At 39.9% G+C, this 72,089-nt stretch overlaps 1 non-coding gene across 1 annotated transcript; it reads right to left on the minus strand.

Annotated features, from left to right (window-relative positions):
* Positions 1 to 38,989: 38,989 nt before the first annotated feature.
* LOC148545099 (small nucleolar RNA R71) lies at positions 38,990 to 39,093 on the minus strand. The gene has a single exon (XR_015901532.1). It is a non-coding gene; the product is annotated as a small nucleolar RNA R71 (small nucleolar RNA).
* Positions 39,094 to 72,089: the final 32,996 nt, after the last annotated feature.

Raw genomic sequence — 72,089 nt, forward strand, 5'->3', positions numbered from 1 at the left:
GAGTCTCAACAAAGCTCTGCACATCTGTGAGGCTCCATGAGAGCCCACTGTCAAGCTATTGACATTAAAGAAGCGCTTGTTGGGAGGCAACCCAATGTTTATCTAATTCTTATTTTTATTGTTTTTCATGTTTTCTTAGGTTCATGATCATGTGGAGTCACAAAATATGCAAAAAATTCAAAAACGGAATCAAAAACAGCAGAAGAAAAATCACACCCTGGAGGAGCATCTGTCTGGCGTTCAAATGCCAGAACAGAGCATAGTTCTGGCGCTGAACGCCCAGAATGGGAGCATCCTGGCGCTGAACGCCCAGAACAAGCATGGTTCTGGCGGCCAGAAATGGCAGCAAATGGGCGTTGAACGCCCAAAATGGGCACCAACCTGGCGCTGAACGCCCAGAGTTGTGTGCAAAGGCATTTTGCATGCCTAAATTGGTGCAGGGATGTAAATGCCTTGACACCTCAAGATCTGTGGACCTCACAGGATCACCTCAGGATCTGTGGACCCCACAGGATCCCCACCTACCTCCACTCACTCTCTTCTCTCTTCTCAATCATCCTCTATTTATTCCCATTAAACACTCTTCCCTATTAACTCTTTACCACTCACATCCAAACACCCACTTTCCTTCAAAATTCAACATCTCTTTCCCACCCAATCCCACCCATATGGCCGAATACACATCTCCCTCCATCTCCTCCATATCTTCTTCTAATTCTTCTATTCTTTCTTCTTTTGCTCGAGGGCGAGCAACATTCTAAGTTTGGTGTGGTAAAAAGCATAGCTTTTTTGTTTTTTTCCATAACCATTGATGGCACCTAAGGCCAGAGAAGCCTCTAGAAAGAGGAAAGGGAAGACAAAAGCTTCCATCAAGGGTCTATAGCTCAGTGGTAGAACATTTTACTACAAATCAAGAGATCCCTGAGATACCTCAGGGGATACATTTTCTTCCACACAATTATTGGAAGCAACTAAGGGTGGAACATCAAGAGCACTCCATCATCCTTCATGAAATCAGAGAAGATCTAAAAGCAATGAAGGAGGAGCAGCAAAGACAAGGAAGAGACATAGAAGAGCTCAAGGACATCACTAAGGTGGACTCATTCCTTGTTCTTACTTTCTCTGTTTTTCATTTTCTATGTTATGTGCCTATCTATGTTTGTGTCTTCATTACATGATCATTAGTAGTAGTAATTATGTCTTAAAGTTATAAATGTCCTATGAATCCATCACCTCTCTTAAATAAAAACTGTTTTAAATCAAAAGAACAAGAAGTACATGAGTTTTGAATTTATCCTTGAGCTTAGCTTAATTATATTGATGTGGTGACAATGCTTCTTGTTTTCTGAATGTATGCTTGAACAGTGCATATGTCTTTTGAAGTTGTTGTTTAAGAATGTTAAATATGTTGGCTCTTGAAAGAATGATGACTAGGAGACATGTTATTTGATAATCTGAAAAATCATAAAAATGATTCTTGAAGCAAGAAAAAGCAGCAAAGAACAAAGCTTGCAGAAAAAAAAAATAGGCGAAAAAAAAAAACAAAAATAGAAAGAAAAAGAAAAAGCAAGCAGAAAAAGCCAATAACCCTTAAAACCAAAAGGCAAGGGCAAATAAAAAGGATCCCAAGGCTTTGAGCATCAGTGGATAGGAGGGCCTAAAGGAATAAAATCCTGGTCTAAGCGGCTAAACCAAGCTGTCCCTAACCATGTGCTTGTGGCGTGTAGGTGTCAAGTGAAAACTTGAGACTAAGCGGTTAAAGTCAAGGTCCAAAGCAAAAAAAGAGTGTGCTTAAGAACCCTGGACACCTCTAATTGGGGACTTTAGCAAAGCTGAGTCACAATCTGAAAAGGTTCACCCAATTATGTGTTTGTGGCATTTATGTATCCAGTGGTAATACTGGAAAACAAAGTGCTTAGGGCCACGGCCAAGACTCATAAAGAAGCTGTGTTCAAGAATCATCATACTGAACTAGGAGAGCCAATAACACTATTCGAAATCTGAAGTTCCTATAGATGCCAATCATTCTGAACCTCAATGGATAAAGTGAGATGCGAAAACTATTCAAGAGGCAAAAAGCTATAAGTCCCGCTCATATGATTGAAGCTCTGTTTCATTGATAGTTTGGAATTTATAGTATATTCTATTCTTTTTATCCTATTTTGATTTTCAGTTGCTTGGGGACAAGCAACAATTTAAGTTTGGTGTTGTGATGAGCGGATAATTTATACGCTTTTTGACATTGTTTTTAGTATGTTTTTAGTAGGATCTAGTTACTTTTAGGGATGTTTTCATAAGTTTTTATGTTAAATTCACATTTCTGGACTTTACTATGAGTTTGTATGTTTTTCTGTGATTTTAGGTATTTTCTGGCTGAAATTGAGGGACTTGAGCAAAAATCAGATTCAGAGGTTGAAAAAGGACTGCTGATGCTGTTGGATTCTGACCTCCCTGCACTCAAAGTGGATTTTCTAGAGCTACAGAACTCGAAATGGCGCGCTTCCAATTGAATTGGAAAGTAGACATCCAGAGCTTTCCAGAAATATATAATAGTCCATACTTTGGCCAAGAATTGACGACGTAAACTGGCGTTCAACGCCAGCCTTCTGCCCAAATCTGGCGTCCAGCGCCAGAAAAGGATCTAAAACCAGAGTTGAACGCCCAAACTGGCATAGAAACTGGTGTTCAACTCCACAAATGGCCTCTGCACGTGCTACACTTAAGCTCAGCCCAAACACACACCAAGTGGGCCCCGGAAGTGGATTTATGCATCAATTACTTACTCATGTAAACCCTAGTGACTAGTTTATTATAAATAGGACCTTTTACTATTGTATTAGGCATCTTTTGATCATCTTAGGATCTTAGGATCATCTTGGAACGCATTGTTCTTAGATCAAGGGGGCTGGCCATCTCGGCCATGCCTGGACCTTCACTTATGTATTTTCATACGGTAGAGTTTCTACACTCCATAGATTAAGATGTGGAGCTCTGCTGTTCCTCAAAGATTAATGCAAGTACTACTGTTTTCTATTCAATTCATCTTATTTCGCTTCTAAGATATCCATTCGCACCCAAGAACGTGATGAAGGTGATGATTATGTGTGACGCTCATCATCCATCTCCCTTATGAACGCGTGCCTGACAAACACTTCTGTTCTACATGAAATAAGCTAGAATGAATATCTCTTAGATCTCCTAACCGGAATCTTCGTGGCGTAAGCTAGAATGATGGCGGCATTCAAGAGAATCCGGAAAGTCTAAACCTTGTCTGTGGTATTCCGAGTAGGATTCAATGACTGAATGACTGTGACGAGCTTCAAACTCGCGAGTGCTGGGCGTTAGTGACAGACGCAAAAGGAGGGAATCCTATTCCAGCATGATCGAGAACCGACAGATGATTGGCCGTGCTGTGACAGAGCATGTGAGCATATCTTTCACTAAGAGGAGGGGATGTAGCCACTGACAACGGTGATGCCCTTGCATAGAGCCAGCCATGGAAAGGAGTAAGACTGATTGGATGAAGATAGCAGGAAAGCAGAGGTTCAGAGGAACGAAAGCATCTCCATTCGCTTATCTGAAATTTTCACCAATGAATTACATAAGTATTTCTATCCCTATTTTATTATATTATTTTCGAAAACCACATAACCATTTATATCTGCCTGACTGAAATCTACAAGGTGACCATAGCTTGCTTCATACCAACAATCTCCGTGGGATTCGACCCTTACTCACGTAAGGTATTACTTGGACGACCCAGTGCACTTGCTGGTTAGTTGTATCGAAGTTGTGACAAATTATGAGTGTGTAATCATGATTACGCGCACCAAGTTGCTCACGTTGCCAGGATTTGTTCGAGCCTGGAGATCACAATTTCATGCACCAACGTCCAGTGACCAATAAGGAGCTTCCCTCTGAGGAACCAAAGGACTCTGAGGCTCATCTAGAGACCATAGAGATTCCATTGAACCTCCTTATGCCCTTCATGAGCTCTGATGAGTATTCCTCTTCTGAAGAGAATGAGGATGTTACTGAAGAGCAAACAGCCAAGTTTCTTGGTGCAATCATGAAGCTGAATGCCGAATTATTTGGCATTGATACTTGGGAAGTTGAACCTCCCTTGTTCATCAATGAACTAAGTGATCTAGATCAACTGACATTGCTTCAGAAGAGACAGGATCCTGGAAAGTTCATAATACCTTGTACTATAGGCACCATGATTTTTAAGGCTCTGTGTGACCTTGGTTCAGGGATAAACCTCATGCCCCTCTCTGTAATAGAGAAACTGGGAATCTATGGGGTGCAAGCTACTAAAATCTCATTAGAAATGGCAGACAATTCAAGAAAACAGGCTTATGGAAAAGTTGAGGACGTGTTAGTAAAGGTTGAAGGCCTTTACGTCCCTGCTGATTTCATAGTCCTAGATACTTGAAAGGAAGAGGATGAATCTATCATCCTAGGAAGACCTTTCCTAGCCACAGCAAGAGCTGTGATTGATGTTGATAGAGGTGAACTAGTCCTTCAATGGAATGAGGACTCCCTTGTGTTTAAAACTCAAGGATCTCCCTCTGCAACCATGAAGAGGAAGCATGAAAAGCTTCTCTCAAAATAGAGTCAACCAGAGCCCCCACAATCAAACTCTAAGTTTGGTGTTGGAGAGTCTCAACAATGCTCTGAACATCTGTGAGGCTCCATGAGAGCCCACTGTCAAGCTATTGACATTAAAGAAGCGCTTGTTGGGAGGCAACCCAATTTTTATTTATCTAACTATATTTTTCTTAGTTATATGTCTTTATAGGTTCATGATCATGTGGAGTCACAAAATAAATATAAAAATTGAAAACGGAATCAAAAACAGCAGAAGAAAAATCACACCCTGGAGGAAGCATCTCCCTGGCGTTCAACGCCAGAACAGAGAATGGTTCTGGCGCTGAACGCCCAAAATGGGCAGCATCCTGGTGCTGAACGCCCAGAACAAGCATGGTTTTGGCGTTCAACGCCAGAAATGGCAACAAATGGGCGTTGAACGCCCAAAATGGGCACCAACCTGGCGCTGAACGCCCAGAGTTGTGTGCAAGGGCATTTTGCATGCCTAAATTGGTGCAGGGATGTAAATGCCTTGACACCTCAAGATCTGTGGACCCCACAGGATCATCTCAGGATCTGTGGTCCCCACAGGATCCCCACCCACCTCACCCTCTCTCTCTCCATTCATGACCATCCCTTCTGTTAACCCTTTACCACTCACATCCATACACCTATTGACCTTCAAAATTCAACATCTCTTCCCCACCCAATCACACCCATATGGCCGAATACACACCTCCCTCCATCTCCTCCATATCTTCTTCTTCTTCTTCTATTCCTTCTTCTTTTGCTCGAGGGCGAGCAACATTCTAAGTTTGGTGTGGTAAAAGCATAGATTTTTTTTTTGTTTTTTTCCTTCTTTTTCATTTTCTTATGGGTGTTAAAGTGAGGATTACTTTTGCATTAATGAGTTGAATTGTATTAATTGCTCTTCCTTGCAATATGTGGTATACTATGATGATTAATAATGCTTTGTGGAATGTTACATCGTCACACTTCCTTTATTTTTGTCATAAAAAGGGATGCACACCAAGTGTTTGATGAAAGGCATAGATGACTTTTTGAGGTTAAATTTGACTTAGTGTGTCTCATTTAGTGTCCTTTCTCATTCACTTGCTTATTCACATGCGCATTGAGCTTACTACTCTTCTTGCTTCATTTCCACATGCTCATCCCTTAACACTTAATTCTTGTTATTGATGTTGAAAGTGTATGCTTCTCATGCTTCTTGTTTGCATGCCTATATCACCCCTACATCACATGCTAGTGATTGGCCACGGTATTCATTATTGCCTTAGTTACATGTTGCAGCTGTCATGTATCTAAGTCACTTATTCTCTTATGCTTTATCGCTTGCGTGATTATTATTTCTTGGTTCTTTTTTGAGTTTAATCTCATCACCTTTCCCTCTTTTCTAGGATAATTATCAAGAGAGACCAACAAAAGGTGTCCAAAAAGGCACCTCCCCGGTCTACTAGTAAAGCACACCAAGCGCCTAGAGCCAAGCCCGTCCTCAATAAGACAAGGAGCGTTGCTAACATTGATGTTTTGGAAAAGGACAACCCGGCGAGGGATCTGAACAAGTTCCCCAACCACTATTGCAAACTTGTCTACCCCATGATCAAAGAAAGGAGCTATCATGCGGAGCCTCTTCTAGCCCCACCGGCTCATGTCATTCCGCTTATGATGCCCCGCATCGAGCGGCGGCAATAGAAGTTCCTATTGAGGAAGCCATGTGAAGCAAACTTGTCCTGGGTGGTCGAATTTTACACCAATTACCACTCATCATCCCTTACATCGGTATTTGTACGCCGAAGACAAGTTTCCGTCACAGAGGAGGCCATTCAAAGTGTGCTTAAGACCGGACCTTTAGCGGAAGGGGTTGATGCATATCAAGAGATTTTGTCGGCACGATGCGAATATGGGTTTGACTGGGATGCCATCCTCAGGGTTATTGCCATACCCGAATCATTCTGGATTCGGGGAAGGATGAGACCCCGGCCCAAGGGCATCACCGCACGTTTTCTCACCAGGGAGGCTCAGGCATGGGCCCAAATTCTAGACCATTATGTGCTTCCAAGCACCCATGGCTCATCTATCACTGCCGAGTTAGCCTTGTTTGTTTGGTGTGTCCTCACAGAGAGACCGGTGCATACCCCCTGTCTCATTCGCCAAGCTATGGGCCGCATCCACGCTAAAGGAAACCTACCCTTCCCCTCTTTGGTGACCGACTTAGTTGTCGCAGCCAGTGTCCCCCGAGAGACTAAGGATCGGAGGGCCATGATCCCAATAGACGGCGATGTTGTTCCAACCGGGAGATACATCAACCCTCCGGTGGACACCGAGGATCCAAATTTATCCATCCCCATGAGCACTCCCACCACTTCAACCGCACCACCAAAATCATCCATGCAATGCATAGAGGACCTCCACAAGAAGCTCAATCGTTATGAATGGCGAAACCAACGCCGATACACTTTTGTCAAGAAGCTTCTAAGTTGCCTAGCACCACCTATGGAAGAACCGGAAATTTCCACGTCCACCGGCACCAATAATGAAGATAGCAATAATGGAGAAGATGGTGGACACTCGAAAGCCGATCAACCACTACGTCTCACTCAAGGCACGGAGGACCGTGCCAACTTCTAAGTGTGGGGAGGTCGGTCAGCCGACCGGTCTCCATAGGTAACACCCGAATAAATTTTGAATCTCTTTTGTTAACTAGGATAGATTGCATGATTAAGTTTTTTCATTTTTTTTTTGACATCCTTTGCATGATTGTTATATCTTAATAAGTCCACTTGGCTAGAGTAATGACTTCTTTCTTAAGAAACTAGAATTTTAGGATAACCATACCAATTTTGAAAATTTTGAGAATTTTTTATGCTAAACTTGTTTGAAGAATGTAATTTGGAACATGGATTTTGAGCCAAGAACACAAGCAAGTGAGTTTTGAGCCTAATTGCGTGGCTACATCTTCTAGCCACTTACCTTCCTTCTTGTGTGCATTGTTCTCTCTCTACGATTGTGATCTTTAATTTGTTTGACTCTATATGTCCATTGTTATACGTATGAATGCATGTACATGATTGAGGCCGTCAATTCACTTACCCACTTACCCAAATGACCTTACCTTATAACAACCTTTGCAACCAACTTTGAGCCTGCGCTTAACCCACTTATTCTTAATGTTAGCACATTACAAGCCAATGGTGGAAAACCATGAATGTCCCTATTTGAATCCTTGAATAGCTTAGGCTTGAGTGTGTGTGTCATTTAAGTGTGGGAAAACCGGGGGAGGGGGGACATTGGTTGAGGTAAGAGCATGTTGTTGATTTTGTTGAAAATATTGGGAAGAGGATACACACTCATGTGTTGACCAAATGTGTAGACCATATGCATTGAAAAAAAGAAGAAAAAAATGGAGAAAACAAAGAAGAGACAAAACAAAAAGGGAAAATAATATAATAATAAAAAAAAAGAAAAGAAACAAACAAAGCAAGAAAAGAAAAGAAGAAAAAAAAAAGAGGGGGACAAAATGCCCTAAAGTAAGACTTAAAGGTAAATCAATGCATATTTATAACGATCAAAAGTAAATGCATGAGTATGTGAAAGAGTGAGGAATGGGTAGTTAGGTTAGTACATAATTGTATAGGATGTTATATAGGCTAGGTGGGGAGCTTAAGTTAATCAAAGGATTCAATTTTTAGCCACTTAGCCAAATATATAACCCTACCTTAACCCTAACCCTATTACAACCTAAGGAAAGACCTCATGATATATGTATGCATGCATAGAGCAATTGTTGATTGTTAGAGGAAAAACAAATTTTGGAAGAGCTTGAAATAGGGGAGGATTGAGTGATCAACCATATACACCGAGCGAACAGAGTGCAAACACTTCCGGTGAGGGGTTCGAACTTCAATACCTTGTTCCCGGCTCTCACGAGCGTTTTTCATGCAAGCTACGCATATTTCACTTTGATTACTAGAGTTGGTAGAGTTCATACATTGCCCATCATCTTACCCTATGTGCATATATATATTCTAGGAAGATTGAATTGCTTTTAACCAAGTAGATAGTAGCATACACCCTAGTTGCATTCATGAAAGTAGATTGCATCCCGTGAGTCTCATTCTCTTGTGATCCCTTGATCTTTTGCTTTTCTTTAGCATGAGGACATGCTATAGTTTAAGTGTGGGGAGGTTGATAAACCCCTTTTTTAGGGTTTATCATGTATAGATTTTAAAGGTTTTATCAATGATCTTCCACACTTATTCATATAAAAATGCATGATTTTGTGTTCCTTCCTAAATTTTGCCTCATAGATGAAAACATGCTTCTTGGATGAAAAAATGGCTAAGAGGGATGAAGGAAGCATGCATGAATGGAAGGAGCATGGAATAAACTAGAGTTTTGAAATTTGGGCATGGCTGCGCACGCGCACCGTACGCGTATGCGCAGATGTGCACCCCCAGAGCCAGCGCAGTGGAGCCGAACGAGAAGCCAGCACATTTATATGGTTGGGCCAGAAATCCTTCGATGCGCGCACACTCGCAAAAAGCCCCAGGGACGCGTACGTGCACTGTGCACGTAAGCGCCGATAGCTGCACGTGATTTTTTAAGAAGAAAACGTGGCCAGCAATTTTAGGCAAGGGAAGGCCCTTTTTTGGGGCAGAATTCTGACGGGAAAAGCATAAGAAGACCAAGGATTAAGGGAATTGAGACAATTAGATATAATTCTAGATATTTTTGGTAGTTAGTTACATTTTGGCTTTTAGAGAGAGAAACTCCAACTTCTCTCTATGATTTTACTTTCTCTATTGCAATTCTCCTTTGAATTCTTGGTGAGATCCATTACTAATTCACTTTTACTTTGATACAAGTTGTAGATCTACTCTTCTTCTACTCTCAATTAGTATTCCTTTGATTCAATCTCTTAGATCTAGATTTTCTGACTTTGTTACTTTGAATTTTGATTAATGAATTGAGGAATTTCATTCAATTGCTTGATTGTTGAGGATTGCTTGGATTAGATAGCTTTAATTCAATTCTTTTCTCTCAATTTCATCATGTCTTCTTTGATTGCCTACCAATTGTTTGTGAAAATGACAACCCTATCTATGGAGTAGATTTCCCTTACTTGGCTTAGGGGTTGAGTTATTGGAGACACTTGAGTAGTGGATATCAATTGTTGATTAGGAATTGAGAATTGCTAACTAACTTGGAGTGGACTAAAGCTAGACTTCCTTAGGGTAAGACTAAGACTTGTGACTCAAGTTAGTTACTTTCACTTGACTTTCCTCCATTATTAGAGGGATAACTAAGTGAAGCAATAATTAATTCTTATCACAATTGAAGGAAACTACAATGATGGAACTTCCAATACTCACCCTTGGCCAAGGCTTTTATCTCAATTAATTGTTGTCTACTTTTGTTAGTTTGAATTCTTACACCAACTCTCAAAACCACCAAAGACTTCCTAATCAATGATGTGCATTCTAAGGCAATTCCTTGGGAGAACGACTCGGGATCAATACTCTCGGTCATAGATTTTAGAATTGTTTGATGCGATATTTGCATGTTGGTTAGACTATAGTCACGATCGAAATCATTGTTAATTTCTAATCCAGCATGAGAATATTACGTTCATCACCTACCAGCTGAAGGTAGCAACCCGGAGAGTCGCCATACTCCCTTGCTCATCTTCGGATGCACCGAGGACGGTGCAAACTTTTAAGTGTGGGGAGGTCGTCCGACCAATCGGTGTTTTGGGGATGAAAATTTCTAATCCCAACACTTTTGCATTTCATTCTTAGGTCCTTTAGGATTTTAGTGGCATTCTCTTGTTTTGCATATATATATATATATATATATATATATATATATAATAAGCTTAGTCGAAATAATAAAATTTTTCAAGAAATTTATCTATAAGGCATCCCAATTAATTGAAAAAAAAAATTTTTTTAGAACTTGCTTGAATTACATATATTGTGGAACATGATTTTTGAGCTAAGAAAACAAGCATGTGAGAATTGAGCCTAATTTTGTGGTTACATCATACAACCACTTATTTTCATTCTTGTGTGCATTATTCTCTTTCTATGATTGTAATCTTTGATTTGTTTAATTCTTTATGTCCATTATTTTGTGTATACATGCACTTATATGATTGAGGCCATTGTTTCAAATAGCTCACTTACCCAAATAGCCTTACCTTTTATCTTCCATTGTTAACCAACTTTGAGCCGCTGCTAAACCCATTTGTTCTCAATTTTAGCATATTACAAGCCCTGAATGAAAAACAATAAACGTCCCTTGTTTGGATCTTTGATTAGCTTAGGCTAGTGAGAGTGTTTATCATTTAATTTTGGGGAAGTTGGGAACATTAGGTAGAGATAAAAGTGTATTTTGTGGTTTTGTTTAAAATCATGGGAATGGGTACATATTCATGTATCAATTATGTTTATACCATATGCATTGATGCTTTTGTGTATATTTTAGTTTAAAAAAAATTGAGAAAAACAAAAAAGAAAAGTAATAAAAAGGGGACAAAATGCCCCAAAGTAAAGTTCAATAAAAATCAATGCATATGTGTGGTGATCAAGGAGAGAATGCATGAGTGTGTGAAAAAGTGAAGAATGGGTAGGTAAGTTAGCTTTGAAATTATATAGGTTGTTATATAGGTTAGGTGCGAAGTTTATGTTAATCAAAGATTCAAATCTCAAGCTCACTTGACCATATGCATCCTTACCTTGACCGTAGCCCCATTACAAGTTTACAACCTATGGGAAGTCCTCATGATATTTGAATGTATGCATGAAATAGTTGTTGATTGTTAGATGAAAAACAAATCATGGAAAGCATGATTAGGGGAGAATTGAGTGAATCAACCCCATACACTTGAGTGACTAGAGCGGATACACATGCGGTGAGGGTTTGATCGCTCAATTACTTGCTTCCACCTATGATCATCTTTTCTTGCAAGTTTGTCAAATCTTTTCAATAATTTAATTCAATTGTGGATTTTCTTTGATTGCTAGTGCTTTAGCCCTTGTACTTGTATATGCTTTCTTGGGAATTGATTTATTTTGACCAAGTACTTGCATTTGATTAGATATATCATATAGGTATTTGCATTTAGGTAGTTTACATTGAATAAATGTTGATACCCTTTGTTTCATTCTTGAGTTTAGCATGAGGACATGCTTGGTTTAAGTGTGGGGAGGTTTGATAAACCCCAATTTTGTGGTTTATCTTGTGCTTATTTTGGGGGATTTTATCACCTTTTCCCACATTTATTCAATGAAATAGCATGGTTTTGTAATTCTCCCTTAAATTGTGCTTAAGTGTAAAAACATGCTTTTTATGCCCTTAAACTAGTGATTGTAATTCAATTTAATTCCATTCGATGCCTTGATGTATTTGTTGAGTGATTTTAGGTTCATAAGGCAAGTATCGGATGGAAGAAATGAAGAGAAAAGCATGCAAAGTGGAGAATTCATGAAGAAATGAGTTTTTGGAGAATTGAGGGCCACGTGCACGCGTCATGCACGCGCATGCGTCATGCACGCGTACACGTTCATTGAAGATTTACATGCCACGCGCACGCGTCACTCACGCGTACACGTGAATAGAAGTTTTGGCCAGCGACGTGCACGCATCACACACGCGTACGTGTGATGCTCGGCACGTGACCCACTTAAAGTGAAATCGCTGGGGGCAATTTCTGAGCTGCCCATGCCCAAATCCAACTCGTTTCTGAGGGTATTTCATGTAGAATTAAAGCTTGAGCAAAGGGGGAGCACTTAGTTGTAGAATAGCATCATGTAGTTTAGTTTCTAGAGACAGAAGCTCCCTCTTCTCTTTGGAATTAGGGTTCTTAGGCTTATTTCCATCTTAGATCTAGGTTTTGATTATTGTTCTCATCTTGTTTTCTTTACAATTTCATGTTTTTACACTTTGATTCTCTTAGTTTTCATGTTAATTTCCCTTTTATGCCTCTTTTATGTCAATGAACTCTTGTTTGATTTGGTTTACATTTAAAGAAATTTGATGTTTGATGTTTCTTTTATTGATGATTTGAGTTGTGAATTTACTTTTTTTGCAATTGGTAGTTGTTAGAGTTTATTCTTCCTTGCAATTTATTATGCTTTCCTTGTATGTGATGACAAGTCATCTTAGCCTAGTTTCATTAGTCTTTTTCTTTTGTTTTCATTAGAATTATGCACTTTCTTGAGCTACAAGCAAGCTAGTTGAGTAGATTTTCATGCTTCCCTTGATTGAATCAACCATGTATGAATTCATGCCATTTCATGAGGTTTTATGCTATATTTGTTGCATATTATGAAAGAATGAATATCTCATGATTTTGAGCATAGCTTTGATGTGTTTGGTTGATTAATGATAGGTGAAGAAAGCTTGGAGAAAGGTTGAAGCAAGAAGGAATGGCTAGGAGTGAAGAGAGGACAATGGAATAAGTGAAATTGAACCAGGAAGCAAAAAGCTGGACCTAAAGTTAGCATCAAACTTTTGCACAAATTTTTGGTTGAAAAGTTAGCCCCAACGTTAGCCCCCTAACTTGGAGGCTAACGTTGGAACTTGAAAATTCTCCCCTGGGCTCCAAAAGTTTGCGCCAACGTTAGCCCCCTAACTTTGAGGCTAACGTTGGCACATGAATTTATCCCCTGGGCACCAAAAGTTTGCGCCAACGTTAGCCCCCTAACTTTGAGGCTAACGTTGGCATGAGAAACTCCTCCCTGGCCACCTAACGTTTGCGCCAACGTTAGACCCCTAACTTGGAGGCTAACGTTGGCACATGAAAATACAAGGGAGAGGAGCAAAAGTTTGCGCCAACGTTAGACCCCTAACTTGGAGGCTAACGTTGGCGCCATGAGTGCACTAGAAAGGGCCAACGTTGGAGCCAAAGTTAGACCCCTAACTTTGGCACCAACGTTGGTATCAGCAAATTGTGCTAGCTGATATGAAAAGTTGGAGCCAAAGTTAGACCCCTAACTTTGGCTCAAACTTTTACTCCAACTTTTGCAAAACTCCAACCCGGTTCAATTGGTTCACTTTGGTTCTTCTTCAAACTCCAAGAGCAATCAACCAAGGCTTCTTTCAACCCAATTCCACCAAGAGCAAAGGCCCAACTCAAGGCTTGAAGATCATTGGAAGAAAGTGTATAAATAGGATAGAATTCAAGTCATAATGGAGCTTTTTCCGGAAGAGTTTTTCCTTTGAATTTTCATAGCTTTTGGCATAAAGTGATCTTTAATTTCTTTGTTTTCATTGCTTTTAATTTCAATTACACTTGTCTTGGATCTTGGATTGGAGAATTGAAGAAATTCTGTTTCAATCTCAATCTTGGATCTCTCTGTTTCTTGACTGTTAATTGAATTTCTTTTCCGGTTAATTGCTCTTCATCTATTCTCTTTGCAATTTACAATTCCCTTGCAATTGTTTTCATTGGATCTAGGAAGGCATTGAGATCTAGACTTAGTTTTCTAGTCTCTGGGTCCTGAGATCCAAATCTCCAATTTACATTCTGTTTCTTGCTTTCCATGTTCATTTACTTTTCTGCTATAAGATACGATCCAATCCCAAATCCCTTTTACTCTTCTGTTTGATGCAATTTAACTTTTCCTTGTTTAATTTCTGCAAATCCACGTCCCAATCCCCTTTACATTTCAAGCAATTTACATTCCTTGCACTTTAAGATTCCGCAATTTACATTTCTTGCACTCTAAGTTTCTGCCATTTAATTTCTTGTTCCTTAAGATTCAGCAATTTAATTTCCTGCTCTCTTTACTTTCATGCAATTTACATTCTGCAAATCACAAATCATCCAACCAACACTCGATTCGCTTGACTAAATCATCCACTAAACTAAAATTGCTCAATCCTTCAATCCCTGTGGGATCGACCTCACTCCCGTGAGTTTTTATTACTTGATGCGACCCGGTACACTTGCCGGTTAGATTTGTGTGTTTTGGGAGAAATTAATTTTTCACCAAAATACTCATCAAGTTTTTGGCGCCGTTGCCGGGGATTGATTAGATTGACAATGATTAAGCGAGGTGGTGATCTAGATCAAGCACTTTTTCTTTATTTTTCTCTAATTTTGACTAACCCACTAACTGTTTGATTTTTTGCTTAAACTAACTAACACTTCAATCTGGCAGTAAATTGAAGTGTCATTGGTTTTGTGCATTTCTCATGCTCTGCTTGTATGTCAGGTACAAGAAGAACCATACCCAATTTTCATGAACAAGACGAAAGAACTCTCAGGAGGTTAAGAAGAGCTGAAAGAGGGAAAAATATTGTTGGAGAAGAGGAATCAGACGAAGAATTCCAAGAGATGGAGGAACATTTAACCAATCCACCAGGTGGAGAAGACAACAACAATGGCAACCCACCCCAGAGGAGAGTTTTGGCTTCCTATACCTTTGCAAATCCTAGACATTGTGGGAGCAGCATCTTGGCTCCAAATGTCAATGCTAACAATTTTGAACTCAAGCCACAACTCATTACTTTGGTTCAGAACAATTGCTCTTTTGGTGGAGGACCACTTGAGGATCCACACCAACATTTATCCACTTTCTTGAGGATATGCAACACTGTCAAAACTAATGGAGTGCCCCCTGACAGTTACAAGCTGATGTTATTCCCATTTTCTCTCAGGGACAAGGCCACTCAATGGTTGGAATCCTTTCCAAGGGACAGCATCAACAACTGGGATGATTTGGTAACCAAGTTTCTTGCCAAGTTTTATCCACCTCAGAGGATTATAAGGTTAAAGGCTGAGGTACAAACATTTACACAAATGGAGGCCGAACCCATCTATGAGGCATGGGAGAGGTACAAGGCTCTGATCAGGAAATGTCCCCCTGCCATGTTTAATGAGTGGGAGAAGCTTCAAAACTTCTATGAAGGCTTAACACTGAAGTCCCAGGAAGCTTTGGATCATTCAGCTGGAGGTTCCTTGCAACTCATGAAAACTGCAGAAGAGGCTCAAGAACTCATTGATATGGTGTCCAACAACCAATATTTCTTTGCTCATCAAAGAGGCCGCCAACCCTCACAAAGGAGAGGAGTAATGGAGCTAGAAGGAGTGGATTCAATCCTGGCTCAAAACAAGATGATGTAGCAGCAAATTCAACAACAATTTGAGCAAATGGCCAAGAGGATTGATAGTCCCCAAGTTGCAGCAGTTAACACCAGCCAACCATCAACCACATGGGGACAGAGTGAAGAAACTCAAGAAGAACAACAACAAGAGCAAGTACAGTATATGCACAACCAAGGACCAAATGAAGTGTATGGTGATACATACAATCCATCCTGGAAGAACCACCCAAACCTCAGATGGGGAGATAACTGGTAGCACAAATCACGAATCACACTTTTCACAACGCGTGCCACTGACCAGCAAGTGCACTGGGTCGTCCAAGTAATACCTTACGTGAGTAAGGGTCGAATCCCACAGAGATTGTTGGTTTGAAGCAATCTATGGTTATCTTGTAAATCTTAGTCAGGAAATCAATTATGTTTATCAGTTGAATTATGAATAACCAGTAGAGCATAAATTAAAAGTTACTTGTTGTGTAGTAATGGAGAATATGTTGGAGTTTTGGAGATGCTTTGTCTTCTGAATCTCTGCTTTCCTCTGTCTTCTGATTCACGCACGCACGTCCTCCTATGGCAAGCTGTGTGTTGGTGGATCACCGTTGTCAATGGCTACCTTCCATCCTTCCAGTGAAAACTACGCTCACGCGCTCTGTCACAGCACGGCTAATCACCAGTTGGTTCTCGATCCGGTTGGAATAGGATTTACTATCCTTTTACATCCGTCACTAACGCCCAGCCTTCAGGAGTTTGAAGCTCGTCACAGTCATTCAATCCTTGAATCCTACTCGGAATACCACAGACAAGGTTTAGACTTTCCGGATTCTCATGAATGCTGCCATCAGTTCTAGCTTATACCACGGAGATTCTGATTAAAGAATCTAAGAGATACTCATTCAATCGGATATAGAACGGAGGTGGTTGTCAGGCACACGTTCATGGTTTGAGGAAGGTGATGAATGTCACAGATCATCACCTTCATCACAGTTAAGCGCGAATGAACATCTTAGATAGGAACAAGCGTGTTTGAATGGAAAACAGAAATACTTGCATTAATTCATTGAGACACAGCAGAGCTCCTCACCCCCAACAATGGGGTTTAGAGACTCATGCCGTCAGAGAATACAAAGTTTAGATCTGAAATGTCATGAGATACAAAATAAGTCTCTAAAAGTTGTTTAAATACTAAACCAGTAGCCTAGGGTTACAAAATATGAGTGGACTATGATGGATGATGCAGAGATCCACTTCTGGGGCCCACTTGGTGTGTGCTGGGGCTGAGATTTCGTGCAGAGGCCATTTGTGGAGTTGAACGCCAGTTTTTATGCCAGTTTGGGCGTTCAACTCCAGTTTTTGATCCTTTTCTGGCGCTGGACGCCAGAATTGGACAGAGAACTGGCGTTGAACGCCAGTTTACGTTGTCTATCCTTGTGCAAAGTATGGACTATTATATATTGCTGGAAAGCCCTGGATGTCTACTTTCCAACGCAATTGGAAGCATGCCATTTCGAGTTCTGTAGCTCCAGAAACTCCACTTTGAGTGCAGGGAGGTCAGAATCCAACAGCATCAGCAGTCCTTTTTCAGCCTGAATCAGATTTTTGCTCAGCTCCTTCAATTTCAGCCAGAAAAATACCTGAAATTACAGAAAAACACACAACTCATAGTAAAGTCCAGTAATATGAATTTTTCCTAAAAACTACTGGAAATAGACTAAAAACTAACTAAAACATACTCAAAACTATATGAAATTATCCCCAAAAAGCGTATAAAATATCCGCTCATCACAACACCAAACTTAAACTGTTGCTTGTCCTCAAGCAACTAGACAAATAAAATAGAAGACTAATAGGTTGAGAAGCAATAATATTTCAGAGTTTTTGATTGAAGCTCAGATTCTAATTAGATGAGCGGGACTAGTAGCTTTTTGCTTCTGAACAGTTTTGGCATCTCACTTTATCCATTGAAGCTCAGAGTGATTGGCATCTATAGGAACTCAGAATTCAGATAGTGTTATTGATTCTCTTAGTTCAGTGTGATGATTCTTGAACACAGCTTCTTTATGAGTCTTGGCCGTGGCCCTAAGCACTTTGTTTTCCAGTATTACTACCGGATACATAAATGCCACAGACACATAATTGGGTGAACCTTTTAGATTGTGACTCAGCTTTGCTAAAGTCCCCAATTAGAGGTGTCCAGAGTTCTTAAGCACACTCTTCTTTTTGCTTTGGACCTTGACTTTAACCGCTCAGTCTCAAGTTTTCACTTGACACCTTCACGCCACAAGCACATGGTTAGGGACAGCTTGATTTAGCCGCTTAGGCCAGGATTTTATTCCTTTTTGGCCCTCCTATCCACTGATGCTCAAAGCCTTGGGATCCTTTTTATTACCCTTGCCTTTTGGTTTTAAGGGCTTTGGCTTTTTCTGCTTGCTTTCTCTTTTTTCTTTATCTCTTTTTTTTTTTTTTTTCTGCAAGCTTTGTTCTTTGCTGCTTTTTCTTGCTTCAAGAATCATTTTTATGATTTTTCAGATTCTCAATAACATGTCTCATGTTCATCATTCTTTCAAGAGCCAACATATTTAACAGTCTTAAACAACAAATTCAAAAGACATATGCACTGTTCAAGCATTCATTCAGAAGACAGAAAGCATTGCCACCACATTTAACCAATTAGAATTTGTTTTATTTAAACTCGAGATTTTATTGCTTCTTATTCAAAAGATCTACTATTTTATTCATGTTTAATGATGATGAGAAAAATAAACTATAGCTTAATTGGAGATAAAATAAAAATAGATACTAATTACTACTATATGACTCCTAAGGTAAAATTAAAATAAGAACAGTTATCACAGAGTTAAGGCTAAGATTAGAACTCAACAACCTTGAGGTTTGGGAAGTGGATGTTCCTCTAATCTGTGAGGTGCTTGGTCCTTCAAGAGAGAATTTCTGGCGCTTCAGTTCCTTTAAATCACGCCCTTGCTCCTCTTGGAGTGGGTTGTTTTCCTTTAGGAGCCATGATCTTAGTGATCACGGATAAGCACACCAAACTTAGAGCTTTGCTTGTCCTCAAGCAAAAGAAAAAGAAGGAGATGGGTAGAAGGAGAGCTCCTCCCCACCATCTTGGCGTTTGAACGCCCAAACACTGCTCTCCTGGGCGTTCAACGCCCAGTTGTTGCCCTTTTTTGGCGTTGAACGCCAGATAGCTATCCTTACTGGCGTTCAGCGCCCACTGGATGCCCATTTTGGGCGCTGAACGCCCAAAATGGCCTTCACTGGCGTTTTTTTGCCAGTAAGCTCCCTATCTCTGTTTTGTGTGTGGATTCCTTTTGTAACCCTGTAAACTTATGCAAATGATTCTTTACCTTAGTGTCAGTGATCTTTATATAAACAAATAGGGCAAAATGCTTAGAGGATTGTTCCCCCATGGCTGGGTTGCCTCCCAGCAAGCGCTTCTTTATTGTCTTTAGCTGGACCTTGCTGAGCTTTTAATCTAGCTGCAGCCTTGAGCATTCCTGCTCAGTGTTGCCTTCAAGATAATGCTTGATTCTCTGTCCATTGACAATGAACTTCTTATCAGAATCAATATCTTGAAGCTCCACATAACCATATGATGACACACTTGTAATCACGTATGGTCCCCTCCACCGGGATTTCAGTTTCCCGAGGAATAGCCTGAGTCTAGAGTTAAACAACAGGACCTTCTGTCCTGGTTCAAAGATTCTAGATGATAGCTTTCTGTCATGCCATTTTTTTTATTTTTCTTTATAAAGTTTGGCATTTTCGAAAGCTGTGAATCTGAATTTCTCTAGCTCATTTAGCTGGAGCAATCATTTTTCTCCTGCTAATTTGGCATCTAAATTTAGGAATCTGGTTGCCCAATAAGCTTTATGTTCCAGTTCCACGGGCAGGTGACATGCCTTACCATACACAAGTTGGTATGGAGAGGTCCCTATAGGGGTCTTGAATGCTGTTCTGTAAGCCCACAGAGCATCATCCAAGCTCCTTGCCCAATCCTTTCTACGGGTATTTACTGTCCGTTCCAGGATTCTCTTTAATTCTCTGTTAGAGACTTCAGCTTGCCCGGTGGTTTGTGGATGATATGGAGTGGCCACTTTGTGGCGAATTCCATACCGAACCATGGCAGAGTAAAGCTGTTTATTGCAGAAGTGAGTGCCCCCATCACTGATTAACACTCTAGGGACACCAAACCTGCTAAAGATATGTTTCTGGAGGAACTTCAGCACTGTTTTAGTATCATTGGTGGGTGTGGCAATAGCCTCAACCCATTTTGATACATAGTCAACTGCCACCAGAATATAAGTGTTTGAGTATAATGGTGGGAAAGGTCCCATGAAGTCAATTCCCCATACATCAAACAACTCTATTTCCAAGATTCCTTGTTGAGGCATGGCGTAACCATGAGGCAGATTACCAGCTCTTTGGCAACTGTCACAATTACGTACAAACTCTCGGGAATCTTTATAGAGTGTGGGCCAATAGAAGCCACATTGGAGAACCTTGGTGGCTGTTCGCTCACCTCCGAAATGGCCTCCATATTGAGATCCATGGCAATGCCATAGGATTCTCTGTGCTTCCTCTCTGGGGACACACCTACGGATAATTCCGTCTGCACATCTCTTAAAGAGATAGGGCTCATCCCACAAGTAGTACTTTGCATCAGTAATTAGTTTCTTTTTTTGTATTCTATTGTACTCCTTGGGTATGAACCTTGCAGCTTTATTGTTTGCAATATCGGCAAACCATGGTGCTTCCTGAATGGCAAATAGATGCTCATCAGGGAACGTCTCAGAGATCTCAAGGAAGGGGAGGGACGTCCCTTCCATTGGCTCTATCCGGGACAGATGATCAGCCACTTGGTTCTCTGTCCCTTTTCTGTCTCTTATTTCTATATCAAATTCTTGCAGAAGCAATACCCATCTGATGAGCCTGGGTTTTGAATCCTGCTTTGTGAGTAGATATTTAAGAGCAGCATGGTCAGTATACACAATCACTTTTGATCCTACTCAGTATGATCTGAACTTGTCAATGGCGTAAACCACTGCAAGTAGTTCTTTTTCTGTGGTTGTGTAATTTTTCTGGGCATCATTTAGAACGCGACTGGCATAATAAATGACATGCAGAAGCTTGTCATGCCTCTGTCCCAATACTGCACCAATGGCATGATCACTGGCATCACATATTAACTCAAATGGCAATGTCCAGTCTGGTGCAGAAATGACTGGTGCTGTGACCAGCTTAGCTTTCAGCGTTTCAAACGCCTGTAGGCATGCTGTGTCAAACACAAATGGCGTGTCAGCAGCTAGCAGATTGCTTAGGGGTTTTGCGATTTTTGAAAAATCCTTTATAAACCTCCTATAGAATCCTGCATGCCCCAGAAAGCTTCTGATTGCCTTAACATTGGCAGGTGGTGGTAATTTTTCAATTACCTCTATTTTTGCTTGATCTACCTCTATTCCCTTGTTTGAGATTTTATGCCCAAGAACAATTCCTTCAGTCACCATGAAGTGACACTTTTCCCAGTTTAAAACTAGGTTGGTTTCTTGGCATCTTTTCAAAACAAGTTTCAGGTGATCAAGACAGGAGCTGAATGAGTCTCCATATACTGAGAAGTCATCCATGAAGACTTCCAGAAATTTTTCCACCATGTCAGAGAAAATAGAGAGCATGCATCTCTGGAAGGTTGCAGGTGCATTGCATAGCCCAAAGGGCATCCTTCTATAAGCAAACACTCCGGATGGACATGTGAATGCTGTTTTCTCTTGATCCTGGGGATCTACTGCAATCTGGTTATAGCCTGAGTAGCCATCCAAAAAGCAGTAATAATCATGACCTGCTAGTCTCTCTAGCATCTGGTCTATGAATGGTAAAGGAAAATAATCATTTCTGGTGGCTGTATTGAGCCTTCTGTAGTCAATACACATGCGCCACCCTGTAACTGTTCTTGTAGGAACCAGTTCATTTTTTTCATTATGAATCACTGTCATGCCTCCCTTTTTTGGGACGACTTGAACAGGGCTCACCCAGGGGCTATCAGAAATGGGATAAATAATCCCAGCCTCTAGTAATTTGGTGACCTCTTTCTGCACCACTTCCTTCATGGCTGGATTTAGCCGCCTCTGTGGTTGAACCACTGGTTTGGCATTATCCTCCAATAGGATTTTGTGCATGCATCTAGCTGGGCTTATGCCCTTAAGGTCACCTATGGACCACCCAAGAGCTGTCTTGTGTGTCCTTAGCACTTGAATAAGCGCTTCCTCTTCCTGTGAATTTAAGGCAGAGCTTATGATCACTGGAAAAGTGTCACCTTCTCCTAGAAATGCATATTTCAAGGATGGTGGCAGTGGCTTGAGCTCTGGTTTAGGAGGTTTTTCCTCTTTTAGAAGAAAGTTCAGAGGCTCTTTCATGTCCCCTGAATCCTCCAAATCAGGCTGAACATCTTTAAAGATGTTTTCCAACTCTGATTCGAGACTCTCAGCCATGTTGATCTCTTCTACCAAAGAGTCAATAAGGTCAACTTTCATGCAGTCTGTTGATGTGTCTGGATGCTGCATGGCTTTGACAGCGTTCAACTTGAACTCGTCATCGTTGACTCTCAGGGTTATTTCCCCCTGCTGGACGTCAATGAGGGATCGTCCAGTTGCTAGGAAGGGTCTTCCTAGAATGAGAGTAGCACTCTTGTGCTCCTCCATTTCCAGCACAACAAAGTCAGTGGGAAAGGCGAATGGCCCAACTCTGACAATCATGTCCTCAATCACGCCTGATGGGTATTTAGTGGAACCATCAGCAAGTTGGAGACATATCCGGGTTGGTTTAACTTCTTCAGTTAAGCCAAGCTTCCTGATAGTGGATGCAGGTATCAGGTTGATGCTTGCCCCAAGATCGCATAAAGCTGTCTTGGTGCAATCACCTTCTAATATGCATGGTATCAGAAAACTCCCAGGGTCTTTAAGCTTTTCAGGAAAGCTTTTCAGAATGACTGCACTGCATTCTTCAGTGAGGAGAACTCTTTCTGTTTCTCTCCACTCCTTTTTATGACTCAAGATCTCTTTCATGAACTTGGCATAAGAAGGTATTTGCTCAAGTGCCTCTGCAAATGGAATCTTTATTTCAAGAGTCCTTAGATAATCTGCAAAGCGAGCAAATTGCTTATCCTGCTCCTCTTTCCGGAGTTTTTGAGGATAAGGTATCTTGGCTTTATATTCCTCAACCTTAGTGGTTAAAGAAGCCTTTTTAGAGGGGTTGTTATCAGCACTTATGTGTGTCTGATCCCTCACTGGCAATTGCGTACCAGAGTTAGAAGCTGGAGTGACGTTAGACGCCAACTCACTATCTGTTCCTGGCGCCTGAACGCCAGAAATGTGCCCCTGTTGGGCGTTCAACGCCAGATTCTTGCCCATTTCTGGCGTTGAACGCCAATCCTGCCTTGTTTCTGGCGCTGAACGCCAGTTTTGGGCATGGTCTGGGCGTTCAGCGCCAGCCTTCCACCCATTTTCTGGCGTTTTAGTGCCAGAATTATTTTTCCCTGGGCTCTTACTGTCCTCAGGGGAATCTTTGGTGGGTTGCTTATTTCTTGAATTTTTGATGCCTTGAGGTGGGGTATTTAATGTTTTCCCACTTCTTAATTGAACTGCTTGGCATTCTTCTGCTATTTGCTTTGATAGCTGCTGCTTTGTTTGCTTAAACTGTTCTTCCATATGTATATTAGCTATCCTTGTCTCCTGTAACCTGTCTTTGAGTTCAGCTAGCTGCTTTGTTAGAAAATCTAATTGCTGATTGAATTCAGCAGCTTGTTTTACAGTACTGAATTCAGCAGTTACTGTTTTAACCTCTTCATTCATGGAAGGGTTGCTGTTTAGATACAGATGCTGATTCCTGGCAACTGTATCAATGAGCTCTTGAGCCTCTTCGATTGTCTTTCTCATATGGATAGATCCACCAGCTGAGTAATCTAAAGACATCTGAGCTCCTTCTGCAAGCCAATAGTAGAAGATGTCTAACTGAACCCACTCTGAAAATATTTCAGAGGGGCATTTTCGTAGCATCTCTCTGTATCTCTCCCAGGCATCATAAAGAGATTCATTATCTCCTTGTTTAAAGCCTTGGATGTCCAGCCTTAGCTGTGTCATCCTTTTTGGAGGGAAATATTAATTCAGGAATTTTTCTGTCAGCTGTTTCCATGTTCTTATGCTGGCCTTAGGTTGGTTATTTAACCACCTTTTAGCTTGATCTTTTACAGCAAATGGAAACAGTAATAGTCTGTAGACATCCTGATCTATTTCCTTATCATGTACTGTGTCAGCAATTTGTAAAAATTGTGCCAGAAACTCTGTAGGTTCTTCCTGTGGAAGACCGGAATACTGGCAACTTTGCTGCACCATGATAATGAGCTGAGGATTCAACTCAAAGCTACTAACTCCAATGGAGGGTATGCAGATGCTACTCCCATATGAAGCAGTAGAGGGGTTAGAATATGACCCCAAAGTCCTCCTGGACTGTCCATCTCCACTTATGTCCATGATGGATTTCTATGGATATAACTTGGACTGATTTATCTTTTTATTTATTTTATTTTATAAGAAGTAAATACTTAAATAAAATAAAATAACTAAAAAGAATTTGAATTTTGAAAATAATTTTTTTTTCGTAAAAAAAATTAAAAATAATTAGTAAAAAAAAACGAAATTTTTGAAAAAGAGGGGAGGTATTTTCGAAAATTTGAGAGAGAGAGAGTTAGTTAGGTTGTTTTGAAAAAGTTAAGAAACAAACAAAAAGTTGGTTAGTTAGTTGAAACAAATTTTGAAAAGATAGGAAGTTAGAAAAGATATTTTGAAAAGATATTTTTGAATTTAGTGAGGAGAGAGAAAAAACATTAAGATAGTACAAGATTTAAAATTTTTAGATCTAATGCTCCTTGTTTTTGAAAATTTTGGAGGGAAAACACCAAGGAACACCAAACTTAAAAATTTTAAGATCAAGACACAAGGAAACTCAAGAACACTTTGAAGACTCACAAGAACACAAGAACATGAAGGAAGAACACCAAACTTAAAATTTTTAGAAAACCAAGCCAAAATTTTCGAAAATCAAAGGGAAATCAACAAGAAAACACCAAACTTAAAGTTTGGCACAAGATTTAATAGAAAAAATATTTTTGAAAAAGAAGGTTTTGAAAAGAGTAAAAAAAAAGATTCTAACCCAATCAAATTAATGTTGTAGCCAAATGAGTTATGGGACCTTATTTTAAGAAACATTATTTTTGAAAACACCAAACTTAAAGTTTGGCACAGGATTTAATAGAAAAATTATTTTTGAAAAAAAGGTTTTAAAAAATATGATAACCAATTATCATGAACATAAACACCACGCTCTAACTAACTGAGTTATAAATTTAAAGTGTTTTAACAAGGGATAAATAATAAAAGACTCTATACCAAAAAAAAGAGAAAATTTTTCCTAATCTAAGCAACAAAATAATCCGTCAGTTGTTCAAACACGAACAATCCCCGGCAACGGCGCCAAATACTTGGTAGCACAAATCACGAATCACACTTTTCACAACGCGTGCCACTGACCAACAAGTGCACTGGGTCGTCCAAGTAATACCTTACGTGAGTAAGGGTCGAATCCCACAGAGATTGTTGGTTTGAAGCAATCTATGGTTATCTTGTAAATCTTAGTCAGGAAATCAATTATGTTTATCAGTTGAATTATGAATAACCAGTAGAGCATAAATTAAAAGTTACTTGTTGTGTAGTAATGGAGAATATGTTGGAGTTTTGGAGATGCTTTGTCTTCTGAATCTCTGCTTTCCTCTGTCTTCTGATTCACGCACGCACGTCCTCCTATGGCAAGCTATGTGTTGGTGGATCACCGTTGTCAATGGCTACCTTCCATCCTTCCAGTGAAAACTACGCTCACGCGCTCTGTCACAGCACGGCTAATCACCGGTTGGTTCTCGATCCGGTTGGAATAGGATTTACTATCCTTTTGCATCCGTCACTAACGCCCAGCCTTCAGGAGTTTGAAGCTCGTCACAGTCATTCAATCCTTGAATCCTACTCGGAATACCACAGACAAGGTTTAGACTTTCCGGTTCTCATGAATGCTGCCATCAGTTCTAGCTTATACCACGGAGATTCTGATTAAAGAATCTAAGAGATACTCATTCAATCGGATATAGAACGGAGGTGGTTGTCAGGCACACGTTCATGGTTTGAGGAAGGTGATGAATGTCACAGATCATCACCTTCATCACAGTTAAGCGCGAATGAACATCTTAGATAGGAACAAGCGTGTTTGAATGGAAAACAGAAATACTTGCATTAATTCATTGAGACACAGCAGAGCTCCTCACCCCCAACAATGGGGTTTAGAGACTCATGCCGTCAGAGAATACAAAGTTTAGATCTGAAATGTCATGAGATACAAAATAAGTCTCTAAAAGTTGTTTAAATACTAAACCAGTAGCCTAGGGTTACAAAATATGAGTGGACTATGATGGATGATGCAGAGATCCACTTCTGGGGCCCACTTGGTGTGCTGGGGCCCACTTGGTGTGTGCTGGGGCTGAGATTTCGTGCAGAGGCCATTTGTGGAGTTGAACGCCAGTTTTTATGCCAGTTTGGGTGTTCAACTCCAGTTTTTGATCCTTTTCTGGCGCTGGACGCCAGAATTGGACAGAGAACTGGCGTTGAACGCCAGTTTACGTCATCTATCCTTGTGCAAAGTATGGACTATTATATATTTCTGGAAAGCCCTGGATGTCTAATTTCCAACGCAATTGGAAGCATGCCATTTCGAGTTCTGTAGCTCCAGAAAATCCACTTTGAGTACAGGGAGGTCAGAATCCAACAACATCAGCAGTCCTTTTTCAGCCTGAATCAGATTTTTGCTCAGCTCCTTCAATTTCAGCCAGAAAAATACCTGAAATTACAGAAAAACACACAACTCATAGTAAAGTCCAGAAATATGAATTTTTCCTAAAAACTACTGGAAATAGACTAAAAACTAACTAAAACATACTCAAAACTATATGAAATTATCCCCAAAAAGCGTATAAAATATCCGCTCATCAATAACCATACCCAAAACCAACAACCATGGCAGAGGAACTCAAGCCAACACAACCCAAGAAGCAACCAAAACCACAACCAGCAGCAGACTAACCAAAACCCCTACAGAAAACCTCAAAACAACTACCCCAACCTCAACCAATACCAATCTAATAACCAACCCACCAACCAAAATGCCTACCATCCACCACCCACATCTCATAACCCACCTCAAGTATCACCTGAAGCCCAAAGAATCACTCACTTGGAGGCCATGATAGACAAAATGTTGAAACACCAAGAAATGGTAACCAAGAATCAGGAAGCCTCCCTGAAGAGCCTGGAGAGACAGATGGGGCAACTCTCCAAGCAAGTATCTGTTGAGAGACCTTCAAACTCACTGCCCAGTGACACAATTCCAAATCCCAAGGAGGAATGCAAGGCAATACAATTAAGGAGTGGGAGAACATTGATAAGCAACAATGACACTACAAGGAAGCAAGCAGAGAACATCAAAGAACCAACGGAAGATGAGAAGCAAACAAAGGCAGATGAGGCTAAGGAGTAAGTTGTGATGCCAAACAAAAGCACTGAGAAACTTAAAGAGAAGGACAACCAGCCACATAGCTCAAAGGAAGTAGCTCAGGGACAGCAACAAATAGGAAAAAGCATCACACCTCCATTGCCATATCCCCAGAGGTTCAACAAAGAGGTTAAAGACCAGCATTTTCATAAATTCCTTGAGATTTTTAAGAAGCTGGAAATCAACATTCCCTTGGCTGAAGCACTTGAGCAAATGCCTCTATATTCCAAATTTCTGAAGGATCTTATCAACAAGAAAAGAAGCTGGGATGAGAAAGAAACCATAATGATTACTGAAGAATGCAGAGCCTTAATTCAAAAGGGGCTTCCTCCCAAGCTTGAGGACCCAGGGAGCTTCCTGTTGCCTTGCACCATTGGGGAATTAACCATCACTAAAGCAATGTGCGATCTCGGAGCAAGTATTAACTTAATACCATCCTCCTTGGTGAAAAAGCTGCATATAGAGGAGGTCAAACCAGTACAAATGTCTCTGGAGCTGGTAGACAAGTCAATGGTATACCCCAGGGGTGTAATTGAAAATCTTTTGGTCAAGGTGGACAGTTTTATATACCCTGCTGATTTTGTGGTTCTAGAATCAAACGATGATGATGGTGACTCTGTTATACTGGGAAGGCCATTCTTGGCCACTGCTAGAGCTATCATAGATGTAGAGGAAGGGGAATTAACTCTCAGGATGCATGACCAGAGTGTCACTCTGAAGGTATTACCAGAGGCACAATTTAGCAAGGAAAAGAAAGACTATATGAAAAATGACCAGGAAAGTCACAGCAACATCCCAATGCTAAGGATTGTGCAGACTGATGAAAGAGCCCAAGAGGATATTAAAGTATTGGCCACTGAGAAGAGAGGTCCCCAAGGAAAACCTACGGCCAGAAAAGAAAGAACAACAAAAGGAAAGATGAAACGCAGAAACAAAGCAAAAAGGGGTTGGAAGAACAGAAAGATTCCAACAGAGGGGCTTTCCAAAGGTGACAAAGTGCAACTGATATATCAACAGCTGGGGGCAAATCAACAAACCGAGGATTACTACACTGTCAGCAACATACTATCATTAGAGCATGCTGAAATTGAACACCAGAGAACAAAGAAGAGGATCACAGTCAGGGGAGACAAATTGAGGCCCTACAAGCACCAACCACCATAAAAGAAAGCCTCAATGTCAAGCTAATGACAATAAAAGAGCGCTCCATGGGAGGCAACCCATGCTTTAATATTCATGTCATTTTAAATTCAATAAGTTATGATCAATTGAGCATGAATTCTTTTCTCTTTTCATGAACATGTCCATTAACTGCATGCACTATTTTGAAACATATGCTAAGTTTGGTGTGTCTTCAAACACACTAAACCAATGTTACAAATAATTTCATTTTGCATGTTTGGAGTATCTTGACAAAGCATATGGCCGAACACTAAGTTTGGTGTTCACATAGCTTCATGAAAAGTAGAAACTCATGCATCAATAATCATACAATTGTTGTTTTTCAAAATCTTATAAATGAAAAAATTCTTTTCCGGTAATGAAGGTATTGATTGTGATGTACCCTTTGACAAGAAACAAGTTTGGTGTTCACCAAACCTTGATGCACCGATTTAGGGATACAATTGATCCTTCATGAAAAAAAAAAGAAAAGAGAAAAAGAAAGTATGATGAAAACAATTCTTATGAACATTTAATTTTTGAATCTCACTAATTGGAGGAAGATACTCATTTTCTTTATATATGACCAAACATTAAGTTTGGTGTCTTAAAGAGAGAGTGTCACGGTTCAAATGATATAAGAATTTATGGTTCACATAGTATTAATAAAAAGAACACTCTTGCTACGTTTGGATAAGACTAATGTATGTTGTCTTGTTGTGGTGACTAGGAGGTCAAAGAATCTTCAAAGAAAAAGACAAGACAAAGGAAAGCTTAGCATGAAGACAAAATCCCATCACATGCCTCGAAAAAGAAATCTGCCACTCCTTGAGAATGATCACGGCAAAGGCAAGGGAAGGAGCAAACTTTGTCTTCATTCATCCTTACATGCATACCTTTGATATCCATAAGTCTAATTGCATCCCAACCCTTCATTGCTCATTTAAAAGCATACCACCTTCAAGCCATGCACATGACCGAATCACTCCTCAACATAATAAGCCTTGTGCAACCTTTCTCTTACCTTAAACTCCAACCACTTAAACTTCTCTTCATAATTTCTTGTCATAGCAAGTCTGGTCTCAATTTCTTTTTGCTCCAAACACACATCAAACTCTCCAACATTCTTCACACTCCTTCTCAACCAACCAAGTGACCATGGCATCCTCCTCAAGAACCAAACGAAGAAAAGGAAAAGATCCCATAGTGGAGGAAGACACACATGAATATGACCAACGGAGGTTCAAGTCTTGGTTTCATCAAATGCAAATTCAATGGATGAACGAGAAAAGAATCTATCCTGAAATTCCATTCTTGTTGCCGGATGATGGATGTCAAGAAATGAAGAACAAAATCCGGAAGAGGAGGTGGGAGGAACTTGCATCACCAGCCACCCGAATCAATGCCAATATCATAAGAGAGTTCTATGCAAATGTCCCAAGGCTTGACATGCGTGAGCCCCCAACGTACAAGAGCTATGTGCGGGGGGTGGAAGTAGACTTTAGCCCGGATGCAATCAAGAAAGTCTTGAAACTAAAGTCAGTCCGCTTTGATGAACCGGGATACCAACAAAGATTGAATGAAGATCAGGATTATGAGGAGATTGCGAGAGACATTTGTTTTGAGAACTCAGAGTGGGAAGGAGATAACAAGAACAGATACAAGTTCCTGAAGAGATGTAACCTCACTCCGGAAGCAAAAGGATGGTATGAGTTGATGAAAAGATCAATTCTGGGCACGGTAAACACCTCAGAAGTTAACAGGGAGAGAGCCGTGATGCTGCATTGCATCATGGTGGGAGAAGAAATAAGAGTTCATGAAATCCTTGCAAAAGACATTCAAAAACTGGCTGAAAAGAATTCGGCCGGATCTTGGTTGTACTATCCGAGTACCATTTGGAGGTTGTGTGCAAAGGCTAAGGTTCCATTGGAAGAGGAGAATCCAATGTGGTTAAGCCAAGGCATGCCCATAACCATTGAACGAATGATGATGCCCCTTGAAGCACATCAAGGCCGAAGACCACATGGAGGAAGGGAAAGAGAAGAACCAATGGAAGAAGATGAGCCACACATAGAAGAAGAGCCACAAGAGGAGGAGGAACAGCCACACTTTTTCCCACATGGTAATATGGATATGACTCAAATGCAAGAAGCAATAGGAAGATTGTCTCAACAATACACGAGAATCCAAGAAAGACAAGAGGAATACCATTCTCTGTACATGAAGAACCAACAAGCACAAGAAGAAAGGGAGCTGAGAATAATGAACAAACAAAGTGAATTCGAGTCAAGATTCCTTGTGATGCAAGAAGAACATGCTTTTCAATCTCATGAATCTTTTGGGAAGTTGGAACAAATGCAAGCTGAAAATTTGAAGGCTTTCAAAGAATTCACAACACTCCAAGATGCAAGGTATGAAGTACAAGCCGATTACAACATCAATAGCCAAATCAAACTGAACTATATTGGAGAACATTTGCACAACATGGATCCGGCGTTCCCAACCTTTGATGAATTCTTCAAAAAGAGAAGTGAGGTAGAAGTAAGCAGGGCTATGAGACTTGAAGATAGAGTGGAGGAGGCTATGAATAAGGCTGGCTTTTGGCAAGGTCAACAGGCACCAAACACGGATGGTGGGAACAATAGCAGCCAAGTGTATGAAAGAAGAAAGAAAAGGCATGACAAATGAAAGGTGGACTTGCTCCTTGTTCATAACTACAAAGAAAAAAAAATCATGCATTCTATCTGTTCTAAGTTGTCTTTGCATTTTTAAGTAGTTCTTTTTAATTAAAAGTCTTTGCATTATGTTTGTTTCTTTTAAAATAAGTAAACTAGTCTATGTGTGTGCTTGTGTGTTTACTTTCACTTAGCAAAAAGCATGTTGTCCCCTGCATCTTTAAGTTCAATAAAAGAAAAAGTTTGAATGTGAAGCAAGATAGTCTCTGTTAGATAGAAGTAGAATAAAAGTAAGTGGTGGTATGTGTGAGATTGTATAATAGCTCACTTTTAGTGAATAAAGAGCTAGGATATCTCATTCTAAGTAAAGAGTGGCCTACTGTCTATGAATCTCAATTAAAAAAAAAAAAATTTCCTTGGTTAGAAAGAAAAACAAAAAGAAGGAAAGAAAAAAAAGATAGCCAAAAAGTGGCAGAACAAAAGGAAACAAAAAGGAACAAAGCTGGACACCAATAGCTTGAACTTTAAAATATATGCCTGTGATGTCTTTGTACTAGGATCTGCTTGGATTAGTAAGCTCTTAGGAGTGCTTCGCTAGCATGAACATCCTCTTCCATTTCATTCTTTCTTCTCAATAAATCTTTTCTTGCTTGGGGACAAGCAAGTTTTAAGTTTGGTGTTGTGATGACAAGTCATCTTAGCCTAGTTTCACTAGTCTTTTTCTTTTGTTTTCATTAGAATTATGCACTTTCTTGAGCTACAAGCAAGCTAATTGAGTAGATTTTCATGCTTCCCTTGATTGAATCAACCATGTATGAATTCATGCCATTTCATGAGGTTTTATGCTATATTTGTTGCATATTATGAAAGAATGAATATCTCATGATTTTGAGCATAGCTTTGATGTGTTTGGTTGATTAATGATAGGTGAAGAAAGCTTGGAGAAAGGTTGAAGCAAGAAGGAATGGCTAGGAGTGAAGAGAGGACAATGGAATAAGTGAAATTGAACCAGGAAGCAAAAAGCTGGACCTAAAGTTAGCATCAAACTTTTGCACAAATTTTTGGTTGAAAAGTTAGCCCCAACGTTAGCCCCCTAACTTGGAGGCTAACGTTGGAACTTGAAAATTCTCCCCTGGGCTCCAAAAGTTTGCGCCAACGTTAGCCCCCTAACTTTGAGGCTAACGTTGGCACATAAATTTATCCCCTGGGCACCAAAAGTTTGCGCCAACGTTAGCCCCCTAACTTTGAGGCTAACGTTGGCATGAGAAACTCCTCCCTGGCCACCTAACGTTTGCGCCAACGTTAGACCCCTAACTTGGAGGCTAACGTTGGCACATGAAAATACAAGGGAGAGGAGCAAAAGTTTGCGCCAATGTTAGACCCCTGACTTGGAGGCTAACGTTGGCGCCATGAGTGCACTAGAAAGGGCCAACGTTGGAGCCAAAGTTAGACCCCTAACTTTGGCACCAACGTTGGTATCAGCAAATTGTGCTAGCTGATATGAAAAGTTGGAGCCAAAGTTAGACCCCTAACTTTGGCTCAAACTTTTACTCCAACTTTTGCAAAACTCCAACCCGGTTCAATTGGTTCACTTTGGTTCTTCTTCAAACTCCAAGAGCAATCAACCAAGGCTTCTTTCAACCCAATTCCACCAAGAGCAAAGGCCCAACTCAAGGCTTGAAGATCATTGGAAGAAAGTGTATAAATAGGATAGAATTCAAGTCATAATGGAGCTTTTTCCGGAAGAGTTTTTCCTTTGAATTTTCATAGCTTTTGGCATAGAGTGATCTTTAATTTCTTTGTTTTCATTGCTTTTAATTTCAATTACACTTGTCTTGGATCTTGGATTGGAGAATTGAAGAAATTCTGTTTCAATCTCAATCTTGGATCTCTCTGTTTCTTGACTGTTAATTGAATTTCATTTCCGGTTAATTGCTCTTCATCTATTCTCTTTGCAATTTACAATTCCCTTGCAATTGTTTTCATTGGATCTAGGAAGGCATTGAGATCTAGACTTAGTTTTCTAGTCTCTGGGTCCTGAGATCCAAATCTCCAATTTACATTCTGTTTCTTGCTTTCCATGTTCATTTACTTTTCTGCTATAAGATACGATCCAATCCCAATTCTCTTTTACTCTTCTGTTTGATGCAATTTAACTTTTCCTTGTTTAATTTCTGCAAATCCACGTCCCAATCCCCTTTACATTTCAAGCAATTTACATTCCTTGCACTTTAAGATTCCGCAATTTACATTTCTTGCACTCTAAGTTTCTGCCATTTAATTTCTTGTTCCTTAAGATTCAGCAATTTAATTTCCTGCTCTCTTTACTTTCATGCAATTTACATTCTGCAAATCACAAATCATCCAACCAACACTCGATTCGCTTGACTAAATCAACCACTAAACTAAAATTGCTCAATCCTTCAATCCCTGTGGGATCGACCTCACTCCCGTGAGTTTTTATTACTTGATGCGACCCGGTACACTTGCCGGTTAGATTTGTGTGTTTTGGGAGAAATTAATTTTTCACCAAAATACTCATCAGTATGCCTTCCAAGTGTTTGACAAAATGCTTGGAAGGATGTTAGAGTAGATTTTGGGCATTATTGGCTTGGAAAGAATAATTAGGTAATCTTGAGATCAATTCTTGTTAATTAGTGTTATTAGTGACTAGGATGGAAAGCCTATATTCTCAATCATTGCCATGAATGTCTCTCTTTATTATTACTTGCTTTCTTAACCTTGCCTTTATTAATTCTTGATTTACTTTTCTTGTCATTTAATTCCTCGCCCTTTTATTAATCAAACCACCTGTTCTTCATAGCCAATAATTGACCACTTCATTGCAATTCCTTGTGAGACAACCCGGAGTTCAAATACTTCGGTTAATTCTTATTTGGGGTTTGTTATTTGTGAGAACCAAATTTCTGATTGGGAGAATTGTTTGTTGGTGTAGAACTATACTTGCAACGAGAATTTATTTGTGAAATTCTATACCATCAACTAAAATTCTCTCTCATCAATACTCTTGTTGGAGCATATAGAGATTGATTATCAAAGCACAGGAAGAAGGCTCACAGTGAGAGGGGACAAGCTGAGGCACCATAATCATCAACGACCCTAACAAGGAACCAATGTCAAGCTAGTGACATTAAATGAGCGCTCCATGGGAGGCAGCCCATGATTTAATGTTCTTGCTTTTGTTTTAATTTCAATAATTAATGGTTTTTCTAGCATAAATTTGCACTCTCATGGGTAAATTTGATAACTGCACACATTGTTTTGAAGCATATGTCTGATTCCTAAGTTTGGTGTGCCTAAAAGCACTCTAAAATGGCCTTCCAAGCATGCTGATCATATAACCATTTTAGGATATATTCTCATTCATTATATTGAAGTATATAGCCAAACCTTAAATTTGGTGTCTACATATGCTATGAATTTCAGGAAAGTCACCTTTGCTCAAAGAGTCAAGTTCATGAAAAGATAAACTATATCTGCATCATTCTTGTGAATTTATTTTGCTAAGGTAGAAAATAAAATGTCACTTGTAATGAATATACCAACCATGGCAGACAACAAGTTTGGTGTTCACCAATATTTTGTTCAATTTTAAGAGGGCATAGTTGGTTATTCATAAATAAGGAACATATAGCAAATTCTATTTTCTTATACTTTTCACTTGATAACCACTACCATGCTAAATTCAAAATTTGTGCTTATTGTTGCCTTGATTGAAATGGATAGGTATAAAGAGAACTGAAGAAAGGACAACACCATGCCATGTACGGTTGTCCCAAGGAGAAAAAGTAGGTCACATGTGCATGATTGGGAGCACAAATCTGCAAGAATCAATACCTTGGAGACCGAGCTTTATTGCCCAATGAAGAGGTGATCTTTGTCCTCATCCTCCCTTACATGCACACTATCCATTCTAACCCTTTCAAAAGACATCCTGACCATCCAATCTTCATTGAAGCTTGTCATAAATAGCTTCACTTGGACCATGCTGCATAACTCATGCTTTCACACTTCGTGCATTGAAAAAAAAAGAAATATATTTCAATTTCCTTAAAGAAAAGCTTTAGTAACTGTGTCCTGAGTATTCCAAACCATACTTGTCTCCTTAAACGTTTACTCTTACTTCACCAGTAATCCAAACTCTCATCATACGAGTTATATCAACCCCCTCTCCCTTATCATTCTTCATTCCTCTACTTGGCCACCCTCTTTCCCTAATTAATGGCATCATCAAGTTCCAGAAGAAGGAAAGGGAAGCAACCAATTGAAGCTGAACCACCAACCTATGATGACAAAAGATTCAAATCTCAATTTCATGAGTCACGATATCATAGGTTGATGGAATCAAAAGAAGTCATTCCAGAGATTGGTTTCAAATTAAAAGAAGGAGAATACCCCACTTAGTTAACCCTTACTAAATAAAGGAAAGTCAAGTGGACTAATCAATTTGATTCCTCAAGTCCTAGTCAACTACTGTGGAAAGACTAGGTTTAGAGGGATCCAAATCAATCAGCAATTTCCAATTTTTAATCAACAACTGAGTTTGACAACTCAAGTGTCACCAATTACTCAACCAAGGCAAAGGGGGAAAAATCTAAATTATTTATATCATAAATAGAAGAAAGTAATCATAAATCTGAAATACCTCGAATTGTATTAAATAGAAAATCAAATTAAACATAGGAATCCATAAATCAAATTGGGAAAATAAACTAACTAAAGCCATAGAATAAATAAAAGTAGAAGAGAAACTTAAATTAAAGGAATATTGAACCTGGAATTGAGAATAAGCAATCCTAAAATTAAGAGAAATCCTAAATCCTAAATCTTAAGAGAGAGGAGAGAACCTCTCTCTAAAAATGACATCTAAAACCTAAAATTGTGAATTATGAAAGTTGTATCAATGAATGGATCAATTCCCTTACTTTATATCCTCTAATCTGTGTTTTCTGGGCCGAAAACTGGGTCAAAAATATCCTAGAAATCGCCCCCAGTGATTTCTGGTACGTACAGGTTGCTGCAAAGTCATGCGTGAGCGTCATCTACACGTGAGCGTGGATTGCATCTTTTCCAGGTCACGCGTCCGCATGATACATGCGTGCACGTCACCTATCTTCAGGGCAGGTATAGAAAATTATTTATCGTTGCGAAGCGCCGAATGTTAGCTTTCCAACGCAACTAGAACCGCATTAGTTGGACCTCTGTAGCTCAAGTTATGGTCTATTTAGTACCAAGAGGTCAGGCTGGACAGCTTTAGCAGTTCCTTCAGTTTCTTGTATTCCTTCCACTTTTGCATGCTTCCTTTCCACCCTCTAAGCCATTCCTACCCTGTAAACCCCGAAATCACTTAACACACATATCACGGCATCGAATGGTAATAAGAGAGAATTAATAATAAGCAATTTAAAGGCCCAGGAAACATCTTTTCAATCACAGCACAAAATCAGGAAGGAAAACGTAAAACATGCGAATTGTATGAATAAGTGAGCAGAGAGTTGATAAAAACTACTCAATTAAAATCAAGATGTACCACGAAATAGTGGTGCATCAAGGGGAAAGTAAGACTCATTTGATGCAACCTATGAATGCAACTATATGCTAAGATGATTCTGTCTACTTGGTTAAAAAGTAAATAAGTTCTCCAAGGAAACATAAGTCAAATTCCACTACTTAAAATCACACAATAAAAGACAAGTAAACTTGTAAGAAGATAGTGATAAACCACTATTTTATAGTTTATCTTGTGTTTTATTGAGTGGGTTCATCAAGTCTTTACCCCCTTATTCATTCTAATTGCATGACTTTACAATTCCTTCCTAGTTTTGTTCAATGGTTGAAAACTTGCTTCCTAGAGATCTTTAATTTGTGCATTTTAATTCTCCTTTATACCATTCGATGCCATGATCCATGTGTTAAGTGTTTCAGGCTTTATAGGGCAGTAATGGCTTAGAAAATGGAGAGGAAGCTTGCAAAAATGGAAGGAACACAAGAAACTAAGGAGATGACCAGCGAGCATCAACGTGCCCGCATGGCTCACGCGTTTTGACCCAGTTTTTGGCCCAGAAACACATAATAAAGCCAGGGAACATGCAGAGACTCGATATATGGAGATACACATTGACACATTCTCATTTGGATAGTTTTAGGTTTTTTTTTTATCTGAATTTAGAGAGGATTACTCTCCCTCTAGGTTTCATTTACATTCATAGTTTATTAATTCATTGCTTTTGCTTTTGGATATTGAAGAGTCATTACCTCCGTTGAAGACACTATTCTAGTTTGTTTCCTTACTTGCTCTTTTATTTATTCCATATTCTTAATTCTTGTTTAGAGTGGTAATTGGATTATTTTCATGGATGGTTGATGCAAAGGATTACTTTTATTTTTAATTAATTTTGAATTCCTATTTTATCATGTCTTCTTCTTATATTTTTATGAGCGCTATATTCATGTCAATGGAGTAGATTCCATACTTGACATGGGGGTTGAATAAAAGGAGACACTTGAGTTGGAAGGCTTAAGTGCTGATTAAACTGGAAGTTGTTGGCTAGTTCTGTATTTACTAACGCTAGACCTTTCCAAGGGAGAGGACTAGGGTTTTTGCAAATAAGAGTTAGCTCAATCACTTGACTTTCCTTTATTTAGTAAGGGTTAACTAAGTGAAAACAACAACCTTTTTGATACTACACCTAAGAGATCCCAAAAAGGATAGAACTTCCAATTAATCATTCCACAGTCAAAGCTTTATATCTAGAATATTAATAATCATTCTTAGTTTTTATTGCTTTAATTTACAATTATTTAATTGCTCATTATTCAACTCTCAAAGTCTCTTGGAAACTCCTAATTAATAAATTAGCATCCTTCCTTGTAACTCGTTGGGAGACGACCTGGGACTCATACTCCCAGTATTTTTATTCTAAATTTTTGTGACACCTTTCTAAATTGGTGAGGTGGATTTTAGCTAGTTAAGGGCTATACTCACAACGCTGTTCTTACATTACAATCTCTTAATGGGCCTAACTTCCGCCACGCACCAGTTTTTGGCGCCGTTGCTGGGGAGTTGCAATTGTGTGCTAAATTATTAATTAGTGTACATATTTTTTTTATTTACATATTTTATTTTTAGTTATTTACCATGAGCTATATGTTTTTTTCATTGAATGACGCGTTCACTGCCTAATCCGAGCTTAGCCGCATTTGATCCTGAAATTGAAAGAACTATTTCACGTATTAGGCGAGCTCAACGTCGGTTAGCCTCTGAGGGTGGTGAAGTGATTGTTATCGATTCACCAGTCTCATCTGAGGGCGAATTTGAATCGTCATCTAAGAGGGAAACAAGCTCCTTTACTACTGATTCAGTTAATTCACGTGCAGATAGAATGGCAGCACCTAGGAGGATTACTCTCCAGGAAGCTAGAGCCCCATATTTTACAATGCAGCCGTATCAAGTGCATCATCCAACTTTGGCTGTAGATTGTGAACTAAAGACTGCACTAATTAACTTGATGCCCAAGTTTCATGGCTTGCCTGCTCAGGAGCCCATCAAGCACCTCAGGGATTTTCAGACAGCGTATTCTACTGTTAGGCATCAGGATGTGAATGAAACTTCTATTTTGTTAACCGCCTTCCCATTTTCTCTTGAGGGAAAGGCGAGGCAGTGGTACTACTCCCAACCTGAAGAGACTGTTACTAACTGGGATACGCTCCAGAGAGAATTCCTGGAAAAATACTTTCCAGCTGAAGTTACAGATAGATTGACAAAAGAGATCTCCTGCATTGTTCAAGGTGAATCAGAAACTCTCTATGAGTACTGGGAGTGTTTTAAGAACCTTTTGGACGCATGCCCCCATCACATGATTGACAGGCTAGTGTTGATCAGCTATTTCACTCAAGGCATGAAGCCTCGGGATGAGACTACACTAGATGGTGCTAGTAATGGTTCTCTGAAGAAGTACAAGACCGCAGATGAAGCATGGCAATTAATCAGCGACTTAGCTGAGTCCACCAGGATTTGTGATTCACTGATTCCAATTTCTGATTTCTTTATTTCTATTCGAATCAGCATCACCCTGTTTTCTTTATTCGATTATGAGTACTTCTATTCTTACCTATGAAACCTTGTTATATGGAATTTTTTTTTCTATGCCACTTACTTTCCTAGATCACTAATTTTAATTTACTAATTTCTTTTTACCATACTAACCCTCCTGATCTCTTTTCTGATCACTTTCACTTCCTCTAACTTTCTCACTATGGCAAATTGATATTTTTTCTTTCCATTTAACATTAATTCAATCACATTTCAATTACTCATTTTCCTTATTCTATTTCTCCCTTACCACTTTGAGTTTTCTTTGTTTAATTTGCCTATTTGCTTTCCTATTTTATCCATTTCCTGGTTTTCTATTTTTCAGGATGTCTGCCTCACAAAGGAAAGGCAAAGGCAAGGCTACTGGGATGCACAAGAGAGGAGATTCCTCCCAGTCCATCATTGCTCTAATGCACGATTCCTCATGGCGGGAGAAGAACTTCACACAGCAGGAAAAAGCTGACCAGCTGCTCCCTTCGACTGATCCTATAAAATTTACAAACCGGTACTGTGAGCTGAAGTACCCGACTTTTGCAAACTCCAGAAATCTATACCTGGAACGTACCTTGAAGATTCCAGAAGCCCTCCAGCAATAGACCACTGAGCAAATCAAGCAAAGGGGCTGGTTCTTTATGGAGAGACCACTGACAGAGGTCAATGCATCTTGGGTACGGGAATTCTATTGCAACTACTACTTTACTACCCTAGATGCAGTGAACCTGAGGGGAAAGCAAATTCTGGTCACTAAGGAGGCCATAGAGACCATTCTCCAGCTCCCAGCCAAGTCCGATCAGCCAGATGGTTATGCACAGGCTGAGGAGGACATGGGCCAGATGCGGTTTGATTGGGATGCTGTGAAGGCACGGATAGCTCTCGACCCTGCTGTTCCTTGGGAGATGGGTCAGGACACCCCTATGCCTAGAGGGATCAAGAGAGTGTACTTGAATGATGAGGCTCGGCTATGGCATCAGATCTTGAGCAACTATGTGATGCCGAGTACTCATGAGACTGAGATCCCGGCTGCCATGATCACCCTCCTCTGGTGTGTGCTGGAGGGTAAGGACCTGTACTTGCCTCGTTTTATCCGGCATTATGTGGCCAGGGTCCACATCCGAGGCACCCTCCCCTTTCCTTATCTGGTTTCACGGCTAGGCCGTCAGGCTGATGTGCCTTGGGAGGATGCCGATGAGCGACCACCAGCAGCGGACGGCAGGAAGATCATCCCTCACAGCAGGAACTTCCTTGCTTTGGGCTATAGACCACCACATGTCACTGCTACTGATGAGACAGCCCCTCCGTCTGCTGGACCCTCTTCATCCACAGCTGCCCCAGCTGCCCTGCTGCCACCACTGCCCCTCCACCCACCTCTGAGCCGGTTTATCGCCTCGTGCACCGTCTATTCCGCCAGCTTGATCAGATGGAGCGCTGTAACAGGCGCCGGTATGAGAGATTGGAGTGTCGTAGCAAGCGACGCTATTCCCATCTGAAGCTGATGATCAGACAGGGCACCGACATCCCCTCCGAGCCCGACACACCATCAGAGCCATCAGAGGATGAGGAGGATGAGCACGAGGAGGAGCCTCATTCCCAGGCGGAGACTCATCAGCAGGCAGGCACAGAGCACGCTACACCACAGCAGGAGGCCCCACATCAGCTTGAGGCTGCAGATCCGGAGATCCCGATCCAGTCAGTCCCCGCTCTACAGCAGCCAGACTATCAGCCCACCACCGCCACAGAGACCCCAGCTACCATCCCTACCAGTGATGACACTCCTTCACACCTGGCTTGATTGAGCATCGGGGACGATGCTTCATTTTAAGTGTGGGGAGGTCGCCATCTCTGGCGTTTATTTTGGTGAACTACTACATACTTTTTCTTTTATTTTGGATATTTTTCTGTATTTTTCTCTTTTTCTTTTATTGTTATTTTTTGAGTACTTATACATTGCTACTTGTGTATTTTACTCTATTTTCTGCATTTTGTACTTTTGTTCATATTTTAGTTATTTAGTTAATTTCCAATTCTAACTTATTAGTGGATCAATTAGTATAGTTTACCCTTTTTATATAAGATAGCTTAGTTATAGCTTAGTTTAAATTGACAAATATAAAAAAAGAGTAAGCTAGGAACTTGAACATAATAGATTTAGATCCATAAAACCTTGTATATATAGCATTACATGATGTAGTTAAACTGACAACATTTCATCAAGGAGAAACATTAAAACTTCAAAGGCTACCCTAAATTACTTTTTAAGAGAATAATGAGAATTTTTAACTAAACCTACATGACATACATAAGTGATAAATGAATTTTCAGCTAGAGAACACATAGTCTATGAGTTTTGAGCTTAACTGTATGGTTACATTCAAACCATAATTTTTATTCCTGTGTGTTCCAACCTTCTTTCTTATTCTGGTGTTCTTTACTTTGTTTTAGTCTATATGTCCGATTATACAATATAGGTACATCTCAAAATAATGATTGAGGCCATCATTTGATCTTAGCTCACTTACCCCAAATCAGCCTACCTCATCACCTTTGTTAGCCCCCTTTGAGCTTTTTAAAACCCCTTATTCTATTTTATCCAAATTACTAGCCTTAAGCAGAAAAACAAAAGAAAATCCCAAGTGAATCCTTGGTTAGCTTAAGATAGAAAATTATAAATAGAGTAAAATGTGGGAAACTTATTGAGAACATAGTTGATAAAGACAAAAGGTAGAAAAATTAAAAAGAATAAAGCAACTCAAAATTTTGGGAAGCAGGCTCATGAAAATTAAAATTACCATGTGTATTCAAAAAAAAAAAAAGTTAGTTTTCAAGCATATAAATAAGGGGATACAAAAAGAACTCCCCAATGCAAAATAAAAAGCAATGCACATGGGATAAAAACAAGAATTGAAACATGAGCATGTGACATCAAAAGCAAGAAAATAGGGAGAATAGGTAAAGAAGCATTTTTTTACTAAGTATGTATGTTAGGTGAGATCTTAGTCTAATTAAGGATTCACTTATTAGCTCACTTAGCCTTATACATATATCCTTACCCTTTGCCTTGACCCCATTACAACCTTAATTAAAGACCTCATGAGTTTTGGTATGACTATGTTCTATAATTGTTGATTGGTTAGACAAAAAACAAAGTTATAGAAAGGAAGAATAAAAAGAAGAATAGAGTGATTAACCCAATAAACACTGAGTGATTAGAGAGAAAACACAAATTCCAGTGAGGGTTCAAAAGCTCATTAACATTTATCTCTGATTGTCTTGCAAGTTTTTTTTCTCATCTCATTTGCAAAAACATGCTTTATTATTTGAGGGTTAGCTATATATATATATATATATATATATATATATATATATCTCCTTGAGAATGTGAAATAATCTGACTACATGTAGGCTTTATATATGAGTGGATGAATTAGAATTGCATGACTCATTAGGTAGACGCATTTAGCATAGGTTGCATTTCATAACATTCCATCGCTTTAAACCTTAATTATTTACCTTGGATGAGGACATGCTAGTGTTTAAGTGTGGGGAGGTTGATAAACCCATATTTCATGAGTTCTTTTGTGCTTAATTAGAGTGATTTATTCAACTCTTCACCTACTTATTCACATTAATTGCATGGTTTTACTTTCTCTTCCTTATTATGTCATATTGTGAAAAACATGTTTCCTAAGCTTTAAAAATTAATTATTTTAATTACCTTTATTTCCATTCGATGCCATGATTAGTGTGTTGAGTAGTTTCAGATTTTCTAAGGCAGAATGACTTAAAGGATGGAAAAGGAAACATACAAAAATGGAAGGAGAAAGCAAAACGGAGCTTTGAAGGAAACTAGTATTCACGCGATCGCATAGAGGACGCGATCGCGTGCCAAGCACGAATCAGCAGTGACGCGGCCGCATAACTGACGCGACCGCGCGCCTTAAGCAGAACGCACATGACGCAGTCGCATGACTGACGCGACCGCGTGGCAAGGAAAAGCTCCAGATGATGCGACCCCGTGACCCACGCGGACGCGTGATAGAGGCCACGTATCATAATTTACAGAATACGCCCCCAGCAATTTCTGAAGCCCTTTTTGGCCCAGATCCAAGCACAGAAAGCATAGATTAGAGGTTATAAAGTGGAGGAATTCATCCATTCAAGGAGAGCTCGCATAATTTTAGTTTTCAATGATTTAGATTTAGTTGAGAGGGAGATCTTCTCCCCTCTCTCTTAGGATTTAGGATTTCTTCTTGTTTTAAGAGTGACTCTCAATCCAGGTTTTATATTTCTTTGTTTTAAACTTTCCCTTCACTTTATTTATTTATTTCAGTATCTGAGTTGGCTATTTACCTTTATAATTGGATCTATGAATTTCTTCCATGTTGCAGACTGTTATTTGAATTAATGATAATTGAGGTATTTTTAGTTTATGATTGTTCTCTTTGATTTAAGTTACCATTGCTTCCCATCTAAGGATATTTTTATTATTCTATCAATTTTACTTTTTCTCCTTTTAGTTCTGGTTAAGAATTCAGTAACTCAACAGTTATTAATCTCAATATAATTGATAATCGTTATCTTGCTAATTGAGTTGAACTTAAGTAATCCCAACCTTTTCTTAGGAAATAAATAGGATTCAAAGGTCAATTTAATTAGTCCCTTGACTTTCCTTTACCCTAGTAAAGGTTGACCAAGTGGAGTTTAGATTCAACTTTCATTCTAGTAGACAGAGATAACTACGTTGGACCTCCAACTTCTCTTACCTTGCCAAAAGTCTGCTTTACAGTATTTATTTATTTTAATTGTCATTTGCTTTACTTGTCATTTAAATTACTTGCTTCTCATCGTCTAAACCCCGATTACAACCTTTATAACCAATCATAAGAACATACTTCCTCGCAGTTCCTTAAGAAGACGACCCGAGATTTGAATACTCGGTTAACAATTTTTAAGGGGTTTGTTACTTGTGACACCCAAAACGTTTGTACGAAGGGATTTTTATCGGTTTAGAGACTATATCTACAACGCAACTGTTTCTATGAATCTCTTTACTGGTAAAAATCCTAACGTCACACTGCGCGGTTCACTAACCGCTACTGTGAGCAGATGTTCCCCAACCTGGCCGAGACGAATTATAACAATGAGCACCTTCTCATTCTTCTGACCTACATTATTGAATTTGTTGAGCCCTGCATTGAGCGAAGACAGTGGGGATTCCTACGAAGATAGCCACGGCAGGTTAACCTCTAATGGGTAGTTGAATTCTACTCCAATTTTCACATGCCAACCATGCCGTCTATCCATGTCCGTCAGAAGCAAGTTCCCATAATTGAAGAGGACATTCAAAGAGCTCTAGATCTTTCCCCTGTACCAGAAGGATTGGACGCATTCCAAAAAGCCTCATCCAAGCGCCAGACATATCAATTTGACTGGGACGCTGTTCTCAGAGTTATATCACAACCTGGCAGCAAATGGATCTATGGGTACCATCGATCTCGACCTAAGAGCATATTGGCTTCAGCACTCACCTTGGAGGCTCGAGTATGGGCACAGATTATGTCCCATTACGTCTTTTAGACCACTCATGAGTCCTCCTTCACTGCAGACATGGCTATTCTACTCTGGTGTATCTTTACAGACCAGCACCTCAACACATTTGGCATGCTATGGGACACGTACAGATTGCGGGCAACCTACCTTTTCCTGCCTTGGTTTCAGATCTAGTCTTAGTAGCCGGAGTATCCTACAGAGCTGGAGACACCAAGGCCATGATCCCACGGGATGATCAGATAGTCCCTAACAGGAAATATATCAGACCTACAGCAGCCACTGCGAGCCGGCCTGCAGAACCGGCCGAAGATATTCCTTCTACTTCCACATTACAAGCACCTTTAACAAACCAACTGATCTATCAGATAATTGAGAGGCTAGACAGGCTTGACCGAAAAGGAAAGCAAAGGGAGTGCCGTAACAAGCGCCGATTTACATACCTCGAGGAGCTGCTTGTTGGTAACCACCCACCTAAAGAAGAACCAAACACCCCAGACTCGACTTCATTTACCAGCACAGGAGCCATGACGGTCCCGATTGTGGAGATGCTACTACTAGCCTCCTTTGTTCCTGACTGATGGCACCGAGGACGGTGCCAAGCTTTAAGTGTGGGGAGGTCGGTCAGCACTTGACTTCCGGAGGTAATTTCTCTTTCTTAACACCAATAGAATAGGATATTTATTTAATTTTTCTTTTGTTTAGGATAGGATAAATTGCATAGTAATAGGTTATTTGCATGCATGTTCTAATTGGTTGAAAAATAATAAGTTTCTTTATAAGACCCTATTTTTGAAAAATTTCACTAATTTAAATCAAAACTTTTGTGTTAAACTTGTCTAGAAGTTGTGTTTGGAACATAGTTAAAAGCTAGAACACACAACCTGTGAGATTTGAGCTTAACGACATGGTTACATTATTTAACCATAAAAAATTTATTCTTGTGTGTTTGCTTCTCTATGATTGTAATCTATATTTTGTTCCATCCTATATGTCCAATATTTAATGTGTTATATGCATGCATATGATTGAGGCCATTATTTTATTAACTCATTTATCCCAAATAACCTACCCTTTCAATCACCTTTGTCAGCCAATTTGAGCCTTTTAATCCCATTTGTTCTATATTTTACCACATCACTAGCCTTAAACGGAAAAACAAGTAATAGCCTAAATTGAATCTTTGGTTAGCTTAAGATAGAGATTGTGTGTCAATTAAGTGTGGGAAACTGTGGGAACATGGGTTAACAAGGGAATGTGTTATGTTTTTACATTAATAAATTAATTGGGAATTTGGGTACCTACTCATGTGAAACTAGAAAAATTATAAATCCATGTACATTGATAAGCTATGTTTATTTTTGAAAAAAAAAGGCCCAAAAACATTCAAATAAATAAGTAATTAGATAAATGAATAAGGGTACAAAATTACCCCCAAGTTAAGTTCAATAAAAATCAATGCATATGTGATATAAGTTAAGAGAAAAGTTTATGCATGAGTATGTAACACAAAAGTGGGAAAATTTTGGATATCTAGGCATGATTTAAGAAGAATATAGAGTATGTATAGGTAAGAGCTTAGGTTAATCAAGGATTCAATTTGTAGCTCACATAGCCATATATATACCTTGACCTTTACCTTGGCCCCATTACAACCTTGAAAAGATCTCATGATGTTTGCATTGGTACATTAAATACTTGATGATTGGTTAGGTGAAGAACAAGGTTTAGAAAGCATGATTAGAGAAGAGTAGAGTGAATTACTGATAAACCCCAATTTTGTGGTTTTTATTGTGTAGAATTTGGGGGATTTTGTCAATATTTCTCACACTTATTCACAAGAAATGCATGATTTTGTGTTCACTTCCTAATATTGCCCCATGATGAAAAACATGCTTATTTTTCCTCAAAATTGCCATATTTTAATCCTCTTATATTGCCAATCGATGCCATGATGTATTTGTTGAGTGATTTTAGGAATTATAGGGTATGAATGGCCTAGAAGAGAGAAAGAAAGTATGTACAAAAGGGAGGATCATGAATACTTGAAATTTTGGAAAAAGTAGCATTGGCGCGCCGCGCACTCGACGCGCACGCGTGGATGAGGTTGGCTAGAAGCGACACGCAAGGATGGATGCATCCGCGTGGATTAGAAGATTCCTATCGACGCACACGCGCACTTGGCGCGCACGCGTGGATCGCAAAAGAAATCGGCGTGCACGCACGCATGGCGCGCACGCGTGGGAAGCTGCACGTGACCTCATTAAAGAAAATCATGCCTGGCGATTTCTGAGGCTCATCGGGCCCAATTTCAAGCTGTTTCTGCATGGAAAAGACCCAAGGATGCTAGGGGGAAAGGAGGGATCAACCATTTTTACTAAGACACAATTTTTAAAATTAGAGAGAGAAAACCCTTGTTCCTTTCTAGATCTAGTTTTAATTTGATCTTCCCTTGTTGAATTGTGAATTGGATCTTGTTAATTACTAATTTTAATTGTTCAATTTGAATTTCCTAGTGTAATTTTGCTTATATCTTGTGATAGTTTTATGAATTCTTGTCAATTGTCATTTATACCCATTTCATGAATGTTGTGAATCTTGGCTTGTTGATGTTATATTGATGATTTCTATGTTTAATTGTGTTGTTTGGATGATTGTATGTTGACCATTGTTAGTGGGTACTTGTTGAATTCAATTTAATTGCTATTTTGAACATGTCTTTTGTTAATGCTTACCATGTGTTTGATGAAATGTTTACTTTGATTATGGAGTAGTTCTCTTTACTCTTGGCCTAGGCCAAGGGAATTGGGTAAACTTGAGTCATTGGATCTAATGGATTTGATGATTTGGGAGCCCTTAGTGGTCAATTTGATAACCATTGACGCTAACCTTCTACTAAGTTAATTAGTAGTGAGGTTAGAACTTATGGATTAATGTTGACCAAACCATTTGACGTACTTCAAGTATAGAAGTAGACTTAATGAGTTTGGTCCTCATAATTGTCATGATATGGTTATTAGACAAGGATGGTGACCCCAATTCCCATGCCTAGCCAAGAGTTGCTTTTATTATTCATACTTGAAAACCACAATTCCCAATCACTTGCCTTAGTTTTAGTTACTTATTTAGCTTAGAATAGAATCATATTGAATGTTACTTTGTTAGTTATAAACTACTCATATCTTTCTTAGTTGATTCAAATAGTTTCTTGCAATCTAAGATTACTTGCTTGTTAAGATTCTCATTTATTTTTATGCTTATAACTCACAACCCCGGATTTCTAACCAATGTTGAAGCACATGTTTGCCCATTCCTTGTGAGACGACCCGAGGTTTGAATACTTTAGTTATTTCTATTGGGGTTGAACTTGTGACAACCAAATCCCTCTTCTAAATTTGATGCCCGAGGATTGTTGTTGGTAGAGCTATACTTGCAACGCAGTTTTATTGTGGAAAATCTTTACCAATACACCCTTGGGTCTCCATCAAATTTTTGGCGCCGTTGCCGGGGAGTGGTTGCAACATATGACTTGATATTGGTTATGTGAATATGTGAATATTGTAGATATTTTAATTGTTTTCAATACTTAGCTCTAGTTTAGATTTCTTTTATATTTGTGCTATGACTCTCAAGTTTGATGACTCGGTCTCAACTGAATTCTAGCTTAGCCAATTTTGATCCCGAGATTGAAAGAACTTTGTTACATACTCGGCAAGCTAGACGGCGGTTGGATTATACGACTAGTACTTCAGCCTCTCTTGAGGAACATACCGAATCACTAAGCGGTACCGAGAGTGACTTGGAGTCCGCTACTTCCTATTCTTCTGTTGGCACTAATAATACATCTTTACATCCTACAGGTGAGCCACACATAGCGGAGCCATGATGGATCACTTTGCATGAGCAAGGAGTTCCGGATATCATACTTCAACCGTTGCAAGCAAGGTATCCTAACCTTAATCCAAACTTTGAATTGAAGGGTAGCTTGATACATCTACTTCCTAAATATCATGGGTTGCCGGGCTAAGACCCCATCCGATATCTAAGAGATTTTCAAGTTGCTTGTTCTACGGCTCGAAGGCATGGAGGCAATGAGGTGGCCATCATGGTTTTTGCCTTCCCTTTCTCTCTTGAAGGGCAAGCAAAGACATAGTTTTATTCGCCACCGAATGAGATTGCTACTAATTGAGATTTCTTGAGAAGAGAGTTTCTAGATAAATTCTTTCTACCGGAGAAGACCGACTACATCTGGAAAGAGATTTCGGGCATAATGCAAAGAGACCAAGAGAGTTTGTATGAGTGTTGGTCTCAGTTCAAGAGGCTTTTGGAATCTTGTCCGCATCATAGAATGAACACTCACTTGCTCATTAGCTACTTCACCGGAGGTATTTGTGTGGAAGATAGAAGATTGCTTACCGCTTCTAGCGGTGGTTCCCTTTCAAAAAACAAGATGGAGGGAGAAGCTTGGAATTTGATAAAGGATGTTGCCGAGGCTACACAACACACAAGGGTTTTATTGAGTGGTTTCATCAAGTCTTTACCCACTTATTCATACTAATTGCATAATTTTACAATTCCTTCATAGTTTTGTTCTATGGTTGAAAACTTGCTTCCTAGAGATCTTTAATTTGTGTATTTAGTTCTCCTTTATACCATTTGACGCCATGATCCGTGTGTTAAGTGTTTCAGGCTTTATAGGGTAGGAATGGCTTAGAAAATGGAGAGGAAGCTTGCAGAAATGGAAGGAACACAAGAAACTAAGGAGATGACCAGCGAGCATCGACGCGCACGCATGGCTTACGCTTGCGCGCGACATGGCGAAAATTGCAGCGACGCGTGCGCGTGGCTGACACGTACGCTTTACAAGGAAAATCGCTGAATGACACACACGCGTGACAGACGCGTAAGCATGACCTACGCGATCTGCAGAATTAACAGAAAATACTGGAGGCGATTTCGGGCTGCGTTTTGACCCAGTTTTCAGCCCAGAAACACAGAATAAAGCCACGGAACATGCAGAGACTCGATATACGGAGATACACATTGACACATTCTCATTAGGATAGTTTTAGGTTTTTTTTTATCTGAATTTAGAGAGGATTACTCTCCCTCTAGGTTTTCTTTACATTCATAGTTTATTAATTCATTGCTTTTGCTTTTGGATATTGAAGAGTCATTACCTCCGTTGAAGACACTATTCTAGTTTCTTTCCTTACTTGCTCTTTTATTTATTCCATATTCTTAATTCTTGTTTAGAGTGGTAATTGGATTATTTTCATGGATTGTTGATGCAAATAATTACTTTTATTTTTAATTAATTTTGAATTCCTATTTTATCATGTCTTCTTCTTATATTTTTATGAGCGCTATATTCATGTCAATGGAGTAGATTCCATACTTGACATGGGGGTTGATTAAAAGGAGACACTTGAGTTGGAAGGTTAAAGTGCTGATTAAAGTGGAAGTTGTTGGCTAGTTCTGTATTTACTAACGCTAGACCTTCCCAAGGGATAGAACTTCCAATTAATCATTCCCCCAGTCAAGGCTTTTTATCTAGAATATTAATAATCATTCTTAGTTTTTATTTCTTTAATTTACAATATTTTAATTGCTCATTATTCAACTCTCAAACTCTCTTGGAAACTCCTAATTAATAAATTAGCATCCTTCCTTGCAACTCGTTGGGAGACGACCTGGGGCTCATACTCCCAGTATTTTTATTCTAAATTTTTGTGACACCTTTTTAAATTGGTGAGGTGGATTTTAGCTGGTTAAGGGCTATACTCGCAACGCTGTTCTTACATTACAATCTCTTAATGGGCCTAACTTCCGCCATGCACCAGATAGCTCATGAAAGCAGGGAACATAGAATCAAGCGTTGAACCCTCACTGGTACTGTATATGCACTCTATTCGCTCAAGTGTCTAGGGTTAATTCACTCTACTCTTCTCTAGTCATGCTTTTTATATTTTGTTCTTCATCTAACCAATCAACAAAAATTTAGTTTACCAATGCAAACATCATGAGGTCCTTTCAAGGTTGTAATGGGGATAAGGTAAGGGTGAGGATATATGTCTGACCAAGTGAGCTATAATATGAATCTTTGATTAACATAAGGTTTCACCTAACACACACACACTCTATATAACTCTAAATTCATGCCTAGCTACCCGAAATTCCCACTTTAGCATCACATACTCATGTACCAAATCTTTCTTTAATTTCATCACCTATGCATTGATCTTTTATTTAACTTAGCATTGGAGTAATTTTTTCCCTTATTTATTTATTTATTTATATTGTAATAATTATATGATTTTTTTTAAAGTAAAGATAAACATAACATATCAATGCACATGGGTTTTTACATTTTCTGGTCTCACATGAGTAGGTACCCAAATTTCCAATATTTTGTCAATGAAACACTGTACACTTTCATCAACCCAAGTTCCTACAGTTCCCCACACTTAATTGATACACTATCTCTATCTTAAGCTAACCAAAGATTCAAATTAGGTAATTAATTGTTTTTCCGCTTAAGACTAGTGATGTGGTAAAATATAGAACAAATGGGGATTAAAAGGCTCAAGGTGGCTAACAAAGGTGATTGATAGGGTAGGCTATTTAGGATGAGTGAGCTAATAATGAATGATGGCCTCAATCATCTGTATGCATGTAAATACACTAAACAATGGACATATAGAATAGAATAAAATATAGATTACAATCATAGAGAAGGAAACACACAAGAATAAAATATTATGGTTAAATAATGTAACCATGTAAGTAAACTCAAATCTCACAGGTTGTGTTCTTAGCTATAACCTATGTTCCAAATTACAATCCTCAAACAAGTTTATCAAAAAAAATTTCAATTTAAATTAGTGGAATGCTATAAAAAGGGTCTTGAAAAGAAACTCGTTACTTCAACCAAGCAAAACATACATGCAAACAATTATTATCATGCAATCTATCCTATCTAACAAAAGAAAAAGTCAAATGTTGGTGTTAAGAGAGAGAAGTTACCTCCGAAAGTCAAGGACTGACCTCCCCACACTTAAGGCTTGGCACAATCCTCCGTTCCATCAGTAAGGAGCAAGGTAGGGCTGGAAGCATCACCTCCACTGCCTGGTTCGCCATGGCTCTCTGTACTACTGGATGAAGGGGAGTCCGGTGTGTCCTTTGGTTCTGGAGGTGGGTTGGTACCAACTACGAGGTCCTTCAGATAGTTGTATCTGCACTTGTTACGGCATTCTATTTGCTCCATTCGCCAGTCCTGCCGGTCGAACCTCTCAAGGATCTGAAGGAACATCTGATGAACGGATGGTGCTTGTGGTGTGGATGATGGTAGAGTAGAAGAAGGAGGAGTATCCAAAGAAGGACCCGCAGGCCGGCTCGCAGAGGGAACTGGCGGCCTGGTGTACTTCCCATTCGTAACATACTGGTCGGCCCTAGGGATCATGACCTTCGTATCTCCTGCCCGATAGGACACACCTACTGCAGAGACTAAATCTGAAACCAAGGCGGGGAAAGGTAGGTTACCCGCAATCTGTACATGTCCCATTGCTTACCGGATGTGTCGGGGTAGGTTGAGGGGTTGCTCTGTCAGGATGCACCAGATGAGAACAGCCACGTCGGCTGTGAAGGTCGACTCATGAGTGCTCGGAAAGACACAGTGGGACATAATCTGTGCCCACACGCGAGCCTCCAGGGTGAGTGACTGGGCTGAGATGCTCTTAGGTTTTGAACGATGCTGCCCGTAGATCCAAGTACTGCCAGGTTGGGCTATAACTCCAAGGAAGCTATCCTAGTCGAACTGATACATCTGGCCCTTACGAGATGCTTCTTGATATGCATCACATCCCTCATGACTAGGTGGAAGGTCCAGTGCTCTCTTTATGGCACTCTTAGAGACAGGGACCTACTACTGACGGACGAAGACAGTCTGCATGGTATGCGAGTAGAAGTTTGAGTAGAATTTGACTACCCATGATAAGTTGGCCTCTCGCGACTGTCTCCTCAAAAATCGCCACTGTCTCCTCTCTATACGGGGCTCCACAAAATCAACATAGTGTGTTGGGACAATGAGCAGATGCTCATTGTTGTAGTTCCTGTCAGCTAGGATGGGGAACATCTGTTCGCAATAACGGTTAGCAAACCGTGTGGAGTCCCGTGCGGGAAAGGCTTTCTCGGATTCATCAACTTTAATGATCCTCTTCACCCGCTTTGTTGGTGGCTTGACACTGGTAGATGGAAGCACCTTAGCCAGTGTTCTCTCCGTTCCTCTCCTTGCTGGTGTCTTGTCAGTGGCCTTCTCTTTTCCTTGCTTGGTACCCATGCCTAAGGAAGAAGAAAAATGAAGAGTGTGAAATATAGATGACTAAAACCGGAAGGGAGAAAATTCCAAGTGATAATGAATGCCAAAGGAAAGATGATAGCTCAAATACATGGTAGCTACAACATGTAGGTAAGACCTAAATTAAGATCGAGAAGGCAATTCATAATAATTGGATGCAAGAGAGTAAAAGCATAAAAGTACTAGGCATGAGAAGCATAACTCAAGCATTAATAATTAAATGTGCCAATATAGAGAGTATTTGTATGATGACAATTGTGAATGATAACCCCAAATACATGTGGAGTACAAGTGTTGTGAAAAAGGGGCATTCAAGTAAAAGAGTAAAGGAAAATAGGATTCAAAGTGCCATAAGGACTTTTTCACAAACACTTGGTGAGCAAGTTAAAGTAGGAATGAAAATAATATAATCCAAATGTATATGAGAGCCAATTTAATATGTCAATTGTTAAATCACTCCTCATAATATCCACAAGCTTCATTATAGTAAGGTAATATCCAAATAAAATTCCAACACCAACATAAGAATGCAAGAAAAAGAAAAGAAAAAGAAACCATAAATAATTAAGCTAAAAGAAAAATAGAGAAGAAAGAAACATAAATAAATGCAATAATAAAAGAGTAGATGGGTGGAAGAAAAGAAATCTGATGAAGGAGATGAAGAAAGAAAGTAATACAAAGTAGGAAAGAATAAGGAAGAATAAAGAATGAAGGAAGAAGAAATAATTAGGATTTAAAAGAATTAAGATTGGAGGGAGGGAGAATAAAAATCAGGCGCTGAGGTGGTTTAATTCTACGTCGCAGGCGACGCGTACGTGTGCATCACGCGTACGCGTGGGTCGCGCAGATTGAAAAGTGACGCGTAGGCGTCGGGCACGCGTACGCGTGCCTTTCATTGTGCGAATCGCGCGAAGGCATCGACGCGTACGCACAACTCTCTGTTCGCGCTGGGCTTGGGGCAAAAATCACATACGACGCGTGAGCGTCAGGGATGCGCGCGTGTGGATGGTCATTTTGCGAAAACGACACGTACGCATCAGGGATGCGTAAGCATGATGGGGCTTGTGCTACTAGCACAGTTCCAACCCCACACCATCATAACTCTCTGGCCATACACCCATTGACGACGATTTTTCATGGTCACGCGTGCGCGTCAGGGACGCGTACGCGTGATGTGCTGAAATCGCAAGCGACGCGTACGCGTGGACTTGCTTGTGCACAAGGCACGTGTCCAGCACCACTCCTGCCCAACTTTCTGTTCAATTTCTTTATTTCTCGCACACACATGTGACGCGTACGCATCAGCGACGCTTGCGTGTCGTATGCCATTTTTTTTATATAGAATGCAAAATGCAACATGCAGATGAATATTCAGAAATTATGAATGACTACTGCAAAATTTAAAATAAAATAGACTAGGAATGAGAAGAAACGATCATACCATGGTGGGTTGTCTCCTATCTAGCACTTTGCTTTTACGTCCTTAAGTTGGACGGTCCACAAGCTCAATCTGCTTCTGTTGGTGGGTCCTCCAAGAGGAAGACCTCTAGCTCTTTATTGTCCTTCATTTTCTCACCATGATACAGCTTTAAGCGATGTCCATTGACCTTGATGAATTTAGAACTTGAAGGATGACTCAGATGAAAGACTCCGTATGGCTCTGCCTTTTCGACCCTATAGGGGCCTTCCCAACTTGAACGCAGCTTGCCTGGCATGAGTCTCATCATTGAGTTGTAAAGAAGAACTAGCTCCCCAGGTCCGAAATGTCTTCTTTTGATATGCTTGTCATGCGCAACCTTCACCTTCTCTTTGTATAGTCTGGAGTTGTCATATGCTTCGAGTCGAAGGGTCTCCAGTTCTGCTAGTTGCAGCTTCCTTTCAGCACCAGCTTTCTCAAATCTCATGTTGCATTCCCTTACAGCCCAGGAAGCTTTGTGTTCCACCTCCACTGGGAGGTGGCAAGCTTTGCCACAAACCAGGCGGAAGGGACTCATTCCTATGGGTGTCTTGTACGCTGTCCGATAAGCCCAAAGCGCATCCACAAGCCTGGTGCTCCAGTCCTTCCTATGAGTATTGACTATCTTCTCCAGTATGCGCTTTATCTCCCTGTTAGACACCTCAGCTTACCCATTGGTTTGAGGATGGTAGACTTGATAAACCACTATTTTATGGTTTAACTTGTGCTAATTTGAGTGGTTTTTATCAATTCTTTGCTCACTTATTCATATAAATTGTATGGTTTTACAATTCCTTCCTGATTTTATGATATAATTGAAAATATGTGTTCCTAGGCATTTAAACTGTCAATTTTAATTATCCTTTATTACCATTCGATGCGGTGATCTGTGTGTTAAGTGTTTTTAGGCTTTATAGGGCATGAATGACTTAGAGGATGGAAAAGAAACATGCAAAAGTGGAAGGAACATGAAAAATGAAAGTTTTAAGAAGCTGGCAGCGACACGCACGTATGGGTGACCCGTACACGTGCCTAGCGCAAAGGACGAGCAACGCGTACGCGTGCCTGATGCATACGCGTGACATGCGGTACCTGCAGAATTTGTAGAAAATGCTGGGGGCAATTTTAGGCTGACTTTAGACCCGATTTTTGGCTGAGAAACGCAGACTATAGCCAGGGGACAAACAGAGACTCAAGGGGGACATCACAATTCTCATCCATTCATCAATTGACAAAAATTTTAGGTTTAGATGTAGTTTCTAGAGAGAGAGGCTCTCCCCTCTCTCTAGGTTTTAGAATTTCTCTTAGTTTTAGGTTTATTTCTTCTCAATTCTAGGTTCAATGTTCCTTTAATTTAGTTTCTCTTCTACTTTTATTTATTCTAGTATTCTGGTTTACTTATTTTCCCAATTTGGTTTATGAACTCCATGTTAGATTTGATTTCTTTATTTAATGCAATTTGAGGTATTTCATATTTAATATTTTAATTTAGCTTTTTACATTCTTGGCTTTGGTTGATTAATTGGAGATTCTTGAGTTATCAAACTCCCTTGTTGATTGATAATTGAGACTTGCTAATTGACTTGAATTCTACTAACTCTAGTCTTTCCTTAGGAGTTGACTAGGACTTGAGGATTCATTTTGATTTATCCACTTGACCTTCCTTCATAGTTAGAGGATAACCAAGTGGGAGCAACGAACAATTCTCATCACAATTGATAAGGATAACTAGGATAGGACTTCTAATTTTCATACCTTGCTAAGAGTTTTCTTAATTATTAATTTACTTTCTTGCAATTTATTCTTCTTGTTCCTTATTCCAAAACCCAAAAATATAATTTCCCATAACCAATAATAAATCATACCTCCCTGCAATTCCTTCAGAGACGACCCGTGGTTTGAATACTTCGGTTATTAATTTTATTGGGTTTGCTTTAGTGACAAACAATTTTTTGTACGAAAGGATTCTTGTTGGTTTAGAAACTATACTTGCAACGAGGATTTATTTATGAAATTCTTTACTAGCAAAAGTCCGTTCGTTAAAATGGCGCCATTGCCGGGGAATTGCAAATGTGTGCCTTATTATTGGTTGTTGTAAATATTTGCTTTTTTGTTTCTTTATTAGTGTCTCTAGTTTTAGGAGTTTATTTTCATTAATTTTTATTAGTTTTTGTTTTTACTTGCTACTATGAATTCTCATCCCTTTTGCTATGAGTTTAGTTCAAATTATGTTACAGGGAATGGACACTATAATGAGAACATGTATCAAGATTGGAACAATCAAATATGGGAGGAGCCACAAGGATTTGATCGACCCTTTCGGCCACAACCTCCTCCAATGTGCCATGGGCAATGACCGTTCTACGATGCATCCCAAGAAAATAATTATGGTGGACCCTTTCGTGACAACCAACCTCCACCAAATTACTATGGTCAAGAGCCAGTCCAGGGTGCGTATCAAGATGATGGATATGGTGGACCCCTTGTAGTTACCAACAAGCCCCACCATATGCCTATGAACCCCCTCCTCAACATAATTTTGAACCACCATACTCACAAGCCCCTTACCACCAAACACCCCCATATGACCCTAATCCTTATCCACCATGCCAATCACCATATGAACCACACATAGAACCACCCAAATTCCAAAACAATTTCCCTCCTTCATCTTTCTATGACGAGATGCTTCAATCTTTTGCACAAGGACAAAAGACCCTGGAAAGCACACTTACCGGTCTGACCTCCGCTATACAAACTCTCGTCTCCCATATTGGATCATCGAATACCTCCAACAATCAACCCTCAAGCTCTAGTGCACCCCTTTTTCAACCCCATAATGATCTCTCCATCCCAACACCACCCTCCATGGAAGAGCACCCACATCCATCAATCCAAGAGCAACATGATCCCAATGATGCTACTAACCCGGAACAAGAGAGAAGGGATCAGATTCACGAATTCATACTTCACAAAAAGCTAGAGGAGGCCGTAAAGGTGAAGGTAGTAGAGATCCTTGAGGAAAGTTATCTTGAAGGGGAAGACATCAAGGAGGAGTCTGATTTTGTACTAGAGCAAGTGCAGAAAGCCAAAACTATCAAAGAAGAAGAGGTGGTGGAAGACTTAGGAGATGCAGAACCTCCAAAGGAAAGTCCAGTCATAGAGCCTCCTTCCAAGATGTTTGAATTTGATGTTGAAGAGGGTGTGCAACCTCCAAGGCATATCATGGTTGAAGACTTGGAAGCTGTTGATCATGAGATGAGTTCAATAGTCAATGAGTTTCTACCTATAATTGAACTCTCTCCCATTGAACTAGAGGAAGAAGTTACTGTTGCATAAGCTTGTCAAGTGGTGGATGTTGTCTCTTTTGATCGAATCTAGCTTATATCCTCTTCAATCATGCAACTCATTCACCTCTTGGCAATCATGATTGATTGAGCCCCAATCCCATGGTGACTCAATCTCTCAGATCTCGATCAATAGCCAATTCCTTGGTCTAATTGCTCATGAAGAAAAATATGCTTGGTCCCTGATTATACCACACACCATTATAGGTCCAAGTAGAGGGAGGATTATATGTCACATATCCAAACACCAAAACCCAGATTCTACTCTAGTGTGAGAAGGGATTTCAAGCATGGTTTCATGTTTTTTTTCCCAAGGTTCCCATGAAACCCAATTGCATTCAATCTCTTTCCCAAGATAATTGAATACTAAGCATTAAGAAAGAAATTCCTTCTAGCAAATCAAAGAGAAGATGAAGAGAAGAAGGATTTCACTATCATCAATCCATCAAGTACAACAGAGCTCCCTCTCTCAATGAGAGGGAAGTTAGCTACTCATAGCTCAAAAAGTACTCAAAAGTGAAGTATAAAAGTGGATCTAAAACTGACTGCTTAACCCCCTTCTTCAGTACTCCTTGGGGGTATTTATACTACTCCTAGTAAAATAAAAGAATTACAAAAGTGAAAAAGGAAAATTACATTTTGGAGGGAAAAGAAAACACTTAATAAGCATGACTTCTCAGCTGGCGTGTGGCTGGCGCTTTTCTGGTGTGTTACGTGCCTTTCATTTCCAGCTTGGCATGCCACGCCTACTCCTTCAAGTGCCACGCTCGTCCCTCTCTCAACCTTGGCGTGCCATGCCTTCGAACTCAAGTGGCACGCCATAGTGGATTTCTTGTGTTGGCGTGCCACGCCTTAGAACTCAAGTGGCACGCCCCCTGCCTTTCTCACTTTGCCTCTGGAAACTTGTACTGGCGTGCCATGCCCAAGTCGTAGCATGCCATGCCCTTGCTTTATGCTTGGCTAGGCTTCTCTGGAAAGTTGAACTAGCATGGCACGCCCAGGGTCTGGCGTGCCTGATGAGTATTTTGGTGGAAAAATGAATTTCTCCCAAAACACACAAATCTAACCGGCAAGTGTACCGGGTCGCATCAAGTAATAAAAACTCACGGGAGTGAGGTCGATCCCACAGGGATTGAAGGTTTGAGCAATTTTAGCTTAGTGGTTAATTTAGTCAAGCGAATCAAGATTTGGTTGAGTGTTTTGTGATTTGCAGAAATTAAATTGCATGGAATTAAAGGGAACAGGGAATTAAAGTGCTGAATCTTAAAGAACAAGAAATTAAATGGCAGAAACTTAGAATGCAAGAAATATAAATTGCGGAATCTTAAAGTGCAAGAAATGTAAATGACTTGAATTGTAAAGGGGATTGGGACTTGGATTTGCAGAAATTAAACAAGGAAAAGTAAATTTGCATCAAGCAGAGAAGTAGAAGAAGGTTTGGGTTAGATCGGATCTTGAAGCAGAAAAGTAAATGAACATGAAAACAGTAAACAGAATGTAAATTGGAATTTCAGATCTCAGGGGTCCAGAGACTAGAGAACCAGGTCTAGATCTCACTACCTTCCTTGATCCAACAAGAACAATTGCAAGGGAAAAGTAAATTGCAAAGAAAGTAGATGAAGAACAATTAACCCAAACTGAAATTCAATAAAGCAGTAAATAAACAGAGAGATCCAAGGATGAGATTGAAACAGAATTCCTTCAATTCTCCAACCCAAGATCCAAGACAATTGCAATTGAAATAGAAAGCAATAAAATGAAGAGGAAGAGAAGTGAATTCTCCTTCCCCCAGACTAAGAAATTAAAGATCACTCAATATCCAAAGCTCTCCAAAAACTATTATGAAAATTCAAAGGAAAAACTCCCCGAAGAACTTGAATTCTATCCTATTTATACACTTTCTTCAAATGATCTTCAAGCCTTGAGTTGGGCCTTTGCTCTTGGTGGAATTGGGTTGAAAGAGGCCTTGGTTGATTGCTCTTGAAGTTTGGAGAAGAACCAAAGCGAACCAATTGAACCGGGTTGGAGTTTTGCAAAAGTTGGACCAAAAGTTGGAGCAAAAGTTAGGGTCTAACTTTTGGTCCAACTTTTCATATCAGCTAACATAATTTGCTGATACTCACGTTGGTGCAAAAGTTAGGGGTCTAACTTTTGCACCAACGTCGGCCTTCCTTGGTGCACTTGGGGCGCCAACGTTAGCCCAAAAGTTAGGGGCTAACGTTGGCGCAAACTTTTGCTCCTCCCCTTGTAGTTTTCATGTGCCAACGTTAGCCTCAAAGTTAGGGGCTAACGTTGGCGCAAACTTTTGGTGCCCAGGGAGTGTTTTTCTCATGCCAACGTTAGCCTCAAAGTTAGGGGCTAACGTTGGCGCAAACTTTTGGTGCCCAGGGGTGATTTTCATGTGCAACGTTAGCCTCAAAGTTAGGGGCTAACGTTGGCGCAAACTTTTGGTACCCAGGGAGTGATTTTCAAGTTCCAACGTTAGCCCAAAAGTTAGGGGCTAACGTTGGGGCTAACTTTTCACCCAAAAGTTTGTGCAAAAGTTTGAGGCTAACTTTAGGTCCAGCTTTTTGCTTCCTGGTTCAATTTCACTTATTCCATTGTCTTCTCTTTACTCCTAGCTATTCCTTCTTGCTTCAACCTTTCTCCAAGCTTTCTTCACCTATCATTAATCAACCAAACACATCAAAGCTATGCTTAAAATCATGAGATATTCATTCTTTCATAACATGTGACAATTATAGTATAAAACCTCATGAAACAGCATGAATTCATACATGGTTGATTCAATCAAAGGAAACATGAAAATCTACCCAAATTAGCTTACTTGTGGCTCAAGAAAGTGTACAATTCAAGTGAAAACAAAAGAAAAAGACTAGTTAAAATAGGCTAAGATGACTTGTCATCACAACACCAAACTTAAAGCTTGCTTGTCCCCAAGCAAGAAAAGATTTATTGAGAAGAAAAAATGAAATGGAAGAGGATGTTCATGCTAGCAGAGTATTATTGATAGTTCATGGGATTTTGTGTGGATATGTAAATACTCACTTCTTATTGACTCCTATGCCTAGAAAGTCTCCTTCAAGCTTCAAGTAACATACTGCTATGACCTCTCATTATTCCTTTATCCTTGGCTATTACTTTGTTTATAAGCTTTATTTGAGTGTCATGTGTAGCAAGTTCACTTCCTTTTCTTTATACTTGACACATTATTCACCATAGACACTTGGCTCACATTCCTTCTTAAAACATTGATGCCCAGCACCTCTTTGGGTTACTAAATGCCTTGTAGTTAGGTTGCTCTTGATAGTGGACTTTCAGCTGATGATCCCGGATTAGTTAACCCAAGTCACCGAGTGTTGATGCACTCCTAAGAGCTTACTAATCCAAGCAGATCCTAGTACAAAGACACCACAGGCATATATTTTAAAGTTCAAGCTATTGGTGTCCAGCTTTGTTTCTTTTTGTTTCCTTTTGTTCTGCCACTTTTTGGCTATCTCTTTTCTTTCTTTCTTTTTGTTTTTCTTTCTAACCAAGGAATTTTTTATTTAATTGAGATTCATAGACAGTAGGCCACTCTTTACTTAGAATGAGATATCCTAGCTCTTTATTCACTAAAAGTGAGCTATTATACAATCACACACATACCACCACTTACTTTTATTCTACTTCTATCTAACAGAGACTATCTTGCTTCACATTCAAACATTTCTTTTATTGAACTTAAAGATGCAGGGGATAAAACATGCTTCTTGTCAAGTGAAAGTAAACACACAAGCACACACATAAACTAGCCTACTTATTTTAAAAGAAATTTGAATCTGTTTGAACTAAAGGAACACTTTAACAAGACATCAATCAAAAGTATTTCTCAACAGCAAAGGTTAAGTATAGATACAACCTATTGGTTTGCATTTCTTTTGTTCTTCTTTCTGCTGTGCCCCTTTTTGAGTCTTGATGCATAGTATCTTCAATTGGTGGTTAACTCCCAGACTTAATTCCTTGCTACTTCTTCTGATTCAACAGGTTAACTCTGGGCAAACTTTTGTGTCCTTGCTAAAGGTTATGAAATTGAGACTAAACAAAAACAGTTAAGTTGTTTGAATAATCTATTTGATTGCTTGGAACTAGCAATGTGCAGGAAGTTAAAATGTCATTTTAAATGAAGTTTTGGTGGAACACCAAACTTAGCATCCTACATTCTCCCTTCGATTGTTTTTAGTGTGCAACACCAAACTTAGCTTCTTGCAATACATAGCAGTTATCCAACACTCTTATTGAAAAAGTTATGAAAAGAAAACTACCTCAGGTTGGGTTGCCTCCTAACAAGCGCTCTTTTATTGTCACTAGCTTGACATTGAGGCTTTCTTTTATGGTGGTTGGTGCTTGTAGGGCCTCAATTTGTCTCCTCTGACCGTGATCCTCTTCTTTGTTCTCTGGTGTTCAATTTCAGCATGCTCTAATGAGAGTATGTTGCTGACAGTGTAGTAGTCCTCGGTTTGTTGATTTGCCCCCAGCTGTTGATATATCAGTTGCACTTTGTCACCTTTGGAAAGCCCCTCTGTTGGAATCTTTCTGTTCTTCCAACCCCTTTTTGCTTTGTTTCTGCGTTTCATCTTTCCTTTTGTTGATCTTTCTTTTCTGGCCGTAGGCTTTCCTTGGGGACCTCTCTTTTCAGTGGCTAATACTCTAATATCCTCTTGGGTTTCTTCATCAGTCTGCACAATCCTTAGCATTGGGATGTTGCTGTGACCTTCCTGGTCATTTTTCATATAGTCTTTCTTCTCCTTGCTAAATTCTGCCTCTGGTAATACTTTCAGAGTGACACTCTGGTCATGCATCCTGAGAGTTAATTCCCCTTCCTCTACGTCTATGATAGCTCTAGCAGTGGCCAAGAATGGCCTTCCCAGTATAACAGAGTCACCATCATCATCGTTTGATTCTAGAACCACAAAATCAGCAGGGTATATAAAACTGTCCACCTTGACCAAAAGATTTTCAATTACACCCCTGGGGTATACCATTGACTTATCTACCAGCTCCAGAGACATTTGTACTGGTTTGACCTCCTCTATATGCAGCTTTTTCACCAAGGAGGATGGTATTAAGTTAATACTTGCTCCGAGATCGCACATTGCTTTAGTGATGGTCAATTCCCCAATGGTGCAAGGCAACAGGAAGCTCCCTGGGTCCTCACGCTTGGGAGGAAGCCCTTTTTGAATCAAGGCCCTGCATTCCTCAGTAATCATTATGGTTTCTTTCTCATCCCAGCTTCTTTTCTTGTTGACAAGCTCCTTCAAGAATTTGGCATACAGAGGCATTTGCTCAAGTGCTTCAGCCAAGGGGATATTGATTTCCAGCTTCTTAAAAATCTCAAGGAATTTGTGAAAATGCTGGTCTTTAACCTCTTTGTTAAACCTCTGGGGATATGGCAGTGGAGGTGTGATGCTCTTTCCTATTTGTTGCTGTCCCTGAGCCACTTTCTTTGAGCTATGTAGCTGGTTGTCCTTCTCTTTAAGTTTCTCAGTGCTTTTGTTTGACATCACAACTTGCTCCTTAGCTTCATCGTCCTTTGCTTGCTTCTCATCCTCTGTTGGTTCTTTGAAGCTCTCTGCTTTTTTCTTTGTAGTGTCATTGTTGCTTATCAATGTTCTCCCACTCCTTAATTGTATTGCCTTGCACTCCTCCTTGGGATTTGGGATTGTGTCACTGGGCAGTGAGTTTGAAGGTCTCTCAACAGATACTTGCTTGGAGAGTTGCCCAATCTGCCTCTCTAGGCTCTTTAATGATGCTTCATGGTTTTTGTTTGTTATTTCCTGGTGCTTCATCATTTTTTCTATCAAGGTCTCTAAATTGGTGAGTCTTTGAGGTTCAGGTGGTGCTTGTGGTGGGTTGTGAGATGTGGGTTGTGGGTGGTAAACATTTTGGTTGGTGGAATGGTTGTTGGATTGGTACTGGTTGAGATTAGGGTAGTTGTTTTGAGGTTTTCTGTATGTGTTTTGGTTAGTCTGCTGCTGGTTGTAGTTTTGGTTGTTTCTTTGGTTGTTTTGGTTTGAATTCCTCTGCCATGGTTGTTGGTTTTGGTTGTGAGTGTCTCCCCATCTGAGGTTGGGGTGATTTTTCCATGAGGGGTTGTAGGTATCACCATAGAATTCATTTGGACTTGAATGCATGTACTGGACTTGTTCCTGCTGTTGCTCCTCTTGGATTTCTTCATTTTGCCCCCATGTGGCTGATGGTTGACTGGTGTTAACTGCTGCAACTTGGAGGCCATCAATCCACTTGGTCAATTGCTCAAATTGTTGTTGAATTTGCTGCTGTATTAATTTGTTTTGAGCCAGGATTGAATCTATTCCTTCTAGCTCCATTACTCCTCTCCTTTGTGAGGGTTGGCGGCCTCTTTGATGAGCAAAGAAATATTGGTTGTTGGCCACCATATCAATGAGTTCTTGAGCCTCCTCTGCAGTTTTCATGAGTTGCAAGGAACCTCCAGCTGAATGATCCAAGGCTTCCTGGGATTTCAGTGTTAAGCCTTCATAGAAGTTCTGCAGCTTCTCCCACTCATTAAACATGGCAGGGGGACATTTCCTGATTAGAGCCTTGTACCTCTCCCATGCCTCATAGATGGGTTCAGCTTCCATTTGTGTACATGTTTGTACCTCAACTTTCAACCTTATAATCCTCTGAGGTGGGTAAAACTTGGCAAGAAACTTGGTTACCAAATCATCCCAGTTGTTGATGCTGTCCCTTGGAAAAGATTCCAACCATTGAGTGGCCTTGTCCTTGAGAGAAAATGGGAATAGCATCAGTTTGTAACTGTCAGGAGGCACTCCATTAGTTTTGACAGTGTTGCATATCCTCAAGAAAGTGGACAAATGTTGGTGTGGGTCTTCAAGTGGTCCTCCACCAAAAGAGCAATTATTCTGAACCAAAGTGATGAGTTGTGGCTTGAGTTCAAAATTGTTAGCATTGACATTTGGAGCCAAGATGCTGCTCCCACAATGTCTAGGATTTGCAAAGGTATAGGAAGCCAAAACTCTCCTCTGGGGTGGGTTGTCATTGTTGTTGTCTGCTCCACCTGGTGGATTGGTTGAATGTTCCTCCATCTCTTGGAATTCTTCGTCTGATTCCTTTTCTCCAACAATGTTTTTCCCTCTTTCATCTCTTCTTAACCTCCTGAGAGTTCTTTCGTCTTGTTCATGAAAATTGGGTATGGTTCTTCTTGTACCTGACATACAAGCAGAGCATGAGAAATGCACAAAACCAGTGACACTTCAATCTACTGCTAGATTGAAGTGTTAGTTAGTTTAAGCAAAAAATCAAACAGTTAGTGGGTTAATCAAAATTAAAGAAAAAGTGCTTGATCTATATTACCACCTCACTTAATCATTGTCAATCTAATCAATCCCCGGCAACGGCGCCAAAAACTTGATGAGTATTTTGGTGGAAAAATGACTTTCTCCCAAAACACACAAATCTAACCGGCAAGTGTACCGGGTCGCATCAAGTAATAAAAACTCACGGGAGTGAGGTCGATCCCACAGGGATTGAAGGATTGAGCAATTTTAGCTTAGTGGTTAATTTAGTCAAGCGAATCAAGATTTGGTTGAGTGTTTTGTGATTTGCAGAAATTAAATTGCATGGAATTAAAGGGAACAAGGAATTAAAGTGCTAAATCTTAAAGAACAAGAAATTGAATGGCAGAAACTTAGAATGCAAGAAATGTAAATTGCGGAGTCTTAAAGTGCAAGAAATGTAAATGACTTGAATTGTAAAGGGGATTGGGACTTGGATTTGCAGAAATTAAACAAGGAAAAGTAAATTTGCATCAAGCAGAGAAGTAGAAGAAGGTTTGGGTTAGATCGGATCTTGAAGCAGAAAAGTAAATGAACATGAAAACAGTAAACAGAATGTAAATTGGAATTTCAGATCTCAGGGGTCCAGAGACTAGAGAACCAGGTCTAGATCTCACTACCTTCCTTGATCCAACAAGAACAATTGCAAGGGAAAAGTAAATTGCAAAGAAAGTAGATGAAGAACAATTAACCCAAACTGAAATTCAATAAAGCAGTAAATAAACAGAGAGATCCAAGGATGAGATTGAAACAGAATTCCTTCAATTCTCCAACCCAAGATCCAAGACAATTGCAATTGAAATAGAAAGCAATAAAATGAAGAGGAAGAGAAGTGAATTCTCCTTCCCCCAGACTAAGAAATTAAAGATCACTCAATATCCAAAGCTCTCCAAAAACTATTATGAAAATTCAAAGGAAAAACTCCCCGAAGAACTTGAATTCTATCCTATTTATACACTTTCTTCAAATGATCTTCAAGCCTTGAGTTGGGCCTTTGCTCTTGGTGGAATTGGGTTGAAAGAGGCCTTGGTTGATTGCTCTTGAAGTTTGGAGAAGAACCAAAGCGAACCAATTGAACCGGGTTGGAGTTTTGCAAAAGTTGGACCAAAAGTTGGAGCAAAAGTTAGGGTCTAACTTTTGGTCCAACTTTTCATATCAGCTAACATAATTTGCTGATACTCACGTTGGTGCAAAAGTTAGGGGTCTAACTTTTGCACCAACGTCGGCCTTCCTTGGTGCACTTGGGGCGCCAACGTTAGCCCAAAAGTTAGGGGCTAACGTTGGCGCAAACTTTTGCTCCTCCCCTTGTAGTTTTCATGTGCCAACGTTAGCCTCAAAGTTAGGGGCTAACGTTGGCGCAAACTTTTGGTGCCCAGGGAGTGTTTTTCTCATGCCAACGTTAGCCTCAAAGTTAGGGGCTAACGTTGGCGCAAACTCTTGGTGCCCAGGGGTGATTTTCATGTGCCAACGTTAGCCTCAAAGTTAGGGGCTAACGTTGGCGCAAACTTTTGGTACCCAGGGAGTGATTTTCAAGTTCCAACGTTAGCCCAAAAGTTAGGGGCTAACGTTGGGGCTAACTTTTCACCCAAAAGTTTGTGCAAAAGTTTGAGGCTAACTTTAGGTCCAGCTTTTTGCTTCCTGGTTCAATTTCACTTATTCCATTGTCTTCTCTTTACTCCTAGCTATTCCTTCTTGCTTCAACCTTTCTCTAAGCTTTCTTCACCTATCATTAATCAACCAAACACATCAAAGCTATGCTTAAAATCATGAGATATTCATTCTTTCATAATATGTGACAATTATAGTATAAAACCTCATGAAACAGCATGAATTCATACATGGTTGATTCAATCAAAGGAAACATGAAAATCTACCCAAATTAGCTTACTTGTGGCTCAAGAAAGTGTACAATTCAAGTGAAAACAAAAGAAAAAGACCAGTTAAAATAGGCTAAGATGACTTGTCATCAGTGCCACGCCCCTTTTGTGAGTGAGTAGTTCCTCTGTTTGGCGTGCAACGTCACGAGCTCAAGTGGCACGGCCCAATGCTTCTCTCTGAATGACGCTGGCGTGCCACGCCTGGTTGCTCAAGTGGCACGCCTAAATGAAGAATGGTGAATGGTGTGCCACGCCTTTGATACAAAGTGGCACGTCCCATGTAATTAGCCTCCTTCATCTTCTCTGGAAACCTATACCGGTGTGCCACGCCTAAAGGCTGGCGTCCCACGTCCATGATCTTGTCTTGGTTCCAGTAGTTGGCATGCCACGCCTCAGTCTTCAAGTGTCACGCCATAGTGAAATGCTAAGGTTGGCGTGCCACGCCTTCGATACCAAGTTGGCATGCCACGCCTCAGTCTTCAATTGCCTTCAGCCCCTTCTCTGGATTATTATACCAGCGTGCCACGCCATGCTGCTCAAGTGGCACGCTCATGGATTTCTGAACTCTTCAAGCTTGGTGTGCCACGCCTGGATTCTCAAGTGGCACGCCCTAGTGACTTCTTGGGGCTGGCGTGCCACGCCTTCGACACCAAGTGGCACGCCATAGTGAAGGTTCTTCTTGGAATGGTGAGTTGGAGTGCCACATCCCTTTGCTCAAGTGGCATGCCCATAGTAATTGATGGGCCAGGCATGCCACGCCCAGCTTGGCGTGCCACGCCCCTTTTATATCCTCCATTTGGCTCTTCGGAATTTTTTATTAGCTTGCCACACACAGCCTTTGGCGTGCCACGCCCACATGCTTGCTTGGACTTCTTCTCTGGACTTTAGTACTGGCATGCCACGCCCAGCTCCTGGCGTGCCACGCCAGTGCATTTTTATGGCATTTGCTTTAAGTGGCACGCCAGTTTCACATGCCCAGCTTCTTATTTGTCTTCTACCCAATTTTTGATGCTTTTCTCACCTGAAATTCAGCACACCTCATCTCAAAGTATTGTACCATAATATTCATCAAATAATACATGAATTGTACTGATCAAATGAGATTTATGCTCTTTTATGGTCTTCTTTATGCAAGAAAGAAGGGTAGATGATGCAAGTCATCACAACACCAAACTTATGTTTTGCTTGTCCCAAGCAAATCAATGTGAGTAAACCTTTATAACTTGAGGCCTTGGCTTTGAGTGATTGCAATACAACTAAGAGTAAGACTAAGTGTTCAACACATGTCTGAATGTTTTAATGTCATGGGAAGCTCTTGGATCCTTGAGGGTTCTTTCAGGTATAGGCCTTAGGGGTCCTTTCTATTGATTGTCACTTTGAAGTAGTAAGGGTTGTTTTGCTTTCTTGACCACGACTCTAAGTGTTTTGTCTCAAGACAATCCTTTATTTAAGCTTTCAGTTAGCACTCCCAAACCAGTTGGTTTTAGGGTACTAGGTGTTGAGACACCCCTAAGAATTTACTTGCCCAGGTCTCTTCTTGACACATCTTCACCACAACCATCTACTAAGATCTTTAATTCTTTTTGAGCTTTTTAATGTTTCTTTTTCTATCCCAGTAGTTGATGCTGAGAGCCTTGGGTCTTTATTGCTTACTACCTCTTGGTTCTATGGATATTCAAGGAACACCCTTTGGCCTTCCCTGGTTATACCTTCTAGGACTAGTTACTTTTCCATAACTCATTTTCTTTTTAGTTCATCCAAGGTTCTACACTTAGTTTCTTATTTCATAGTTTGTTTGGTAATCCATCTTGGCCTGGTCTCTCTTATTGTTTTTGGCACAACTCACAGTGACTCTTATGGAGACAAACTCTACTTTTATTTTTGTTGAAATGAAGACTTGAAATACATGGCATTCTCTTTCTTGAAAAGAAGAACTTATAAAGACTTCAAACAGGAATTTAAAACTAAGCATAAAGCATAAACTATCCTCGCATGACTATTTATACAAAAAGTAAATAAAGCAAAAACTTAAACAAGATTTCAGAAGTTGGAAAGTGTCAACCATGGGACTCAACAACTTTGAGCAGCTTCTTCTTTAGTTCATTGGCCCCTTCCCTTTGTCCTTGTTCATGAAGGGGGAAGTGCCACCTTCATCTGGCTTGGAGGAACCTTCTTGTGCTTTGGCATCCTTGGGCTTCCAAAATCCTAGCCTCCTCATATAGGATTTCTCATTCTCCTTATGTTGGTATGCTATTTCTTCTTGCCTTGAGTTGAGTTCCTCTAATTTCTGTATATAGGTGGGGTAGTTGGAGTTCATGTTAGCTACTGCATTGCATAGGTAGCTCAACTTTGTTTGCGTATAGAAATTATATTCCCCTCTGGCTACAATTCTTGCTTCATAAAGGTGTCTGAATTCAGCAAGGCTCTCCATTTATTGTAATTGCCGTCTCAGAATCACTCCTAAACTGCCTTGCATTTCTCCCCAGTTAATTTGATCTTGCTGCTCCTTGAGATCCTCAAAACCCCCTTAGAGTTATTGAATATTTTGGTTGACTTGGCTCCATTATTGTTGTTGAGTTTCTTTGAGTTGATTGACATCTTCCCTCAAATGGTATAGATCTCCTTTCATTTGGTGTACATCTCCTTGCAGTTGCTCCCAGTTGAATCCCTCTTGAAATTGCTGATATTGGTATTGTGGTGGTGGTTGAAGCGTCAGGAATTGAGGTTGCTCTTCTGCCTCTTCTTCTTCTTCTTCTTCTTGTTGTTCATGGGCATGAGCTCTTCGTTCTCTGGCCCTGTGGAGTGGGTGAACAGCCACCACCTTGGCCATCTTTTTGGTAGTTATGAACTTGTCTTACTTCACAAGCACTTCATCAATGATCTTTTCAACTCCAGTCTCATCACATAGCCTCTGTATAATACTGGGGAATGCCAACCTTTTGTTGTCACTGGTACTTTTCAGCACTTTGTTGATGTTGTTGGCAATCATCTCCCCCACGTTGATGTTCTCTCTTTTTATGATGTTGTAGATGAGTACAGCTCTCTCCTTGGTCACCTCTAAAGTGTTGGATGTGGGGATTAGGGACCTCCTCACAAATTCTAGCCACCCTCTAGCTTAGGGGCTCAAATCTCTTCTCCTTAATTGATTGGGTATCCCATCCTTGTCATTGATCTAACGCACATGCATCACACAAATCTCATTCAGGATCTCATCAAACCCAGGGTCTTGCTACTTCATTCTTTCTTCATAGCTCCGAGTGGAGCTTGTCCTCTTCACCATTAGCATTCTTTCTATGCTAGAGGGACTGTAGTCAATGGACTTTCCTCTTACATAGCTAATGTAGCCGTAGTGTTTCCCTGGTTGAGGCACTACGTTGGCATAGAATTCCCTCACCAAGCTCTCTACCACTTTCCTTGGTCGGTTGCATAGAAGTGACCAACCTCTATTGTAGATCTCAATGTTGATTTCAATGTGCTCGTTCCACCCTAATTGGAAACCAACTTCTGGAATGATCTCCCTCTTACTCACCCAACCATAGAATTGATTTTGGTTGAATGCAGAGAGGAACTTGTAATCATTGAAGGAACTTGAGGATCCAGAGGTTGGTTCCTTGACTTTTCTTTTCTTTGAGACTGAGCTTTTTGGTAGTGCCATGAGGTTGAGAGAGTGTGTTTGAGAGTGAAATGGGGGTTACAAGAAAGAGCAAGAAAACAAGGTTTTGCTCCAACACCAATCTTAGGACTTGATTGTCCCAAACAAGAAAAAAAGAAAGAGAGAAAGTAGGGAAAGAGATGGTAAAAGATGAAAAGGGAAAGGAAGGTGAGGGCTGTATGCTCTTCGTGTGTGATTGGGGTTGTTGAAGTGGAATAGGAGATGGTGAAGTGAGGTTTTATAATGGGTGAATGTTGTGGTGGAAAAGGTGGGAAATAAAAAGGGTTAAATGTTTTCCCACTTGGGGAGTGGCGCCTAGCGTGGGAAGAGGCGCCAACTTTTTTCTCACTGTGTCTTCTGCATGTGTTGAGTTCCAAAGTGTAAGTACACTTTGACTTCCTTGCTTTGTGAGTTGATTACTAAGTGGGCCCCATCTTCTCTCCTGAAATAAAACTGAACCCATTAGTAATGACAAAAGAACCCCTTCATATTCCTTCTCATCAAGAGTGAATTGGATTGCAACTGATGGGTGTCCCTCTGGACACCAAACTTAATTCTTTGGCATCTCAATAAATTGGTTTTATCATTGTGTATTTAATGTGTTCATAAGAGTGGAATAACATCAATCTTTTTATTTTCGTTTGATTCCAATTCCTCTGAACTCATTAAACACATTCATGTTCTTACCTAAAGCATTAAGTGCTTTCAAACTAGGTGACTTGGGCTACTAGATGATTATTGGTGGTGGCCACACCAAACTTAATCTTTGGGCTTACTCTTCAAATCAAGATATAAATTGTTTGCACAGCAAACTTAGCAATTTAGCTAGTCCTCAACCCAATTACTCATCCTGATCTATGCCTTCATCAAGTTGCAATTCTGGGAAAAAAATGTAAAGAAAATCTAGCTACCAAAGCTAAAATCAAACATTCTAATCTGCAATTGTAAACTAATCCTAATATGATAATGTAAGATAAATGGGAGACTGAAAAGTAAACTACCTAATGTAACGAATTTTTAAACTACTTCTAAGAAAAGTAACTAAATAAAAAGGATAAAGTGTTGGGGTGCCTCCCAACTAGCTCTTCTTTATTGTCATTAGCTTGACATTCCTTCATCTTCAGCTGAGCTTGTAGCTCACTCCCTGCTCCTTTAAGGAGCCTCCCAAGTAATGT

Source organism: Arachis ipaensis, chromosome B9 (genome assembly GCF_059453495.1).
Source record: "Arachis ipaensis isolate K30076 ecotype BB chromosome B9, ASM5945349v1, whole genome shotgun sequence".
Taxonomy (NCBI): Eukaryota; Viridiplantae; Streptophyta; class Magnoliopsida; order Fabales; family Fabaceae; genus Arachis; species Arachis ipaensis.